Here is a 72,089-nt window from a genome sequence, read left to right as displayed (position 1 = left end):
AAGTAAAAGACAGTATATAGAGAGATGTGAAAAGGCAAGAATTAAAGCATTCGAAAAAGTAATTTGACTTTGTCACATAAGAAGTATGCAATGGCCCTAGTTGGCGCTACTAAAAAAACAAGAGACGACCCTCAGCTTAAAATCGCTGATTTCGTCAGCGAGCTTATCCATGGCAAGCGCCATTAGAAACAACAACAACAGAAGTTTGAAAAATGAATGTAATGTAATCGTCGAAAAATTCGAACTAGAGATTTTGACGAATCTCCACGCTTCAGTCTTCCCTGTGACCAACAAGAACATTTTTAGAATTATTTTTATTTGTCAGTCTATCTGTGAACAGAATGATTCAAAAACCTTTAGCTATATAGATGAAATTTGATACGAGGTTTTAAGACGAAATTTCTAGATTATTTTAATGAAATGTTGAAGAAAATCAAGATTTTGACGAATCTCCACGCTTCAGTCTTTTCTCTCCCGAAAAACACATTTTTGTAGTTATGTTTATTTGTCTGTCTGTCTGTCTGTGAACTGAATGATTCAAAAACCCTTAGCTATATAGACTATACTGCTATATAAAAAATATTGAATGAAATCCATTCTGAGAAACTTTGTGTATGCAAGTACAAAGGTATTTAATAGCTGTAAAAAGTAAAAATCTAGATAAATTAAATTTAGTATTCAATTTCGATATCGAAAATAAATACCAGCGTCAAACCTTAAATCCAATACGTCAAAGAGTTGAACGGATGTCGAACTGTAGATTGTATACACGTGTGTTAGAAAACTCAACAATTTTGATATACGAAATTTGTATTTTGTTACTAATATCTTGTTGATATTATTATTAAAATTGTATGTTGTAAAAACTTTTATGTTTCATTTCAAATGGACAAAACAATTAACCAAAATATGTATTTGGTTTTCTTCTCTATACTACAAAACCCAAAACTTAGATCTGTGGGAGTCTAAAAACAAAGGTCTTTGCACTAGTTGTGGCTTTGCCCAATGTCTGTGAGGATAGGAGAATACATAATACTTTATCGGAGAAAGATTTGGTGAGATCACTCCAACTGATTTGATTAAAATTGCAGTTGCGGGTTCGAGGTTATAGTCCACTATAACTTAATTTGAACTATGGACGACTGCATCAGAGATGAATATCATAATATACACACCGATTTGTTTACGAAGTATAAATAGAATTATTTGAAATTAAACTACTATTTTTGTATAAATAATTTAATATCGAATGCATTTCGTAATAAATTGAACCTTCCATTTCAAAAAATATTGATTGCTATTTCTTAAAAATGAACCGCTAATCAAACGTCGTGACTAAATTTGATTACTTTTATCGTTATTCCTTTTCTGTCATTCGTTTTTTTTTATAAATCAAGAATTTTAATATTATTGACACTGTTGCTTTTAAAAAATAAATTTTAAATCTTTTCCAGAGAGAATAGAATTTTATTTAGAATAAAACAATTGTAATAATTAAAGTTATAAGTTATTTATAATTTTTGTAGTCATGGGTATTATTTTACATGGCGGTCAGATAGAAAGTATCTGTCAGCATAAAATATATTCATTTAAAAAGTTTTTAGAAATGATTCAATGCTTCGTAAGGCAAACGAAATTGAAAATTTTATGTTATTCATGGTTTTAACTTGTACATTTGAACGCAACGCAGGATCAAAACAATCTTATTCCTTATTTCAGTAACTAAATAATACGTTTCTTAAATTATCTGTGTAAGACTAAGAATAATTTTAAGTTAATATTGTTACAAAATTTTTTCTACAACAAAATACCGTCGATCAATCATAACGTAACGCATTTAATCGCTATAGTTCAGCAGCTTGCTTGCTGTCTAATCCTCCAGTTTCTTTACTTGTCGGCGACTCCGACTCCTCTCACACACAACTTTTGACGATCCACACAACTTCACTGCAGCTTCAGAGTGCCCGTCTTTTATAGCTCCGGAGGGCGGAGCTAGAACCTTCCAGACCAATCAGGGCACATCTGGATGTATCTCGGTTCCTACTAAATGGATCGTGAAACTTCTCGAACTTTCCAGTACGATCCATTTTGTCGCCAAAGTCACCTAGTTTAGTACGTACAGGACAGATCTTACGGTTTTAACGGTTTTTCCCACGATGACACTATTCGTGCAGGGTAGGAAAATTACAGATTTGTAACAATATTAAGTAAGAATTTGAATAAACATTTGACAAACTTTTAAACTATTTTTTTCCATTGTGCCTGTTTTTAGAGAGAAAAAAAACATATTTTAAACTTTTTAGCATTACCTTTATTCCCATCAATAAAAACTGAACGCTCTTCACAACCAGGGCAAAATGAACTGAAACTGCGAAGAGAAAAAAATTCTATTCAGAGATTCAGTTGAATTTTAATTCAATAACATTTATAAGCAGGATTAATTACGAATGTCAAGTGCATTAGGCAAAATTCTACTGGGAGGACAAAAACATTCTGTAAGATAAACCGTCGGACTTAGGGCTGCCAGACTTATTAATAATTAATTTATGGTTATAGGTACTCATCAAAAATTTTTCCAGAATTTTAATTAGATTTTTAATTAGAAATAATAAATTAATGTGTGTTTTTCCATATCTCACTTATCTGTAATGTTTTTCACATTTATATTAATAAATTTTTTAAAATATTTTAAGCCTACTTTACTACAATAATTTTCATTACTTCAGATACTGTGTTCAGTTAGTTCATGCAGGCTTTTTGCGACTGCATTATATGCATTTATGTGGGCACGTTATCATTTTACAAAACCCTTAGTCCATCATTTTAAGATTTTAAAAAAAATGACTTTTCAACTATGTCAATCATATTTTTGTGCAGGTTTTTTCCTACAGTAAAAAAATATATTTGTACTCGCATATTATGACGATATATATATACAGGGTGGTCAAAAAAAACTTCCCCTATATATGAAACCCTAGCGGCCTATCCGCTCAACCAATCAAACCATAATTTCAGACATGGTTGTTTGAAGGTATGCGCTGGAGATTGTGATGATTCTAAACAACACAGGGTTCACGGTTACGGTTACAGTGAGAGAATTTTGAAATTTTCGAATGGCAACACCCACTTTTTCCTTGCTAAAATTGATCAGCGTATTGAAAAACCACAAATGGCGTTGGAACGATTAGCGCGTGGCGAAAATTGCCGCCGTAAAGCAAATGTAAAGAAGAGCATTATAAAGGACTACTGAAAACACAGAGAGGAAAGAGAAAAAAAGTTTTTATTGGAATGGAAAGTTATAATTACAGGTTTTCAACGTGTCCTTCTTCGCAGGCGACAACGCATTGCATTCGGGAGATTGTGGACAACAATGCCGAACGTAACATGAAGGAAGTAACATGAACGTAACTTCAAGTGTTATGGCATCTTGCAATTCTGACACATCTCGTGGACCAGGCGTGTACACCTTAGATTTCAGATAACCCCAGAACCATAAATCCATAGGAATGGGTCGGGGGATCGCGGTGGCCACGAAACTGCAAAGTTACTAGAGATGACTCTATCAGCAAAGTGTTGTTGCAGAACTGGTCGAACACATTGGGCGACGTGTGGAGGAGCCCCATCTTGCATCCATACAATGTCCCTAATGACATTTCGTTGCTGCAATTCAGGAATAACGGAATTCTGCAACTGTGTCAGAGTTGCAAGATGCGATAACACGTGAAGTTATGCAGATTCCTCCTTTCATGTTACGTTCGGCATTGTTGTCCACAATCTCTCGAATGCAATGCGTTGTCGCCTGCTAAGATGAACACGTTGAAAACCTGTAATTATAACTTTCCATTCCAATAAAAACTTTTTTTTCTCTTTCCTCTCTCTGTTGTCATTAGTCCTTTATAAGTCATTATTGGTTACGTTACAGTCAAATAAATAGAATTACAACAGTTATGCATTTCGATTATTTTCTTCAACCATGGTTGTCATTCTCAATGTCATTGATTTATAAACGAAAGTAAGGATAGAAGGGTCCGTATAAATTATTGTTGGACGTTCTTTTAATATTGGGCTGGGAAAGAAAGCTCTTCTTTGCATATACTTTACGGCGGCAATTTTCGTCACACGCTGATCGTTCCAACGCCATTTGTGGTTTTTCAATACGCTGATGATTTTGCGCAAGGAAAAAGTGGGCGTTGCCATTCGAAAATTTCAAAATTCTCTCACTGTAACCGTAACCGTTAACCCTGTGTTGTTTAGAATCATCACAATCTCCAGCGCATACCTTCAAACAACCATGTCTGAAATTTTGGTTCGATTGGTTGAGCGGATAGGCCGCTAGGGTTTCATATATAGGGGAAGTTTTTTTTTGACCACCCTGTATTTTTCTACTTATATTTTTACTGTTTAATAACAAAGAGTAATAAAACAATTAAAATATATATAAAGATTTATGAAACAAAACATTGTCGCTCTACGATTATCCGAATTTAAGATTTGAACTCTTCTTTAATTTTATTTTCCATTTGCATTGGTTTTAGCTTTTAATAAACTACATATAAATGAGCAGTTATTGAATTTCTAATTTCTTAAACATTTGCAATTTAAAAACCTACTTAATTCGAATTTATCACAGCAGGAAGGGATTCATGTTCTTAAAATAGATTCTAGACTTATTAAAGAACGCGCGGTATAAATTGATGAATTATGCATATACCATTAAAGATTTATTGTAAAAGACTTTTACTAAGTATGGAAAGCGAGTTCAAAATACGAATAATGTATACAACAACAAAAGAAACCCGAAATGCATTGTGGGATTAAATATGAGCTTATTTTCCGTCTGATCTGAAAAATACTTTGAAAATGCAGTTTTAGATGTGGAAAAAATACTTACTGAGAGAAGAATGATCTAAGTAATTTATTATTTTTATTTTTTTTATTTTTAGAAAAAAACTAGAAGAAATAATGGATAGTAACACAATCGTAGCTTTCTTTAGATCATATTCAGTACTCATAATCCACAGAGGAATTTCATTCTATCTTTCTGAGTTGTTGCCAACTCTATTCGTCAAATGTTGTCGTTTAGTGGCAAGTTATTTTGGAAACGGAAGCGTAGACTCGCCTTTTTTTCTTCTTTTATTAGATTCAAATACGCTTAGAAGAAATCTTCTCATACATGATTTATATGAATTTTTTGCTATTATCTTTTGGTTCTCGTGTTGTTGAAAACGAACTCTGTTATAAATACATTCCAAATGCTTTAAAAAACAATATGAGAAGGCTTGGGGAATATATTGCATTTGTGAATTCTCTAGAAATGTATAGACATAAATAAAAACTAGAAATATAACCCTAAAACATTGGACCTTTTCGAAAATTTTTTTATTTAAATGTATATATTTTACATATGGATGAAATGGAAATCCAATGTCAAACGAGAAGATGAATATGCATTATTTATTTAAAATATATTGATTCGGACATTCGTTTAGAAACACGAATTTTGTCGATGCTGATGTAAATTTTACAATATATATGAGGGGTAGTAAAGTACTTTTCCTTAATCTCCATTTCTTTATTGATTATTCATATATTTTCTATATATTCTACATATTTTTCTGCCCTAAAATTATAGAGTTTTGAAACTAATACAATAAGCATTAAGAAATTGAAAAATTTCTTCTTATTATTTAAATTTGTGTCTTTCTTGGATATATAATTCTTAATATGAAATCAAATATGAATATTATTTTTCTCAATGCAGTTTTATAAGAGGTCATCTTAGACTTCCATTTTGTTTCGTTCTTGATTCCATTTCATTCATCCTTAATAACTCTGTTCAGTTGTTTGGTCTGTTGTAAGGTTCTCAGCAGATCTTCTTTCTTGATCACCACTCTCCTTGTTTTTTATATTGCTTGGTGAAGTTTCTCTTAGACATTCCACAATCACTCTTTCATATCCGTTTATAGTGAATATATTCAATGTCATTTGAGGGTCATATCTTATGATTATGGTTAATTAATATTCTTTAGGATAGATGAGGAAGGGAAAACACGAAATAAAGTTTGAGTTAAAATATTTTCATATATATTTATCTGATAAATTCAATATGTTTCTGCAACTTAGGTCTTAAAAGTAAATCCACTTCAATCTGAATTATGAGTTTCTTGAAGCTGCAATTTTTTCCATGTCTCTTAAATTTAATGGCTATAACTTCAGAGGAAAAAAAAAACTACCTTACTAATCAGCATTATCAAATATCTAAAGTTGCTGAATTAGCATAAGCGAGAATATTTCGGTTCGAAAGCTTAAAATTTGTGACATCATTTCCCATATTGCGTTTTTTACCGAAGGCATTTCATGTAAATCTATTGCTCTTTGCTTTAAAAGTCTTAACAATGGTTACAGTTTATGGATTTAATGAATATATTTTTATCTTAATTTAATCCTGCATTTATTACAAATATTATATTAATAGAACAATAACTTAGTTTCTGGATATATGAGAACGTAGCAGCTTTAAAATAATTAACTTATCTATGCAATATAATATCTTGAAACATTAACCTTTCATTTGAAGTTTTAAGAAACGCCGTAATAATTTGTCATTTGAAGAAACGTCTTTTGAAAATTTATTCAAAATATTCGTTATTAAAAGCCACAACTGTCTGGACATGGCACTAGATCAAAGTAAGTTGATAGTTATTCATTCAAAATGTGATCGTAATTTAAAGCCATAGCCGACTAGATATGGCACCAGATCCGAATCAGTTGATAGTCATTTATTCAAAATGTGACCGTTATTTAAATCTTGAGCCGAATAGATATGTCACTACATCCGAATCAGGTGATAGTTCTTTATTGAAAATGTGACCGTTATTTTAAGCCGTAGATGATTAGATATGGCACTAGATCCGAATCAGGAAATAGGTATTTATTCAAAACTTGACGGTTACTTAAAGCCGCAGTGGACTAGATATTTACAAAAATCGAGAACTTCATTGGTTGAAAAAGAAGAGGAGATTTAATGCAAGAAGAACGGGTTGTTTTCTACATATGGTAACCTTTCATCATTTTATGAGTGGCAATTCATTTGTATCTGCATTGGGAGGTTCCATATCCTAACATCACAGCACATATCTTGCTCTAAACCATACGATGATCTCATTCATTTCAAATTGCTAATAGGGTATATATAGGATAAGAAAAACTAATCCTAAGTATTTCATAGGAATTAAATGAAGAAATAACTCAAGCCAATAGGGAAAAAAAAAGAATAGTCAGTAGGATGTATGGCTGGAAAAGATGTTTATCTTCTTGGACACATAAATGTTTTTTTCAGGTAACATCAGTACTATAGGAGCAGTTACTATTGGGTAAGAGTCGATTTAAAATGAGAACGTCTTAAGAAGTGTTATGATTCTATTCTTAAAATCAATTTCATGTTTCACTTTCAAATTCTGGGATACTTGAAAATGTGTTAATGGACCAGTTTTAGTTTAATCAAAAAGGGGATAATTTGAACTTTCTGTTATTATGAGGCTTGGTGTTAGATGTTATGTGCTGTAAGAAATTGCTATCGAGTTTTTTTTTCTTTAATTATATTTAGCCGTCTTTGGTGACTAGCTGATTCATCAAGAATACTGGTTGCCTTTATTTTCAACCAAGTCTCTTTTTTTTGTAGCCGTATATTCATTGTTTCCTTTAAAAATGTTTTTAAGCAATAAATGGGAGATACATTAAAGCCATGCTATCTTAATTGTTCTGTTCACTGTGCATATGGACCATTATAATGGCATCAAATGCCATTATAATGGTCCATAGTGCTATTTGAAATGCAATTGTCTAGTTCATATACTCTAACTTTTATGAGATTCTTAATCTTATTTCATACTAGCTGCCTTTGACGGCCACCTGAGTCTCAGAAACTATTGATTACGCAAAATTTCAATTAAAATTTTTGAATATAATTCAATGGTTTCTTTTAAATATATTTATACACTTCCAATTTTCTTAATCATGTAACTATTGCTCGTGCTATGCTATTCATTGCGTGCTATGCATCTCCTTTATTTTTTTGTCATCTCGAATAAAATTTGCATTTTAATATGTAATAAGAATTCATTGCAATTTAACTTAATAACAGGCTTAATGAATTAAATCATTTGTAAAAAATACAAGAAACGAGAGAAGAATAATACATTTCTGAAATTTTGTATGCAAAAGGGGGAAAAAAATAAAATAGCATTAGATAAAAGTCTATAAATTTTCAAATATTAAAACTTATTCATCATCGCTTGCTTTTGAAACTACACTTTAGCTTAAAATATGTCTCATTATGAAACGTATACTTCATGGAAAACAAATCGAATCTCTTTACATTGATCATCAACAATAAAAAAAAAATGAGAATTAGTCGCAATAATTATGACAATTTGAATTTCCCTCCAACAATGAAATATATTGTTCTAAGATACGCTAAAATAAATTTAAAAAAATAATTGGTAACTCAAACAATATGTGACAAAAAAATTATAAATCTTGCAATGCACAATTGGAAAAGATGAAAACGTTTCTATTTTTTTTCTTCTTTTGGATTTACGGTTTTCATCTGCACTATCTTAACTCCATATATTTAATTCTATTTCTTTATAACTTATATCTATTGAAATTTTATTTTGTTATAATTGTTAATGATTATTATAATAATAAAGAATATTATTTATTAGCAAAAACTGAGCCCTTCGCAGTCAATTCAATATGCGGTAGAGGCATAATGTATGGACACACACACACACCTTTATATATAATAGGAAATTATAGCAAAAACCAACAAAATTTTGATTAATTTTTAGTTAATTGAAAGAATTAATAATAGCACCGAAGAGCACATTCACAACCTTGAAGTTCTATATATGCCAAGTTTGGTACTTCTAAGTATAACAGTCTGGCTTTTGCAGTGCCAGTACACTCACATGAGCATTAATTTTTTATATAATTGGAGATAGATATAATTATTTGCTCGTTATTTTGAACTTCTTTTGCATTGAAAATCCGACGTCAAAGTACGATTTTGTAGTAAAAAGTGTTAAAAGTATTGAGTCAAGGGATTCTTAAAATTTGTTCACCGAGTCAAGAAAGAAAACTAGTGATCTCTGGAGACAATCTGAAAACGTTTTGTTGTACTTTACTGTTCCTGTCACGTTTGTCGTTTAAAATAGCATTTCCTGGCAATGATTGACTTAGAAAACTAATTTTCTTCTTGGCCTCTTGAGGATGTTTGAAAAAAAGTGTAAATAATTGTTAGCTTAATCTAAAATTTTGATTAAGAAAATGTCATAAAATCGTATAAAGTTGAATGAAATGAATAATGATGAATGGAATGATGTCATTAAATAGTATGTTATAGTAATAGTAAATTGTAGTATAAGTAAACGTAATTGCACATTGTAGTATAATTGCAATATACTTTAGTAAATTGTAAGAAATTGCTAGAAATTCAGTGTGTGCAAAAATAAATCCCTGATATTTTTTTGAAATTTCGTATTCTGTTGATGTTAGTATAAAATTTTTTTCCCATCAAAAGTGAACTTAGCTCATGCACTAGGGGTAGTGTGATCTCGGCTCTCTCCCGAGAAATTTTATGTATAGTTCTCTAGACCTGCTACACCATGGCGTAATCATGTGTCTTTTGTTGTTGATGTTAACTAATAAACTTATTCAAATATATCATGAGACAAATACTCTCCTTTATCCATAACTTCATCATTATTAATTTCAACGAAGCTGGTTGAAAACTTAATATGTGTAATATTAATACTGAAGGCAAAACCTTGATTTTAGGCATTTTTAAACTGCTTATTGTTACTGTCTTACAGTAAGTTCGAGAAAATCAATGTAAACTTATCACCGGCGCTGTATTTAGTTCATTCGTCTCGACGTTCTTTTAAATTATCGTGCTAAATATAAAAGAGAATTAAAGAGATTCCCCATGTGAGAGGGCGAAATTGCTCAAAAATAATCAGTATTTACATTTTCCATTAAAAATCTGAAATTTATGTAGCAAGCATTCTTGTTTCTCATTCTGTAAGATTTTTAGACTATAAATTACCTATAAATAACCTGGTGCTATATGAGAGATGCAGAATGCAAAAATTATTCAAGATTGTTATGTACCTAAAATTATCACATTTCGCCCTTAGTTTGTTCTTGTACGGTAGATACTTCTTAAGAGAGGATTATTATTACATTCTGATGATATTAAATAGAATTTAGCGTGCACTTTATCCCTACTCTAAAAAAGATTAAATTTATAAAATTATCTTAAGGGCAGATTTGTGATGCATTAAATGTTTCTATCCTGTGATGTTTCAAAATAAAGAATCGAATTTTCCGTAATCTTTTTCTTTCGAACATTTCTTTGAGAACCATGACAAAATGTGCGCATCACTCTATTTCCAGCATTAGTATGATAACTTAAAAAGATTGTTACTTATCAACATTATAAATATAAAACATTTGAAATAAGATATATGTTAGTATGTGTAATGCCATAATTCTTTTGTTAATATTTTCTTTGAAATCTATACAGTTCTTTTTCATAACATATAATTACAAGGATAATTTGTTAAGCTTTTTCTCTCTTTCCTTTTTTTAACCTACTCTTTAGCTGGGGGCTTCGGCTCCAGGCTGTTAATGGTTTGAGACATGATTCCTGAGAATAACCGACTTGTAAACGGATTTATCTCCCATGTATAATCGGGGACAAATATATGTTTTCTAATGTAGTAAAAGCCAACTCAGATTTTAATTTTGTCATCAAGTCAAAGGTCAAGGAAAAATTATGAAGTCCATCTCAAAATTGCCTTCATGTTACTTCTAAATGGAACGAAAATATAAATTAATTAAACTAAACAAAATTAGATAAACTCAATCTTGATACGATTTTTTTTCTTTTTGAAAAGGTTCATTTGACTATAATTGTTCGTTAAATTGACTCCAAGTTAATCCTCTAAAAGCTAAAAGGATTTAAACAATTTACAGAATAGAATTAAAGGACTTGGAGGCAATCACGTGCGAATTTAATCCTGTTATTATAATTGAATAATTCGAAACGATTTTGTGAAATATTTTTACACTTCCAAAAATGAATTCTTAAACCAATTCTACGCAATAAGGAAGCATTGTTTAGAATGATTAAATAAGTGAAAACAAATCAAATTAAACACCTATTAAGGATTGAGAATTGGATATAATTTAAAAATTAGTTGCAGAATCTTGGACATTATTTAGAGTTTTAAGATCCTACACTGTTTTGAGCAGAAATGTAATGTTGCCAGCAATATTTTAAGACAGCAATTAAAACAATGTAATATTTTCAATCTAATTGTGCATTGAAGTGGACCACTCAGGAAAAATGGAGTTTGGTTAAAATTGCAGACACTAAGTTTGATATAATATTAAACATATTAAAATATAAATTAATCCTATAATTGCAGTAGAATTTAATATCCTATAAAATTTTCAACTTGATTCGGCTGAGAAAAATATATTCTTCCTGTTTTTTTTTACAGGGGTAAAGATATTAAGACTGGATAAATTCCTGCTATTCCTGTTATTCTAGTTGTTACGTTTCCTGCTATTACATTATTCTAGTATTTAGCAATTTTATTTTATTCGTTCAAATTTCTGTTGGTCTCTTTACTAAGATAATTTAGCAAAGATTGCAAAGAAATTGCTGGATAATATAGTTTAGAGGTTGAAGATTAGGATAGAGTAGAGACAGTTTGCGAAGAAAATAATTCAGATTCACATAGGAATTTGCAAAGATAATGCTTCCTATTTCGGCTAAAAACTATTTTGTTTTATGAAAGTACGATTAGTAATAACTGAATAGCAAAATTTTATTTTTGAAGTAGCATATATTTGCATTATGCAAACGTAAAAATTATCATTTCTTGTTAGATATTTTTTAATCGGAATATTTAAATAAAAGAAACATGCATTTTTTTAGGGAATTTAAATTTTAATACTGATAAATTGTTATCTTTGTCATTCAAAAACAAACATTCAAACTGTATAATCACAAGTTGACTTCTACGACCCGTTTTGAGGCTTACTGAAAAATCTGAATGAGCGGACCGTCGCGTCAGTAATATCAGGTAACGAGGTTGAGTCTTACCGGCCACTGTACAACCCCTCATGTAAGAGATACGTCCCCTCATCGGTAAGGGATAGCCGACTACACACCATTTTTGTACCCACTCGTGTGGCGAGAACCAACCACTATACCGGAATATTTTCATCCTCATATCTGAAATGCCCTATGATGGGGGATTCAAACTGTATAATATAAAAATTTACTTATTAAGTTGACAAATATATCTAACTCAAAATTATTTTTTTTGTACATATTACAGTACTAACTGTGTACAAAGTAATACAATGGCAAAAATTACGCTAAGGAACTTTAAATCACTAATTGAGAGGATTGGAAAACTGGAGCATGCTTCTTCATATCCACCTGAAACTAACGATAATAAACTCGAATATTTTATCAATTTGGACAGTTGCATTTATATATGAATGTGTTTTCTAATAAAATAAATTAGCTGGCATATTATGTATCGTAATTTTAGTTGGTGGTATGTTTATAAATGAGTTAGAATGTTTTCCACGTGTAATATTCTCTTTGAATACATCTATTCTTTCTCATATAAGATAATTTTTTGGATGAAAATCAAAATGATGAATCTTAATTTTTTACGTATCTTCCATTCTTAAAAAAAGGAATCCAAAACTGACTGACATTAGTATAAGAGTTAAACAATATCAACGTATCTTTACTTTTATGATCGTGAAAGTGAAGAATAAATACAAGTTTTTTGAAATAAAAGAAACCACGGGGGTTTGTAACAAAATCTCAGCCAATGATCCGGAGGATTGTAGGTTCGAGGCTCGATTCCAGCGAAGAACTGTCGTGTAAGTGGCTGTGTTCAGTTTGGGCTAAATATCCTCTCTCTGATGTGATGCGGAAGTTTGGAGAGGGGTAGGTTGCGAGTTCAGTTATCATCCCGGTCATCTGATTGTGGTTCACAATTATGAGGTCTACCACAAAATAACTGTAGTGTTATTTTAAAACAGGACGTTAATATAACTAAATTTTTTAAAAAAAATAAGCAAAAGGAGGAAATAAACTGTTGTAAATATTTATTTATAAATAATACTTTATTTGCTTATTGGTAATAATCCAAGATGATTTTAAAAAAAACTGCCTCGAATACAAATGGCTTTAATTCCCTTATAAACAACAAAAATAATAACTAAGATGCTTAAAACACGCCATGCTTATCTAATAATATATCTTTGACAATTCATTATCATTTTCTACGAGTACCTGTAGTTCTTTAACTGCTGTATGCAATAAATGTAATAAGACAGAATGACAGATCCTAATGATATGAGGAGGCAAGCTATAATTTCAGAAAGTAGTTTGGATAGATTTTTGCACTGCGACATTGAAAAGATGCCATACAAAACATTCTCGCCGCATGCCTTCAATGCATTCATTCACTGTCGCACGCAAAGGGTGAAGTAAGACGGAATCTATGAAACATTCCAATGAAATGAAGGCATAAGCTATAATTTCAAAATGTTTCGATGGAATATTTTTCATTGTGATTCTCATAAGAATACAACACCTAAAAAGTATCATACGAATCATTCTTTAAGCATGTCTTCAATTCATTCACTGTGGCACGGAAAAGAGTCTACGACATATCCTAATGAAGTGAAGATACAAGTTGTAATTTCAAAAGAGTTAGAATATTTTACATTGTGACTATCATTGATGGAATGCCATGTGAAGCATTCTCTATGCGTGTCTTCATATCGTATACTTTTGCATGCAATGGAAGAGGCAAGAGAAAGTCCACGGCATAACCGAATAAAATGAAGACGTAAGATATTTCTGAATATTTGGATAGCATATACAAAATATACACTTTTCGCTTGTGTTGAAAGCATATGTTTTTAAATTCACAATATATTTTATGTGCAAAATGTGTATGCAATTACTTAGATATTTTTACTGAACAGACATCAGTAGTTCAGAACATGCTTCAAAGTGTTTGGTGAGCTCAAAAAGATTTTCCGTGAGGTTAAAGATAATCACAATGAAAAACTATTACTTGCACAAAATAAACTTTAAACTTCTTTCTGAAATGTGTTCGTATTTTTTAGTCTGGTTTTAATTTATGCACTAAAATTAAAATTAGTTTGTATGGATAAGTTATGTATGAGTTTGGCATTTTGATTTGTATTCGAAATATCAAAAACATATTTTAAAAAAAATTTAAATGCTATATATATATTGCTATAGTTTTAATATCAAACAATTCCATTGTAAAATTTTACTGTTGTATAAGAGGACATGAGACTGATTCATTGCGTTGCTTTAAAATACTTTCTCATTTTTAATCTACTTTTTGCACGCTTCTTTGCCCTTTAAAAATATTTGTCTCGAGTGTAACCTTTCGTAAAATTAACTTTAGTTTCATTCTCACAGCTTAGGGTAATAGAATAATTCATGGACTGGAATGAAAGGAATTTTAAGTTACTACATAGTCAAAGTTAAACCTTATAGACTAAGTTACTAATTTAACCTGTAATGACAATTGAATAATGTTTTTTATAAATATTTTTGATGCATTTCGAAAAAGGAGTTTTAATGTAGTAAATTTGAGGATGTACCGTTGAATAAGGGAAATGATTATTTTTGATAATTAAATAAATTAATAATCATTTAATTTGTTTGAAATGTAAAAAATAAAAATTTAGATTAAATTGCGTATTTATTATTAATATAGTTTCTGCGTTCATCAGTATGAGTTGTTATGGTGTGGCTTTAAGAAAGTCGCTGTGTATGCATGAGAAAAAGGCAAGAACTACCTTAATTTTTTAGGGTTTGTTTTTTTACAAGAATGTTATGATTAAATTATTTTCGAAACTTTTAAAATCAATTATAAGTATCAAATTGGTGCATCACATGAGTGAGGAATATTATCATGTGAAAATATTCTTAAATAAAACTAAACAGATATTTAAATTACGCAAAATCTTTTCACTTCAATAAATATTTTTCATTTAAATACTATAATTATATTATTCACCGCCAAAACATTTTGTTTTATTGACACAATCAATTTAGATAATGTCCATATCGAGGCGAATTAAAATTAATTTTCAATTCATCTCCATCTGCCTCGTAGGAAAAAGAAATATTTTATTATAATCGTTTTTACTTTTATTATGAACTATAATTTTATCAAAATTTCGATTATTACAATAACCAAATTAGGAAGTTACGAAACTATGCTGTAAGAAAATAACAGTAGAGGGCTTTACCGATACTTTTAGTAATTAACCTAATACATATGACAGCCCTATGCATAAAAAATGTATATATTGGGCAAAGTTATGAATGCGACAAAGCTTATATTTTTATATTCAAAGTCTCAACCAAGCGGTTTGTGCTTCAGTAATATGGTGATGAAAATTAGGCATTGTGGATCCCTTTTTTCTACGACTGATTGTAACTAAAATTTGACGCTCAATTATAATCATAGTAATATGTAAGCATTACCCCGACCTATCCAGAGGCCATGCTAGAAACTTGACGGGGTCGCCGATGAGCAGCCCCATCCAGAAAGTAGGAAAAAAACATTTGATGACATCGGAACCCTCTAGAGAACAAACAACAAAGAACCCTCTAAAGAAAACGCATATTGGTACAGAAAAAAAGAATAGAAAAGAAATATTACATTTTACATTACATATTAAATTTCGACATATTAAAAATGCATAAAATACATTAAATGTACGTTGACTTTTTACCTTAGGTTAGAACTAAAGTCAAGAGCTTTGACAAAATGTCCCGAATAGCAGATTTAATAGCTGGAATTTTTATCAGTTCTTCGAAATCAAGAGACATCCAAGTTCTCAGCCATTTGAATCTGTGTTGTCGCCATAGTGCACAGGCTTTGGTAATATGATTTGTAGTTCGATCTTCAGTGTCAAACTGACAAGTCGAACTTTTGTCAAAGAAACGTCTTTGATGTTGAGAAAATATACCATATCCAGTGTATTCTTGATTACAATAAAACTCACCCTCAATTCAGTTATTAGTATAATGTCTTGATCTAGACTGATCAAATAACGAAGCAGAATTTCCCAACAATTCTTTATTTTACAGCCCTATATATACAAAAGAACAAATTGTTATAATCTTGGTTAAATAAATAGTTATTTACACCTGTAATAGGAGATACAACAGTCAAAGTCGAAGGCTTTCTTGAAACTCAGTTGGTTCTTGGACTCCAAACTCGTGGGAGTACTCCTACAGTCTGCCTGCAATTCGTTTCTTCTCTCCTCCTAAATAAAATCTCCGCCTCTTAATTTACATTGGTCATTTGAGTTCTCTTTCGGCCAATCGTGGTTCAGCAATATGCTCCCTCAGCGGCCCCAGTGGGTCGTGGGAAGATCCTTTCACAATGAGAAACATTTGGCAAACATTTGAAGGTACTATCAATACCTCTTGGACGAGGAATTCCACATGTGGCCTTTCACTGTAGTCACTAATGAACAGATGCGAGACCACTCAGGTGAAAAGATCCACTATCTGGCTATCTCGAGGAGTTTAGTATTTAACAGCGCCGACATAGCTGGCTGTAAATGTCTTATCAGTACTGGGAAATGGGAATGTTAGAACAGAAACTTTTTAAAATGTCGATAGTTTGTTCTCTCCTTAATGGAATTATTCCATCTTGATTTGATTTTTAGTCTCATTTCTGAGTTGGATTTTTAACTCATGGAAAGATATTTCCTTGGTTTCTAAGTTTAAAGCTTCTTTGGCTAGTGTATCTGCTTTTTCGTTTCTGATGGGCTCTGATGAGGAATATTTCAATAAGTTCAGTGGCTTTTTCTTTTATATCCAATATTATTTTTTGTTTGTTTCACAAACGGAATAAAGGGCGATCAAAGCCTATCTGGTATCAGAAATTACCTTTGCCCTTTTTATGTTGCATTGAGCGACAAACTCGAGAGCATTTCTGATTGCCACAACTTCTTCCATAAAGACAGTAGCATTGACATTGAATATAAATTTTCTAGATTCTTTTTCTTCTTCATTACCGTACCAAACAAAAGAAAAACCCACATCCCCCCGCCCTCAATTTTTTTTATCCATCTGTATAAATACAATTGCCTTTAGCCTACTATCCACATAGTAGCTCCATGTAAATTTTTTGACTTTCAGTGGTGAGATAGATATACTACAAAATCAAAATTGCGCCTATTGTCTGTATATTCTACATTCTTTCCTTCTTACTTAGCCGCCTCCCTTTCTCTTTTAATAACTATATCGATTGGGGGACAATAGTAATAAAGTCTCATATGAAATATTATTTATCTTAGATGTTGAATTTATGAGTGATCAAATTTGGATACATACGAGTGTACAAAAAGACAGACAATTACACTTTTACGAATTACTTTCAAAATTCGATAAGAGTTCTTATTTTAAATGCTGAAACTGTGTTCAAAATTTTCTGTCGCTACCGCTAGTTATTTTGTTTTGAAATAATAGCGTTAATTTGTTTTTTGATAAATAGACGCACTTTCTGCAAATGCAATAGATTTCAACAAAATTGGAGAAAAAAGAATAACGTCAATAACTTTGTTTCAAAGACCATATACCAAGTATAATCTTTCTAAATAAAAAAAATGATACATCTTGCTTACAAAATGATAGACAAGCAAATATAACTACAAGGTATGTTTTTTGGATTCAACGAAATTGTGGAACGTGGAATTTGTCAAAATATCGAAATATCGAGTGTAGTTTTTTGACAATTACAATAATTGTATACTTCTTAAATGAGAAAGTTAAAAAAATGAAATAGAAATTCCCCATGATGTTTTTATCCTAAAGTCGCTTCTTCACTCATTTTCTACCTCATTTATCATCCACAAATTACTGGAAAAAAAAACGATATTTGTTTAATTTTTTTATTTAACATAGACGAAACGTAACAAAACTAGGACTTGAAAGGTATTATATATGACGTCGTTTTGTTTCAATTGGCTGCAACTCTTTGAATTGAATATATATATATATATATATATATATAACCAATCTAAAGTAAGAAATGATTCCTCGTGACCCGGGTCACGAGGAATCATTATTAGACAATGTCTGTATGTCCTCACAGAAAAAATCCCTTTATTTGAATCCCTGCCTGAGGGTGACCCTTGAAAAAGTCTTCAGGCCGGATTCTTTTTTTAATATTTTTTTAATAGTTTTTTTGGTTTAATTTTTATTTGATTTTGGTTTTTCCTATTAACTTGTTTCTAATACTTTTGTATATATATATATATATATATATATATATATATATATATATATAATGTGTATGCATGTGTGACATAGTTTTGCAGATAAATGGTCGATAAAAGAACAAAGATTGAATCAAATTTTATTTATTTTCCCATAGTAAGGCTTCGTTTGATCATGGGAAATACAAGATATAAGTGTCCAAAATGTTTCCCTCAGAGCAATTGATAAGAGATTCTTATAAGGATTTCTTTGACATGCTTCGATTTAGGAAAGGGAATATGAAAGTGAAGAACATTACCTCACCTTGCAATTCTCTTTTTTTATATACTCTGCCGTGGACATTAAGTATTTTTATCCTTTCTCTTGTAGCATGATCATTACAGACTTGGCAATTTTTTAAAACGCGTTTTAGAAATAATTAAATAAAGAAGTGGCATTTGGATCAGGGAATAAGAAGAAAATTTTGAATAAAATAATATAAGCAAATTGAAGATAAAAAATATAAATTAAGATTTAAAGTAGATTAAGAGATATCATTACAAATATGCACAGTGTCCCATAGATACCGCCCAAACTCTAAACATCAAGATTCTTCATTGGGATCACATAAAAAATCTCCAAATAACTGTACCTGTACGATACATAGTTAAAAAAAAATGTGAAAAACAAGTATGACGTCACATCCGATGCAAGGGAAAAAATACTGTAGTGTCAACAACACTATATGCCTCAACATCAACAGCACTATTTGCATATCTTTCCAGACGATAATGTTCAAAATATTCTGCGCGCATATCGTGTCATGTGCGAGCCGTGGAATGATGTGAAGCCGTCATTTAACTCGCATTGAATAGGCTAACTTTTTTATATTTTTATATGTCTTATGTGTTCCTAGTTTATTTCCTATTCAAACCGCAAGCAAGAATATCAGGAACGCTGGTTTGGAAATGTGTGAGCACCATACTCGGGGATAGCCTGCTTAGACCATATCTGTTGCCTAAAAGGTTTTCGGTACATTCCTATTTGATATTTATCCCTGACTTGTTACCTGATTTTCTCGATGACATACCTTTAGTAGCAATACAAGGTCTTTGGTTTCGTTATGGAACTCAGGCGCCTTTCTGTGTTCCTGTAAGTCATTAGTTGGATATGGAACACCCCAGCCACTGGATCGGATATGGGGGTCCGGTTCTATGGTTGTCACGATCATCAGATCTGTCACCGTTGGATTTTTCCCTCAAGGAATTGGTGTATCGAGACATAGTGACTACACAAATGGAGTTAATTGCTCATCTGCGTGCTGCTTGTATTTCGGTGGGAACTGCTTTGCTGCGACGCGTGCAGGCATCCGTACCACGGCACTTTCAAGCCTTACTCGATATGCGCAGCGAACACTTTGAACATCTGTTTTTGTAGTTTGCAAATAAAGTTATTGATGAGTCAAATAAAGTGTTTTTCCTTACACTGGATGTGACATCATGCTTTGTTTTCGAATTTTTCTAGGAAACTATGTTCCGTACAGGCACAGTTCTCTGGGCATTTTTTATTGAATCTCTGGAATCTGGGAGTGCAGAGTTTGTTTCGATATTTGAGGACACCCAGCCTTTATAATGCCTTTTTCCTAATGCTTTTGGACATTATGAAAGAAAACCTTTCATGGATAGAGAACCTTACACCATCAATTATATGGTCAAAGGCCTAGAAGAAGTATTGAAAATGTTCGATTTTCTATCATCACAGAAAAAAGGATGATCAGCAACTTATAAGAATATTCTTTTTAATAGCAGATTAATTTTTCTATGATAAATATTTAAGATATATTTTAAAATATATCAAGCAATAAAGTAAAACATAAACGTCTCCATTTACAAAACTCATGATAAATTTTAAGATATATCAATGATAAGTGCAAAACACTAATGATTCTTTTATAGTGTTTCAGAAATATAAGTAACATTTTTTATGAGACAAATCTTAACCCCATACGGGATGCGGTGACCTGGTGGCAAGGTCTCGGCCTCGGAATCGGAGGGTTTCAGGTTCGAGACCCGATTCCATCGAAGAACCGTCATGTAAGAGGGTCTGTTGCACATTAAATCAGTCATGACGAAACGTCCTCCCGCTGGTGTGGTGTGGTGTGGAGAGGGGGGTGCCAGCTCATGTGTCGTCCTCGTTATCTGACCGTGCCTCAAAATTACGAGGTCCGTCCCCAAATAGCCCTAGTGTTGCTTCAAACGGGACGTTAATATATCTAAATCAAACCAAACTTAACCCCTTACCTGCCGAGGATAACTTGCGAGATTCGGTCCCCTGTGCCACGTATATATATACGTATATAGTTGCGAGACGTATATATACGCCAGGGGCAGTTAACACATTGACTTAGGGAGACGTATATATACGCCAGCGGCAGGCAAGGGGTTAAATTACAGTATTTTCGCCTATTTCAATTATTCTTCTTTAACACATTACCGGTTTAAATGGGCAATTTCCAAATCTCTTTACATTAAAAAAAATAAAAATAAAGAAGAATTCTATGCCGAAATAAGTATCATATTTTGTATATATGTTTTGTGTAATAAGACTAACTTCCCATTATATTTTAATTAATTTTTTGGTAATTTCAATCTTATTAAAATAAAAGTCACAGATATAGCCTATAAATTTGTTCTTTCGTATGTCAAGTGGAAATAAATTATTACTTCATTGATTATTTTAAGTGAATTTATTTAATTCACTTAAATAGATGAATTTAATTCCTTCGCCTCAGATTTTAAAATACAGAACGATACGGAAATTAATTAACACATTGCGTATGAGTAACGAGATTTCTCGTTTTTATCAGGTCGGACGTTGCGTCGGGTCACGAGATAACTCGTTTTCATATTTTTCGGCTAAATCAATGCATATCCAACCAGTGGTAAATATTTAACACATTAAGGACAGTAAAGAAATCTGTAAGACATACGCCTAGGGAAGCACGTTTTTGAGCAAACTTGTATGTTCTAAAATCATCATAACTTTGTTATTTATGAAAAGCACACAGGACACTTGTGAGCGGTCCTTACAAGATGGGATGCGAGACACGAGAAAACTCGTGAGCGGTCCTTAATGTCTTAAAACAAATTACTGCTGCAAATAGTTCCGAATACCATTGCACAAGGGACTCAAATATCACACTCTAAAGCATTATTCAAGTTTGTGAATTAAATTATAATTAAGATGTAAAATAAAATATATAATAAATACATGTATAAAACATATAGTAATATTTAAGAATATTTTATCTAAATATAATACCAAATGTAAATTAAAAATGTGCATATATGCATCCTATTGCTTGCCAAGCATTCTTCTAGAGCTTTAAAAAATGTGCAAGCTCTGGGAAAGCCATACGCAATGTGTTAATATATTTTAAAATAAATTGCTTATAACTGGAAACTATATCACCACATAGTTAATAAATCTTCCAAAGCATCAGCTAATAAAAATCACATACCAGCAAACCCATCACAGCTGTTTACCCCATAAATCCTTCATTTCTAGTGCATTGAAAATGACCCACCAGTCATTACAATACCTTATTCATAATTTTATCCAATTCAAATAAATAATTTTTTCCCCACCTATTATCCAACTTGCCTACTGCTGTAGTCCCCCATAAACAGTTTGTTCCAGATTACAAAATGAAAGAGAGGAGAAAAATCGGGCCTCTAAAAATTATCCGGGAACACAGTACAATAATGAGTTTTTGATCCCATCGCAGGAATTGCATTAAATTCGCATTAGACAGCCGAAGCTCCCGTGGCAGCTGCGTGTTTCGCTAAACGGCGGCACAATGCTGTTTTAAACGGATTAAGGAGGAAGTTTCTTCGACTGCGCCCGCTTGTTAATACCTATCATTGACAGTCTGCCACACGCTACGATGAGCAGCAGTAGTTGATAAACGGATGCGGGATGATTGTTCTCGAAAGGGAAAGGAAATGCTGGAAAAGATAGTTGAACGGAAAACGGAGCTTTTGCGCCAAATAATTTTCAGCGGTATTGCAAAAATAATATCCAAATTATATTATTTCAACGTATCAGTCATATGATTATACATATTTTGCTGTTTAAAATTACTATTTTCAAACAGATGTAACATTTTATTATAATATAGCGACTAGTTGGTTCGCAGGCAATAATGGTTAGATGTCATTTCAACGATATCATTTAATATATCTTCATTTCCATGATGCAGCGAAATTGTCGGTCATTAGAGATATGTTCGTTTAATTGTCTTGAATATACTTTGCCCATTTATACATGAAATTTTCTAATTGAAATCAGTCCCATGACATCATGATGTAATGGACATCAAGGTAAATGTGTAGTTCATCTATAGTATAAATTTCGTGGAATGTAACTTCTCATCTTTATACGCCTCATAAATTACACAGATATTAAACAAAATCCTTTCTCTTTAATTTTTAACTATGGAAGAAAATCACATGATTAGAGAATAGATGAAACAATGAAAATGGTGTGAGCTTCAAAGAAATAATGCAATTTATTGTTGAAAATTAATAACTGTTAAATTGGTATCATTAAAAAGGCAACTTTTTAAACATTGAAATGATGAAAATTTCATTTTTGTGCGATAATATTTTTGGAAGTTATCAAGGGTAAACACCAAAATTCAGTTTAATTTTTAATTTATTAAAGTTTTAATGAATTAAAATCGTTCCAAATTGCCCATTTCCACCCTACAAGCTATATGTGTACAAAAATTGTTGGTAGCTGCAGGTCAAATGATCTGATCTATAAAACGGCAAAACTTACATGCATACATTCATCTTTATTATTGGCAGAGATTTATCTACTTTTTCAAAAGAATCTCCATTCAATTAAAATAGATATAAATACAAGAGAATCAAATACAAATGATAACAAATTTTTGTGACAAATATAATTTTTTGTTGATGCATATGTATAAGACTCTTGAAGTCGATGTTGAGAACAATCATCGCGTATTAGAATGACCAAGAGAAGTAAATTCGAACTCTTATTAAATGGGGAGTCAATTACAATAAGTTATTGAATATCGTAATTTGAATTAGCCCTTCTTTCTTTATATCTTGTAGCAGGTTTACCTGTTATTCTTGCAATTCGCCTGTGCCATCTTCTGTAATTCATGTTTTAATAAAAATGGTACATGGAAACCTGAATGGAGTGCAACTGTTTTCAAGGAGGAGATATTTCAATCTGATTATTAGTCATGTTTAGGCGTTATTAAGAAAAGAAAAAAAACACGAAGTGCAATTTTCATAGGAGACCAAGCATGATGGGCATCATCGAATGTATGAATGACAAGAGACTTCTGTTTGTAGCAAAAGCTGCCTATTTTTTACCATTCAGTAATACAACAGAATGATTATTTCGCTAATGAATGTACATTTTATAGACGGAGAGGCAGAAGGCATATTACAAAAGTATCATATCACAGCAGTCACTTTCTCTAAATTACCAAATGTGTACACAAACGATAGGCAATATTTAGACCAGATCTATTAATTCAACATTACATCGGATAATTACATACAGTTTTCCCAGATTTCAAAGAAAAAAATAAAACATTTTCAGATATAATATAAAAAGTAACTTCAAAACTTCGTAGTATTTAAAAAAACCAAACGAAAGTTAAGAAAAAAAAAATACTATGAGTATTTTTACAGATGACCAAGCATGATGGCCATCCTTCAATATATGACTTAAAAGGGACTTCCATTTGCGGCAAAAGTTGACTTTTTTATCGCACAATGCATCATAATAATGATTCATCTGATAAAGGTACCTTTTATAAACTTTGATGGCAAACGCATGTCACAAAAGTGCAATATGAAAGCCCACATCACAGCAGTGACTTTTCCTGAATTACCAAATGTGTACACTAAACAATATGTACAATTTTGACCATATCTATTAATTCAACAACACTACACCAAATAATTATGAAAAATTTAAAAAAAATTAAAAAAATAATAAAATAATTTCAGATATAAAATAAAAGGTGTAATTTCAAAACTTTGGATTTATTTAAATAATTAAAGTATAAATAAGTACCTATAGGTTTCATTCATTTTTTTTCCAATAAAAGAAGTTAAAAGTCACAAGCAAGCTAATAAAATAGAACACGAAAGAGAAATGTTGAGTCTAAAATAAAAGGAACGAAAGAAATGAAAGGAAAGGAAAAGGAACTTAAAAAAATCATGAAGATCACCAGAGGGATTTGTTCTTTCTCAGCACACGATGCAATCTGACTATGATAAAAGGCGGGTTCCTTTAGAGTACAATATACCAGTATTTTACATGAAAATATACTTTCACTTTTTTTTCACAGTAATTGAAGAAGGGATGAAGTAATTTCGGCTCATCGAAAGAAGGAAAAAAATACTTGCTTTAAGGATGGTTGTCATAACGCAATTTGCTGCTTTCGACTTTTCTCGTGCCATTCAACTGAGACTTCGTAACAGCTCTTCCCAGTTTTCTTTCAGATTGAATTTTTTTCTTTCGATCCTGCTTGAAATATTTTATCTTTTTATTTTTATTTTTATCATATTTATGTCGGGGCTTTCGTGTTTAATGAAGAGCATCATTCCTTTTTTTTCCAATTTTCGATTTGAGACTTTTCAGTTTCAAAGGAATATCACCTACTGGAAGATGACAAATTTGAAATGTTTTCTTATCTCTTAGGTTTTTGAGTCCAATGAAGAATATTCTGTGCTGCGTTAAGGTTAAATGAAAAAAATATATAATATGCATTAAATTGTATATCAGAGAAAGAGAGAGTGAGAGAGAAAAATCGTGTGATTAAAGGAATTCTTCTGTTATATAATGTATGTATTATCTCCTATTGTGAAACAGGAATGTACCAGATTTTATTTTAAAAATATTTTTTCAAAAAATTTCCGTATTTCTCAATCAAAATTCAATTGGGTTTGATGAATATATGATGGTTGAACAAGCAGCTATATTAATGCAATTAAATGTTGAATACAATTAAATATTCCATTTTATTTCTCATAAAAACTTAAAATAGTCAGATTCGCATTTTATAAATGTTAGCATCTTTGATATTGTAGTTTTCTTTCCGAGCAACTTTTTTTTTCAATCCTATTCGAAATTTTTTTTCTTCTTATTTTTATAAAATCAATGTCTACCTTTCCTGTTTAATGCAAAATATTAGCTTTTTTCTCCTTTCAGAGTGTTTTTACTCTTAGTTCTGCAAAAATATCATCCCAGTAAAAGTCCAATTAAAAACTTGCCTGCGGGATTTAATTTTGAATTCGTCCAATTTGAATAGGAATTTGTATAGGAAATATTTTATATTGCTTTAATGTTAAATAGAAATATATATATTATTATACTAAAAATGTGTTTTCAAGATAGAGAGAGAGGGGGGAGGGAGCAATTAATTGAACGCGAAATAGGGAAAATATCTATTTATGTCCTGCAGTAGAGCAAAAAATTTATTGGATTTTGCTTTACAAAATTTTTTATCAATTTTCCATCAGAGTTTGATTTAAATTGATGAATACATTACAGTTAAATAAATTCCTTCATTTGTAATTCGAGATTAACAGAGTTAAAAAAATCTTTTCTTACCATTTTTAAGAAAACTTAAAATAGCCAGCTTCTCATTTAGTAAATAAAAACTCCAATGAATTAAAAACATTTTAAAAGATTATTTCATGTGACTTCCTGCCTCTAATGATTATCAAAACAGAAAGAAGTATATAACAATATTTAATTATTTCTGTCTTCATGTTCCAGAAATTTAAAGGGAAACCAAATAATTAAATCATAGATTGTAGATTCTTAAGATATTTTATAACAAAATTAGTAATGAGTTAGTTCTCGCAATACATGTCACATGTGGGATAAGTTTAATAATAGAATTCATTGTACAATTTAATACATTGTACATAAGTTATAAGAATGACGTCATAACACAACGTAAGACGTCTTTCAGTTAAGTGTTAGATAGAATGCGTTTTGTTGTTAATCCCAGGTTTTTGATATAAAATGCCAGAATTTCTTTGTCATATTAATCAATTTTGAAAACCCTTTCTGAAATAGAAATTTAAATCTATAATTTTTTGAACTCTAACAACTGAGAAGTTCACCATATTCTGCCAGATGCCAAGTCCTTATGAATTATTTATACCCTCATGTATTATTATGTATCTTATTACGAGTATCAAGTTCAAATAAATCTCGTACTTGGTACTTGTAATTTCATATTCTCTACTATTTTAGTTACCACTCTTTTCTGTTTATAAATTTCTTCAAAAGATTAGTTCTAAAAGCATTTGCATCCATTAAGTATTTAAAGCGGAATAAATTTATTTGTGACTTTTTTTTATATTATATAAATGTTAAGATTTAAACATTACCAAATCAGCAATCTCCATATCACCCAGATACATTTTCGAATATCCTCTAAGAAAAAGGTTATCTCCTCTTCTGCATATAACTATGGATTCGAATTAGGTTGTAACTCCAATAATGTTTAGATTTTTATCTTAAAATTCCTACATGAGATTTTTGTTATTTGTAGTATGTAAAGATTGTTATTTGTATTCTTGTATGAGATTTTTGTTATTTGTAGTAAGAAAACCGAATATACAATTTAGACACTCTTTTTTGTTGATTAAAACCAGAATTAAAATTGCAATCATAAAGTTACAATTCACTGTTAAAAGAATAGATTAAGAGATTCACGCTATTTTTAATCATCTCTTTTACATTTATCTAAAAACACAAATAAAGAATCAGCCATTTCAGGGTACGATTTGAAATTTTATAATAGTCTACATTTTAGATATAAAAACTGAATATTAAATTCCATTTTTTAAAGCTCTTGCGCTTTTCGTTTATCGTGTTTACATACATGTAAAAGTGCAAACTAGGAGAAGGTCAATCTTTCAACCAATTTTATTTTAAATTAGTTACGGATTTGAAAGACAGGTTTAGATATTAAATCCGTGTAGCACATTTTATTTTTCTAGCTCTTTATGTTTTATATTTATCATGTTAATTTGCACTCAGATAACCTGACAGACATATTTATTCTAAACGAATTTCTTTCAAATTTATCAAAAATATGCATATATGCTCAGGAAGATCACATTCCAAATTTCATTGACTTTGATACTTTAAAAGTATTTTGTTTTCAGAGACAGATTATTATAATTTCAAAAATATGTTTTCGGATGGACTTTTGAAACTCTGAAACATGTTAGATTCGTTAAAAGCTCGAATTCGAGTTTTTTTGACGATAACAGTGCTTTCTCTTTGCATGTTTTAAGCAGTCTTAAAGCCATAAATATTTTTTAAAAACTTCATGATACAGAATTAAATAAATGTGATTCATTGTTTTTGCAGTATTTTCCAGTTGAAAAAACAAAGTGTTCAAATTACTCGACAATAACTTGAAATTTTGAATTACAATGTCAATAGTTTTCGCTAATTCAGTATACTGGAAAACTAATAAGTATATTACAAGTTCGAATGATAATGTATAAAACTATAAATAGAATTTTATGGTACTTTTCCGTTAGCTGGGCGCAAGCGAAAAATCCCCAAATAATGTAGAATTTCGCCAAATTCGCGTTCGGTTCACAATTGGCGACATTTGCGCCCGGCTAACGGAAAAGTACCAATTTTATAAACATAATTAGCGATTTCTTATAATTGAAGATGAGTTTTAAAAAATAACAAGACATTAACATAGCCTTATAAACATACAGAGGGAATTGGAGCTCATGAATACAACTTTAAAGATTGGTTAAAAGCATTTCAAGAAAATGTTTTCGTTCTCCAGAAGGAAATATGCAAAAAGTATTTAAAAAATTCCAGCTCGAAATTTAATGAATCTTCACGTTTCGGATCCACCTGAATCTTCAGGGAGGACGTAATCTCTTGAAGCCCCATTCCCGCCTTTTGGAATCGTGTCTGTCTGTCTATGAGAACTACAACTCTAATACGTTCTGAACGAGATAGATGAAAATTGACGTATTGTCTTTACAGCACATTTGTAAATTTTTGCCAGATTTTGAACGAAATCTATTCTTAGTATGTCTGGCTGTGCTAGTTGCTTGAGTTGAAGGTAAAGGGCCAGATTAATAACATTTTTAATTTTTTGGCAGATTTATATCAAATTTTGAACCAAATCCGTCAAAGGCTCGAATGTTTGTTAATCTGTACTTTTACAAGCACGTTAACGGGGTTACTCAAATTCATAATTACTTAAATGAATGAAATTCATTAGCGATATGTTTACTGAAACTGTTGCGTTTTCTTACCTTTTGGTTTCAGTCTAGCTGAAAAGATCATCTCCAAGCCATATTCGCTTTTTTACTATATTCATAAGTAGCTCCTGAACCTGATTCTGAAGAGAAATATCTTTACATTAATTGATGTTCACATTTTTGACCAAAATCACTATTTTATGCTAGAGAAGGAGTTACATCTTTATTTGATGGTATGGAAAGAGGTTTCATGGTACCATTTCCATTGGTTTGGATATGAACATATTGTTATAAGCGATCGTTTGATATTGAAATGTATTATTGCAGAAAATTGTTCAAACAGGAAACGCAAGTTGTTATCTTATAGCATTGTTTCTTGTTGTTGATATGAAAAACAACCCTTCTTGCATTCTAATCAACAATTCTGTAAAAAAACAATTTATATTTTTGATAATTGTTTCTTGTATTTTTGTTAAAACGAATCAGTTTCAGCTTATGCTTAAAATTGTTTCTTGCAGTGTGTTCTAACATCCCTTAAGTAGGTGAGTACGTTAAACACTTGAATTTTCATAATAGCATCAAATATTTTTTTTTATTATAGAGTCTATATTTCTGGCTATTTTTCTTTTTAAACCGTTTAAAATTTGATTCTTTCATTCTTCGGTAAGATATATTGATTTTTTTTATATGTATAACTCATGTTTTAATACTATTTACATGCTTTTCTTGAAATCTAAATTTTGGTAAAATTTTCTTACAATAAAACCTCATCAATTAGAATAAACTGAATATTTTTTATTCAAGCTTGATATAATGAATTTAAAATAGGTTCTACATTTTCTTAATGATAAAATAAGCAATCGGATCATTTAGAAAGTTTTTGCAATTGTTTTAGAGTTTCATACCGCATCAGTTGGAAAAATTTGTGTCGTATATTAATCGAGTGCTAAATTCCAGGGACTAAATAGAAAAAGAAACTTATTTCTTTCTTCAGAAACTAGGTAAAATATATTTTAAATTACCTTCCAGACTGGAAAATTTTATTGAAATACGCATAAATTAGAAGGTATTCTTTACTTTATATCCTTTTTTAACAAAACCAAAACAAAACCCACAAAGAAATGAGAGCACATGGGAGCATAAGCACCGAAAAAAATATTAAATAATGGTACTTGTCGGTTGTAATGGCGACCAAAAAGCGCTAAGAAAAAATTAGCCAATTTGGTGATTTCTATCGACAAATATATAGATTAGCTTAGTTTATTTATAATAACGTCCCGTTTTAAAGCAACACTAGGGCTGTTTTAAGACGGACCTTGTATTTTTCAACCGTGGTCATATGATGAGGACCTCACCTGAGTTGGCAACCCCTTTTGAAACTTCCACACCGCACCATGCCAGTGGGAGATGTTTGACTCCGACGGATTTAACGCGCACCAGCCCGGTTCTTCGGAAAAAATGGGAATCAAAACAGAAACCCTGTGGTTCCGTAGCCAAGACCTTACCACCAAGACACCACGACATAAACATATAGCACAGACTTCGCTTTTAAACACATTTTTATAATTTGGCGAAATTTCTTTTTTTCTTGGTTTCTTTCGGTCACCATTAAAATCGAATTGTGCCAAAATAATACTCTGATGTGGCATTTCCAATTAATTGATGGTACTGTAAAAAATGGCGCGGAATTCTCTAGAACATAAACGAGACATGCAATGATACCAATTTATTTAAAAATCTTTCTTTGCTTTAGACAGAATAATATTCTACTAATTCAGTTTTGAATTCGTTTTAAATTTTATATTCATATCAATACATAAAACTCGAATCATCAGTAAAAACAAGGTAAGAATCATGTATACCTTACTTCTTATTAAAATAAAATTGAAATGATGATTAACTTTACACGACTGTCTAATTAATAATATTCAAATATATACGAAGAAATATCATAGCTTGAGCTGGAAATCTGTGATATTAAACACTATTTTCCAAACTAAACGAAAAGATTTCATAAAGCACTTACCGTTATTCAGTTTTAATAACGGGATTAAATTCTCCACATAATCGCCCAGAATTCTATTCTGCGAAATATCTTGCCTTTCTTACCTTTAAGGGGTGGACTTAAATTTAATTTAGCGAAAACCCTCTCTCGAGATAAATGTTTTTGAAGGGCACAGAAGCATGCAGAGAGTAGGTTAAAAATAGGGGGTGCGAAAGCAAACACTATAAATAAATTTAACGACTTTTTATTTGGTTTCAGAGCTGCGTAAATTTCTCAAGGAAATTATTTGATCATGAAGCGGTGGTATAAAATATATTTACAAGATTATTATTGCAATTGATTAATCTTTACAATGTAAATAAATCCCCAATACTTTCCAGCCAAGAAAATAATAATGAACAGAGAAAAGTATTATTTGATTAAAAATTAAATTTTTCATGCTATTTTCTCACATAAAGTTGAAGAAATTTTTATCTAGATGCAAATTTGTAAATTGTGACATTATTACCATTTTGTGGATATAATTTTCTTATTCCAAGTCAATATCTGAGAGTTTGATTTCTTTGAGAATATTTATTAAAATATTTTAATAAACTTGAGCTACTGATTTTTTTTTATATTCATTAATGATTAATTCTGGTAAGTGTAGCTTTGAAAGTTTTTGAAATATATACTATATTTCTAAATTAACATTTTGTAATTTGTTTTCAATCTCTTTGCTGTATACATTTTAATGGATTATTATTGCAATAGAATAATATTTATAATATAAAGAAATCACCAATATTTTCCATACATTTTTATGGATTATTATTGCAATTGAATAATATTTATAATATAAAGAAACCAGCAATATTTTCCATACATTTTTATGGATTATTATTGCAATTGAATAATATTTATAATATAAAGAAATCATCAATATTTTCCATCCAAGAAAATAGTAATGAACAGAATAAAGTATTATTTGATTCAAAATTTTGGAATTGACGCAATTCTGGAAATTGAAACATTATTACCATTTTGTGTATACAGCTTTCGTATTTCAAGTCTATAGCTAAGAATTTAATTTCTTTTCTATTACTTATTGAAACATTTTAAATCGCTTTATGTACAGGAATTAATTCTGGTAAAATTTAGTTTTGAATATTTTTGCAATACCTTCCTGAAATACTATATCTCTAAAATAACACTTTGTATTTTTTTCCCTAATTGCATTATTATATCCATTTCAATAATTATGTCATTACATAACGCATATATTCATCGGAAAAGTTAATTATTAAACTGAAACATTTACAAAAAAGTAGTAAAAGTTTTAGATTTTATTGGAATAATATTTCTATACATGTTTTGAGTTATTATAAATATTACATACTTATGATTATAGTAATTATTTTGTTATAATAAATATTTTACGCTTATCTCATCTAATATTTTATGAAAGCCATCAACCAATCAAAATGATCATCTATGAATCTATTCATCAACTAGCCATTTCGCCTCTTTTCTATATAGATGATAGGTTTTAACAAGTTCAGCAATAGAAGAAACTTCTTATTTAAGCCACATACAACTACATTGCGTTGCCGTTTGGTGCAACCCGCACCTGTCATTGTAATTCCGGGTGTCTAATTCGTGTTTAATGTACCTCTTACGATGGGCTCAAAAGCTCCTTGTATTGTGTTTTATGATTATACTTAGAGGCGCGATTTTTGTTCTCTTTCTTATATTGACTAAGAATATCTAGAATTATTAAATGACTACCAAGCGAATGAGAAAGTTATTTTTTTAATTTTGTATTGCGAATAAAGTATAAATCATACCGAGGAGCCATGGACAATTTTGTGCCATAGTAGCCATCCATCTATGGCGAGAAATTCGTTCGCCGCAGTAAGTAGTAGCTAAAAATTTCAATTAAATATTTTTTGCAACAATTTCATAATGGTTTATGCAACAATAAAATTGAAATTTTGATACATTCCCTCAGATCTAATTTATACTATTTTGGAAGTAATACATTCGTACTATTTTAGAAGCTTTACATTGTTCTATTCATTGTACTATACAATGCAAAAATTATTTTATATATCTTTATATATAAAATTCTATCACATGAAAGAGCTGCAATGCTTAACTCTAAGTGCACATTTTTCTATTTTGAATGTCAAATTAAACCTCACCTGCAAGAACAATGAAATTTAAAATATGTTATTCAAAGTATGTCTGAAAATGAAATTTATTCAATATGAAACAAATCGAATCTTCATATATTGATTTTATGATTTTCATATCTTGCTCATTGAAATAATTTTATAAATTCTTAAAAATATAATCACTTCTTTTTTTAATGTGAAATATATTGTACATATAAGAGAATTTGTTGAAAGGATTGTACGAGGCCTTTTACGATACTCATTGCGTAGTTTGGTTTGGTTTAGTTATATTAACGTCCCGTTTGAAGCAACACTAGGGCCATTTTGGGACGGACCGCATAATTTTGAACCGCGGTCAGATGATGAGGACGACACCTGAGCTGGCACCCCCCTCTCCACACCACACCACGCAATTTTGAACCGCGGTCAGATGATGAGGACGACACCTGAGCTAGCACCCCCCTCTCCACACCACACCACGCAAGCGGGAGGACGTTTGGTCAGGACGGATTTAACGTGCAACAGGCCCCTTTACACGACGGTTCTTTGGTGGAATCGGGTCTCGAATCTGAAACCCTCCGGTTCCGCAGCCGAGACCTTACCACCAGGCCACCGCGGCCATGCTCATTGCGTAGAAATTGTGACATAGAGAAATACCGAAATGATTGTAATGGGCATACATAAATGGGCAATTTTGATTATTTTATAATTTTAATTTAGTAATGTGTCATAATATTAATATCCCCTATCCACGCATCTAATTACTTTTAAATGCAGAATTTTTTTTTTAATTTTTATCTTGAAGCCGTATTTACCATTATTGTACAAAGTTTCGATTCCGAAATTAATTATTTTAAACATGTAATATTAAATGATTACGCATTAAATCACTACAGATTATACATTCATTACTACGAATATGAAAATGCGCCTATATTATATCGTTATATGCCATTTTTGCATAAAATGTCTCATTCTTAGATCGAGATTATGTATTTTTATTTTCTCGTATGCGTAGTATAATAATCGTCAACAAACTCGAACTCGAAATTTTTGATGTCCACGATTTAGATCTCCCTTAATTCAAGAAATGCATTTTTGGAAAATGTCTGTCTGTCTCAGGAAAAGATAACTAAAAAGCAATTTGCGCTAGACATTTGAAATTTGATATCTGGTGTTTACACAAAATATATATATTTATATCAGATTTTGAGCAAAATACATTTCAGAGGTTTGTATTGTTGGTCCGGCTACTCGAATATAAGTTAATTCAATAATTACAAAAGGAAGAGAAGTAGATAGATAAGATTCGGTACACAGATTCAATATCTATAGTGTAGACTCTGTAAAAGTTTGAGACAAAATCAACAAAAGATTGACCGTACCTCGGACTGTACTTTTAGAAACATTCTGGCGCAATAATTCAAACTCAGAGACTTAAATATATTAATCTAGGCATAGGAGTTTGACTACTAATGCAGTTTTGTATCAAATCTTTGTGTCAATCGATTGAGAAAAACGTATCTAAAGCCCAGTTTCGATTTTCGGATGTTATTAAATGTACTCTAATTGTTAATCGCCAAAAAACTCGCCAATGATTCAGTAAAAATACTAAATTCACGCCAAATGATATTTTGTATCTATTATATGCCAAAGTGATGCAAGACGTTCTCTGGCATGCAAGTTTATTATGCATGAATGTTACGGAGGGACCACTCCCATTGGTTATACAATTACAACCCATTTTTATTCTTTCATCAACTATTTCTATTAATCATAGTTTAGTTCATATTGTCAATGATGTCTTTAAACAATCTAATGAATTTTTTTTATCCATTGGCAACATCATTGTATTGCTATTTGGAGAAACACACTGGAGCTTTGGCTGACTAATTCGGATTTAATCCATATCCTGTAATAAGATTAAAAACTCATTATATGTGTTTTGTATTATTTTTAAACGAGGAATTTTTCTTCTTACTCATCCTTTACTGTGGAAAATCTATGATTATGATGACAACAACAGTAGGCCAACCGAATTACGGAAAAAGAGTTGTTTAATTTAAATAGATTAATGAGAGGAATAAAACAATAATAAAAGCTGGTGGGTCGTTTCATTTTCGCGAGGTTAGTGATTTCGTTTAGGGCGGAAGAAACATTTGGTGTTTAATGTTCTGTTGACGTTAAACTTTGATCGATTGAAAGATTTGAAAAATGAGCTCGATGAAGTAATTTGCGTTTCTTCTTTGATTGATTGAATAAGTGAACTTGATTGATTAAATAACTGTAATTTTTGATATTACTTTATAAAGTGTTGTAGAATCTCGGGAAAAGTTGAAAAATTACATTAATAGTGTAAATTATATTCTTTATGAAGGCCTAAAATTTTAAATGCTCTGCAGCAAAAGGGATTTAATTTTTTTCTGTAATTTCTAGATAAACAATATCTCAAGAATAAATATGTTAATTATAATGTAAAATAAAAATGAAATACACAACTAAAAACATACAAATAAGAAATAATGGTTTATAATGAAGAAAGAATATAAGAAATAATGTTCTTAAATATTAAATAATGAGTCATATGCAATAAATAATAAATGTATGTTATTCCTGATATACACATTGTTAAGTATGTATATCTAATGAATAAATTTCTTCAAATTCTCTGTTGTTGTTTTTTTCAGTGTTAAAACCAGTGGAAGATTTTTTTCTGCTTGAAACTTGAGCAGTGATATAGAACATTAATCATAAAGTCTTCGGTTTGAAACATGTTTTCATGAAAATTCTTTAAGTAATGAGGCAATGTTGAAACTTTTTTCTTCGTTTTATGTATTATCAAAAATATTTTGACTGCTTTTTAAAGAAAAGACGCCCTCTGTATAGTCTATATGCCAAATTTCGTTGCAATCCGTTCACCCGTTTGCTTTGTAGGATGCTATTTGTAGGGGAAGTTTAATTATAACCACCCTGTATATATATAATATACAACTTAATATTTTTACTATAATACATGGTAAAAACTGAGGAAATGTAGTAGAATTTCATGCATGTTGTAACTGATTTATATTTTTCAAACAAAAATAATAATTTGAATTTGAGAATATATTCACATGTCATTTTAGATAAAATAATTAAATTAATTATTAAATTATTAATACCGGATTATTAAAGGTATATTTTTGAAATTTTAACCCTAAATATTTGCTTTGAAAACGAAATTAATAAAAATTAAATTAGACATATTTCAAACATTTCATGTTTTTAAGATTCACGTTTTCTTCAATTTTTTCGTTTACTGCTTGAATTAATTTAGATCGTTATTTTAATAATTATATATATTTATTAGATTATTTAATAATTAAATTGAATAAAAATGCTTTCGATCCTTATAGCACTGCATTCTTACAGGTAACGTATCATTTTATCTTAGTGATAAGTTGAAAGGCTGCTGTAGCAATATTACTCAAAATGCTTTAACCAAATGAATGAACAGGCAAATATCTGATATATAAAATTATTTAGAAATTACTTAGGTGGATAGAAAAATGCACATATTCAAAGCATAAACGGAAAGAATTTGATAAATTGGAACAGAACTTTCAATATATTTTACCAGGTTTTAATATTTTTTTTAAAAAAATTAGTATTCATAAGAGTATATCTTACCATATATTTATAAATGGTAGAATGTAGGTCTTTTCTTAAAAAAAAAGAATCCATTTTTAATATTTCCAAAAAATAATGTTAAAACATTCTTTTACATATTATTCGATTAATTTTGAAACTGCGTTATTAATAACAATTCATAATCACATGTAGAAATAGATTTTTAAAGCATCAAATTAAAATTTAACTAAGAGCTATCAAATCAGACCCATTTTTCTGAAAAATGTATCTGGAACTATTTAAGTCCTTTAATGCATAAAAATAAAGAATATATATAAAAAATAAAAATGACTGCGTACTCATAAATAGAAAAAAAGGAAAATACATGGTATAAAAAGATTTCATTGCCAACTTCTGGCAAGAAGCCCTTCAAATTTCTACCAGATTTTTTTGGAAATCTAAGTAGACACATCTCTTAATGTCTGTATAAAATACCTGAAAGTACCTAAAAAGGAGCATATGAAATGCAAAAAAGAATGTTAAAAAAACTGCTCGTGGAACGGAAAGTACTGAGAGAGCGGGAGAAAAATAAATTTAAAAAAATCCGACGAAGATTATGATGATACCACTCCTTTCCGTCACACAATGAAATCTCACCACGAATCTAGGGCTTCATCCTTTACAGCCCAATATAGCAGCATTTTATGCAAAAATATACTTCAGCTTTTACTTATGCTGTGAAAAAAATTATAAGAAAAAAGAGATTCATTGTCGGGAGAATGAAGAAGAAAAGAAACGATTTAAAAATGACTGCTATTACTCACTTTTCTGTCTTTGACCTTTCTGAGCTATTCGAGTGAAGTTTCGAGAAAGTCATTTGTAGCCTTTTTTTGTTCGACTTTTGTCGTTTAATCTATCTTTAAGTGACATTTTATATTGCCCTCCTCTTAACAACCGTTGTTTCTATATTTAATATACGCCTCCCCCTTCCAATTTAGATTTGCTTTTTTACATTTCTGTAGCAAGTTAATCTGTAGGAAGTATTTAAATAAAAAGATATTCCTAAGGCTCTGGTGTTTGAGCACATTGTGAAACTTTCATTTTATTTATTTTTGGTTATGAATGGGTAAGAATACTGCTTTCATAAACTTTGGAAAAAAATGATTTCGGATTGAATATTGTTATGAAATTGTAAAGTTGTTTTCTACCAAAGTGAATCACATCGCAGAAAAGAAGGATATAGAGATATTCTTAATGGATACCGTATAAAAGTAACATAATGTATGGCAACTTCACGATATTGTTCCATGTATTGAATGCCGAATAATATCGTAAAAATGTCTTAGCAAGTCTTTTAGGTATTTTGTTCTAGTAAGGTAATGAGGGAGGACTTAGCGGCGAATTTGATGATTTTGGTGACAAAAATGTAGGTTCCAGAAGATGCAAGAATTTTAGCAATACCTCTTTTCGGATTCGAGATCCATAGATAATTCTAGGAAATTGCATGCCAAATCCAATAACTTATGTAAATGCGACTGAGTTACAGTGAATCCATGTGGGGAATTATTTTTAAGCATCGATTAGGGAGTGAAATTTCTAGCTGCAATCTGAACGTTATCGTGCGTTTGAACTTTGGATTGTTGGTTTCTTCAAGTGTTGTTATTTGTGTATGCTTTGATTCTGTTATTGTTAAATATTCTTCGTGATGTTTTTGGAATAAAGAACCGTTTATCTTTACCGAACTTGATAGATTTCTTTCATCGTTCGCTCATCAAACCATTTCTGAAACAATAAGTTCATTCGTTGTTTTCTTCGAAGTGAATACTCTATGAAACGTTTCATGTCTGCCATTGTTCACGCTCTGATATTGAAGTGGATTACAAGCCTTTTCCTGTACCATATCCAATGTCTCAGTTGCCGCACTTCTGATTTTGAGAATAGTTGTTCCTTATAGAAATTAATCACCAAAAGAAGACACGATATTTGTGGTTTTTCTTTGGAAATTAGGTGCAAGAAGAAACCTATTTTTTTTAGAAACCTAGAATTTTGTTCTTTTGTAAAAAAGATCAAAAATTATACTGACAAACGTCCCAATTTTATAGCTAGCTTCTAATTATCAAAAAGAAGTTCAATCCTATTTGAAAAGAAAAATCTTGAATATTTTCATTATTCATTGAGGTTAATTCCCTTGACATTCGCCGTGGTAATGTTATAAAATCCTCACCGGTGTTTTATTTAATCTAAATAGGTACGTTTCATTATCTAAGCACTAATCTGAAACATTATATGATTAATCAAACTATTTTAGTATTTTTAATTAATAGTATTTGTAACCATATTTTAACTATAAATATTTTTAACATTCAAGTACAAATTGAAATCGGGGAACAAAGAAATATTTCAATAATCAACTAAGTAAATGAATTAATGAATTTCAGAATACAATCAGAAGCAATTTGCAAACTTTAATAATCAAAACAAAAACTTATATCGGAAAAAGTTTCAATGCACAAAAGCCTATCTACACATTTTTATTTTTAATAAAATGCTTTAAAATACCGACCGGATAACCGCATAGGAAAGAATAGCAAGTAATATTTCATTAAAGTAAAAAAAAAAAAATGAAAGAAAAATTAAAATGTGATAAGAATCACCAAAATATTTTATCTTCTCATCAAGCAATAATTCGTTCCAAAATCAAATGTGGAAGCTTGACTGGAAAGCAATATACCGATATTTTGCATAAAAATATGTTTCCACATTTAGCTGTGCAAAGAAGGAATTGACAGAAAAAATTCAAAGCCATTGAGATGGGGAAGAAATGCTTTAAGGATGGTTGCTGTTATACACTTTTGCTTCTTATTTTTTATATTATTCACCTGAAGCTTCGAAACAGCTACTTGGAGTTTTCTTTTTGCTTGACGTTTTCTTTCAGTCGCTCTTAAGGATTTTTTCCTCTATCCCTACCTAATATGTTTCTTTCCCACTTTTCCATTTTATTTCGTGACTTCGCAGTTGGGTAGGAAGGTCATCTGTAGGAAAACGCAAAATAAAAATGTACTCGCATTACTCAGGATTTTGAGCCCATTTCCTAAGTTTTTCTTTTTTTCTCTTTTGGGTGAAATGTAGAAAAATATAGTAATGATATGATTTTTTATGAGAGAAAGGGGGAACGGAAACTCAAGAATTACATGCACTCGAAAATCTATAGTTTTGTCTTTTACAGCACACTTGGTTTAACACAGATATTGAGCAGGTTTCCTGAAATGATATGTTTAAAGTTTTTGCTACTTATAACTTATTTTTTGCTTCGCTCTGGTGAGTATGGGGATTAATCTCCTTAATGCTATAAAGTTCTATGGCATGTGTTTCTATATTCTGTAATACTTTTTAAAAATTCTAAATAACTAACAATTTCTACGAAACGTATTACTTTTCTGTGCTGTAATTTTTAGAGTAATTAATTGTATAATATCTCGCATATAATGATATGTGACAAATTTCAATTATTTATTTATACTAGTTTAAACTTTGCCGGTTTTTTAAATCTGCTTTTATGATGAGAATTGAATATGTTAATACTACTGATAACGAAAATAAATTGAATAAATTTGTTACAATAGTACTATTATCCTATTCTTCTACATAAGAACAATGATAATCTTCTTCCTAGAATCACCGCTGATTGAGTCTCGTAACTTGATGTTCCATTTAATGCCACTAGAAACAATATAATTTATTTTTAAAACTTGGATTTATTTAGCCATGAAAATTTGGTTGGAAATTTTGGGAATAAAGTTATGTTTTCCTTAGAGGTGTTTATAAACTTCTAATCCAACATATAATTTATATTGTCAACATTGCTTTTCTCAACTGATATTACACATAAATTAATGATAAGAGCAACAGTAGTGGGATCTTTTACAAATTTCTCATGGTTATCTTAGATTAATCAATCGCATTAAAGAGCATTTTTCTTTTAAAATAAATGTTAAATGAAAACGTCTTTATTTTAATAAATAAACCATCAGATACAAATGATTTTAAAGATGCTCATTATGTTTATCAAATTCATTATTTAATCGTGGACAACTCTTTCCTGTTTATACAAGAATCAATGAATCTGATGATGTTTTCGATTAGTTATTGAAGTTGTGGACAAAACATTCAAGATAATTTAATTGTAACTCCAAATATTGTATAAAAAATGCATAAAATGCTGTACATGTATAAATTATTTTTGAAATTTTATATTTTTAAGTATCTAAATATTTAATTTCAACAACTGAACAATGGGCAACTCCCTTTGTAAGGGCTTGATTCAATTTCAGTTACTAGCCATGTGCCATTTTTATTAGTTGAACAACTATATAAATTTAGACTTTTTACCTTCTAAGAAACTTTCAGAGATGATCTTACAGAAAAACTTTGATAATCAGTTGAAACCAAAAAATTTAATAAGTTGGTTAGTAATTTGTTAACGGATTTGATATATTTTTCATTTCTTTTTCTTTCTAATTCACTTTTTACTTGGCTCAGACTCTCTTGATTTTTTTATTTTCGATCATTCAATCTTTACTGATATTCGCCTACTTAATACAGTAATTTTTCCTTCTTTTTTTAAAAAAATTTGTGATTGCACAATTTTGTAGGAAATTCATTTGAACGGAACTGTCGAGTAATAAAATATCCTCATATTTCTCAACCTATATTTTAAAACCCATTTGCATAATTATTCTTATTGCTTCTGTGAGAAAACCAAGAAGCTTCAATAGTGAGGTAAAAAATGTATTTCTAAAGAAAGAGAAGGAACAAGAAAGAAAAGCAACAAATGTTGAAAGGTATGTAAACGAAAATCTGTATATTCGTCATGGTATATATTAAGCATGACGAACACAAATACTTGTGAGGTCCAAATAATCTAAAATCTAAATTCGGATACCTAAAGGAAAGTATAATTTTTTCTTATAGAACTGTGAGTTTCTACAGTATATTTGATATCAATGACAAAAAAAGTATGAAAAGGACTTAAATTTTAAAATGTAATGAAGATCATGAAAAGGTTTCATGCTTTGTTCTCCTTAAAAGAACGGCTCTTTCGTAGTTCAATAAACATGTATTTTGCATAAAAATATGATTCCAATCAGAAAAGAAAACTAAAAAAAGAATGCACTTTATCAAATATAGTATAGAAGAATAATAGGTATATAGGTAGTAAGTAACTATTACACACTCTGCTCGGTTCGGCGTTTTTCGGGGCACTCAACGGAGGCTTCGTAACAGCTATTTTGAGTTTCTTTTGGTGAATCTTTTCTCTTTTAGTCGCTCTTTGAAGTTTTGTCTCTCATCCCTAATCCTTTTTCTGGCTTTTCCATGCTTAATACATCTCCAAAACCTTCTTTAACGTCTTATTTTAGACTCGTAGATTCATAGTTTCACACATAGATCTCTTATAGGAAAAGGGTGAGTAAAAAATATGCCACAGGTCTCAGATTTTCTGAGTGCATTTTCTAACTTTTTGAATTTATTTATTTTTAAGGAAAAGAAAAGTTACTGAAGTTGAAAAAAAAAGACCTTTTCGAACTAAAAGGGAAATTTAAAGTTCAAAGGTAAATGATTGAAAATTTTGAACTTATAGCTTGGAATATTCATGGCTTTTAAAAGAGACTGTACTTAAATACATTTAATCTGGCTTTATAAGAGCTTTATGCATAATTTAAAATTCTTCTTAAAAAGAATATATTTATTCTTAGAGAAAATGTAATAAATATACTTGAATTATATTTCATAAACATAAGTAAATAAAAATGAACATAATTTCGATAAATTCAAAGTCCATATCCATTTAATAATTTTTGTAGTTCACCAAACCATAACTTTATCATTTAAAACTAAAAATGTGATGCTTTGACTTCCTTTTGACGAAAATATTAATGTTTCTTTTTATCTGAATGTGGTTTTTTTTAAATGCTTACTTATCGATTTTCTTTGGGATAAGGGGAGGATATTCGATTTTACTTATAATCAGGCATTTAGACGTACAGGATATATCGGAATATCTCCTTTATCTTGTCCTTATATAAATAAATAATAATGCCTTATATTGGAATTCGTGGACTGAAATATTGGAATAGAAACTCTTTAGATGGAGGTAGAAAAATCTTAAAGAATTTACTGTCATCCTGGCACTCACCAATGTCACAATTAACATAGTATCTGAAGTGGTCTATATGGAAACAATTTTCTTCTTTTCTTCTCTGAAATTCTTATCATTATTCATTTGAAGTAGGAAGCAAATAAAGTTCAAGCTTAACGCAGCAGCAAATGAAAGAAATTACTGAATTAGTCATCTTTTTAGGACTCACTCAGTGTCTGAAAATTTGGGCGTGTGTATGTCTTCACTCTATCTTTCTCTTTCACGAACGCTTGAAGCTTTATTAACACTTTACTGGGGAGGGGCAATCTACGAGACCGAATTTCATTTACACTCAAATTAAATTTTTTAGTGAATGTATTAGTATGAAAAACTACCAATATATTTTGCAGACATTTTTCTTGATATATAGATATGTTTTAGAAATTTTTCAAAATATATTATCATTGAAAAAAGTAAATGCGTTGGAACATACATTTTCTCCTCAAATTACATGTTATAATAAATAATATTCTTGAAAAAGTATATTACTTTTTACTTTTTAAATCATATTTATTTTTACAGTATATGAAGGTATATAGAAAACAATATAATGTAAAAATCGGCAATTATATGAAAAATAAAAAAAAATGACAATAGGTAAAATTGGCCCTTTTTTTATCGGCTTGTGTGACTTTCATAGCGTGGTTTTCTAGGGCATTTTAACATATAAGTTAAGAACTAGTATAAAAATCAACCTATAAATTCTGTGTATATATCTCTTGGTATATTAATATATTTTATAAATTTTTCAAAATACATTATCACTAGAAAAATTAATTATGTTCGAACATACATATCAAAATCAGTTGAATGCGAACTTTCATCGAACAACTCTTCTGTACAATTATTCTTATCACTAAAACCACTTTCTGCTTCATTTAAAAGTGTCTGGAGCACTGCTTCATAACAGGATCAGTAAACGGAATGATATTTCGGGCCCATGTTTTAGCGCCATCTGCTAAGCCTTGTTTATCACTGGGACACTAACAGGGAGATGCGGTCGTAGAGATCGCACTCGAAGAAATAACTGAATTATTTTAAAAAGCATCTGCTGAAATCGGTTGAAAAAGTGCACGTGTATTGAAGGTCACAAAACAGGAAGCTACAGGGTCAATCCATTCAATTGACCTAAAAATAGAATAGGGGTGACAGAAAATCCATCGCTAGCGGTCTCACAGACCGCATGTCCCCAGTTAAGGGTTAAAGAAACAGAAATGTGCCTTTCCTTTATGTTAGGGGACAGCTTTATCATACCATGTTTAAACATTGCCCACTGGGGAAGCTTCACAAGGCTGATTTGCTTAGAAGTGCATCTTCAAACAAGATTTATTTTTCTCGAAATGACATTTGTAATTATATTCTTTTTATAACGGTAAATCATAAAATGACGCTTTAATGCTTGTGGTCTCAAAAAGATTTGCAAGCCTTTGATAACGTTTTGGGTCACATAAAACACGTTGAAAATATTTGTTGCTAGTGATTCTTACCAACTTAGAAATAGGTTCAAAAAATTTAATTATTTTTTCGATACAGATCTCTTGCTCGGATAGCGGTAATTGGGCTTGTTATATGGCAATTTTGTCATTGATCCAATGCTAAAATAAAAAAAAAAATTCCATTTAAAAATCAATACTCCAGAATATAATAACAACATTTGAAAATAGTTTTTAAATTTTTATAGTGGCAGGGATTAAAAGCGGAATTTTATAGTTGAAGGTTCGCAAGGAAGATTTCTTCTAAGTGGAAGACCATATAATTCTGGTTAACTGTAGCATTCTTGCCACAGGGATTTCAATGTTGCATCATAGCCTCACTGGGAAAAATTGGTTTTCCGAAAATTATGACTGCTCTTAATTTCAATAAAATTTCTTGTGCATAACATCATGATCATGATTTTCTCAAAAAATAATTTTATATATCATATTGCGACAGACATTAAATCCATGTAAGTTTATTAGTTTTATATCTGTTCTATTTTCCATATATGAACTTACTTGATAGATTCTAGTTTTAGGAAACACCATCGTATTTTTAAAATCGTGATTGACCGTTTCAGTATTCTTTCATAACTTCCAGTAATGGAAGAAAATCACGTGATTAAATATTTGTTGAAATGCATTAACATACTTATTATATTTATATTTACATAAACATAATTATTATACTTATTATTTGTAGAGATTATTTTCGAGTGAGGGCTTTCAATTAATGTATAGGACAATAAAATATATTATATTTTCAATATATATTTTGGAAATTTATTTCTTTTTAAAAAGGATATTTTAAAACCAATCTTAAAATTATAAAACAAATATAGCATTAGATGCTTTCAAAATAATTTAAGGTGTACGTACAGACTGGAAGATTTTAAAAAATTTTTTAACTTTAAATATCCAATTTTTTCACAGTAGGTCATTAATATATGTTTACACTCATTTCAGTGAGAAAAAAAAAACCATATTACACTAATTATTAATTAATTAATTGATATTTAATGAGATAATTAGCATATTTTTTGAAGCATGATATCTTAAATTTTAATTTGTGCAGATACACAATCCTAGTTGGAAATTATGCCTAATATTAGTCTTCATGTTGTCTGCCTCAATGAAGTTATAAAAATATATAGTTTTTTTTAACAATTTTTTCATCAACGATGAATAGAAAAAGCGAGATTTTTACTGTAATTTTAACTTTTAAATAGTATTAAAAATTTATTTCTATAAATATAACTTTCATTGAGGCACGAAACTTCCACTACTTTATACAGATTATTTTTATATATAAATAATTGTATTTGGTTCATTTCTTGTTGAGTTATGATTGTTTGAATGAAGCAACATAGTGGAAAAATATTATACTTTATAAAATGAGTTTAAAAAAACCGAAACTAGAGTTTTTAGTGAAGGTACATCAAGAAAAATAATTATAACTCGAGAAATATTCCGAATATTGACAACATCTCAGTATCGTTTGAAAGCTAAAGGATCGGAGAACATTTTCAAGGAATAAAAAATATTCCATATTTTGAACGATTTTCGAAGTTTCACGTGTGTACGTATGCCTTAAGCAACTTGTATTTTTCAAACTCTATCATTTTAGAAGTTTTTGATTTATAGTATCATTTTCCATTATTCCTAATCATCGTAAATTTTCGTAATTTAAAATGGCGAACTACGGTGTTAAATTCTCCTCCTCAAATGCAACAGAAGTATTTCATAAAGACTTTTCATATAGTTCAGTTTTAATAACAGGATTAAATTCTCAACATAATCACCTAAAAGTCCTTAAATTTTATCCCTTTAAAATATTTTATTCCTTTCAGCCGTCTTGGTGGAGTTCAAAATTAATTTAGCGAAAACCTACACTCAAGATGAAAGTTTTTAAAGTCACCGATGCGTAATAAAAGCAGGTTAAAATAGTAGGAGAGTGATAAAGAAAGGACAATGGATGGCGATTGTGACTTTCAGTTAGGATAATCCGTAGATTTTAGAATGGAACAATTTAACTAAAGAATAGTAATTAAACACAATTAAAAATTAAAACACAATGTAATTTAAATATTTCATGATATCCTTTCTTTCTATTTTTATAAATGTCTCTAAAATATACAATTTTTTCAATGTAAGAAGTGTTTATAAGAAATATGTGTCATACTTCTCTGAGAATTTGCTTCTAACTTGGTGCGAAACTGAATGGCTGAGTGGTAGAAGGCTCTGAACTGAAAGCGACGGTTCGCAAATTCGTATCTCACTGCAGGCAAGTTGCCTAACAATTGTTTTGTTATTGATTTACTTTCTGTCATTTCTCATCTGTTCTAGAATGTTCTTATAATTTCTGTATCTTTTTATAAACCTGTAAGATTCATTTCGTCTTGTGGATAAAAACAGATGTAAGATTTAGTTCTTTGAATAAAGTCTCGAGTCGAGATTAAGGAGTGTTATTTATGATTTTCTTTAACACACGGTTTATCTACGCTAATTTCATCTACGTGACAATATAATAAGTATTTAAATGCTAAATCATTATAATAATTAATTTATTAATTAAAACTAAGTTATCGAATCATGGTAAATAAAAAAATAAGGGGTGATCTGCGATATCACCGCATTTAATATGAGGCATGCAATAGAATTATCTAACGAATGAACTTCGTAGCGATGTTTAAGCAACATTCAAGAACCTCATCTCTTAATATCTATGCGCTCTACCAAATTTCTTTTTTCCTAGGAGGCGTACTTAATAAAGGAGACAACTTTTCGTATAAAAGAAGAAAACGATTCAAAATTTCCGAGTTCCAGAGAAGAAAGAAATTTAAAAATATGAAGGGAAAAAAACCTGAGGGGGGGTTCATCCCTTCTCATCATACAATGCAACTTCGATGAGAATCTGGCGAGGAGCTTCCTAAAAACGCAATATTCCTAAATTTTGCATAAAAATATACTTTCACTTTTTCACAGTAAAAAAGGGAAAAAAAGAAAGAAAGAAAACGTTTTCATTTATTTAGTGAGAGATTAAAAAAATCACTTAAAAGATGTTTACCATTACGCACTCTATTGCCTTCGACTTTTTCGTGCTATTCAACTGGCTCTTCGCAACATCCATTTTTATTATTTTTTCGGTTCAACCTTTTTTCAGTCATCTTTGAATTTTTATTATTTTTATAGCATGATAGTGTTTATAGACTGGACATACTTCTGCTCTCTGCAACAATTGCCAAATAATCGTGCGAAACTTTCTGCAGAATAGAAATTTGGACCTGAAGATACTTCATTCGTGTACATAATAATTTATTAATTTATAGATATTCATCAATAAAAGGTTTACGAAATTTTGGTTGTATTTTTAATTATTTATGTATTTAAAAATGTAAATGCTCGTTTCTTCAAAGCCATGTAAAAAAAATCGAACCCGTGAACGAAGAGTAGGATAGAAGAAGATAAAAAGAAAATTTTCAAAACATCGTGAAGATTATGAAATTGACTCTGGCTGTTTCGTTTACTAAAGAACAATTATTTAATAACCCAATATATCTGTATTTTAAATAAAAATCTAATTATAGTTTAAAAAAAGAAGGACACTAAGAAAAAGGAAATGTGTCTCATCCCATGTTGCATCGAAAAAAGTTTCTTTAAAGAGACTAAATATTATGCACTCTGGTGGCTTCATCTTTTTCTAGCACTCAACAGAGATTTCGCAACAGCTATATGGGATTTTCTTTCAGAGTCACTTTTTTCTTTTAGTCACTTTTGAAGTTTTGCTTATCATTCTTCCTCGCCTAACTAACATTTTTGTCCTTAATACGTCTTCCCTATCACCATTTTCCTATTTTATATTAGTATCTTTATATCACAGATAATTCATCTATAGGGAAAAAATTGAGTAAAAAATATGCTACAGTTTTCGGATTTTCTGAGTGCATTTTTAAAAGTTTCCTCCTTTCTTCTCTGCTTTTCAGGAAAGAAAAATTTATTGATAAGGAAAAATAATAAAGAAAAAAATACTTGTTTGAAAAAAAAAAAGATGCAGAAAGTTAGAAGGCAGACAACTAAAAGTTTCTTGAAGTGAATGTGCTTAAGTAAGTCGAATTTTTTTTATAAGAAATAATAACGGAAAATATTGATATTCTTCTTATAGAGAATTTTCTTAAAGAAAATGTGAAATTCATAACAGCAGAATATTCAATTTCATTTTTATTAGACATTCAGACCTGTGCTATTAATAATCTTTCAATTAGAGTATTTAATTACTTTGGAATATATGGACTGAAAGAGATTATTAAAACTTTTGAGTACCCTCAAAGAAAAATCCGGTGATGAATGCTGAATTACAGATTGAAAATGTATTTAAAAAAGCATACGGACAAATTACATCTAATATTCCCTCCGTATAAATTGGAAACTCTGAATAAATTTGATAATATAAGGAACAAGGAAATATAAATGCCACTTTCAAGAGAATATCATTTTAATCTTCCAACAAAATTGTTCTACAAATTGAACGGATGCATCTTTTAATGTATGTATAAGATTCAATATTTTCCTCAATTTCAGTATAAAAAAAGCCAGGAAAATGATGAAAAAATACACGAAAATGATTGGTATCCGAAAAAGAAAACTAGAAAGAAAGAAGATAAAAAAAAATAGATTTCAAATATCATAAAAGTCACGAAACGATATCCTACTTTTTCCTTCTCACAAGTACTTCTCTTTCATAGCTCAATATATCTGTATTTTACATAGCATGGCAATACTAGTTTTAAAAATATATTTTGAAAAAATTAGGGTTTATCGAGTTATCAGCGAGGAATTTTGCTTTAAACATAATTACTATTAGGCATTCTGCTAGCTTTAATTTCCACATGGCACACAAACAAAAGCTGTATAGCAGCTATTTTCAGTTTTCTTTCAACATAATAATTCTCATTTAGTTGCTTTTGAAACTGTGCCTCTCATTCGTAATCAATGTGTTTGAGTTTCCATACCTAATACCCACTTATTCTTTATTTTCCTCTTTCAAATTTGTGGCTTCACTGCATAATATATATATTGTTACGAATCTGTAATGCTGCTTCCCAGCATAGTTGGTTCCACCATCGGAAAGAATGTTTTACAGTCATCTGTATTGGACGGAGTCCGGGTGTCGCGTCGGAGGTCCCCGAGCTTGGTGACAAACTTGGCGACGAATTTGATGATTTTGGCGCCAAAATAGATTATACCCGAAACATCGAGAATTTCCCCGATCCGTCCAGTAGGAACGGAGATACGCCTCGAACATTCCTGATTGGTTGAGAGGCGTCTAGCCCCGTCTCCTGAGACCTATAAAAGGAAGCGGCCGCAGCTGCTAGGGAGAGTAGTCGGAATCGACAGTAAGAAACTGGCCTTCCAGAGATAAGCGGAGCAGCAACGGAGTGAAGCTAGAGCTGAACTAAGCTGTGTGCTACTGTCTGTCTGTCTGTCTTGTTATATGCTGATGTGTATGCTGTTGTTGCTGCACGTCTCGGCTGAAGATAATCGTCTTCTGTGCTGTATATAGTTATCGTTTTTGTGCTGTCCTGTGTGCCTTAATGTAAATAAACGTCGTTGTTTTATTTCCTACTGCCGCCTGATGATTGAACGTTCTCCACACCATATAACTCCCACTATCCAAACGAACCCGGAAATTTCGTAACATTATGTAGGTGCTGTCTGTGATACCGCAAACGGCGGCAGAAATCGCCTGAGTAAAAATATGTCACATGTTTCAGATTTTCTGCTTGCATTTCTTAATTTTTTCCTATTTTTCAGGAAAGAAAAATGTATTAATAATGCTTTAAGTACTTTTTCAAATGGAAGAGGAAGCGGAAAGTTGAAAGATAAACAGCTGGAAATTTGTATTTATGGATAGGAATATAGAACAGGATGCGATTAAATATGTTGAATTTAGAATTTTAAGAAATAAGTACTGAGAATTTGTTATTATCTTTTTAGAGAATTCAATTCTCTATTGAGAAAATGTAATGAACATAGTTCAGTCACATTTGAAGAACTATAGTAAATCCTACGAATTCAAAATTGACACATGTCTGTGTCCTGTAAAATTGACATCTGTAGTCCACCAAATAATACCTATAATATTTAATAACTATTAATTTAATATTTTAAATTTTGTTTTGCTAAAAATTATTGATATATCCTTTGGAGACAGCTGTTTGTTCGGTGGTAATGGTTATCTTTAAGTTCATTTAATTCTTTCAGATATTACTTTACATCCGTGGTACCATGAAAATGCGATGGAATTGTTAGTTATATTCCATTTTATTTGAATCTGTAGATATAACTTCATGCCCATGATTCCGCTAAATTATCAGGCTTTAAAGATCTGTAATTGCCATATATGCTCCTCTTATTGTGTAGATGAAATTTTCTAGTGGAAACACGGCGCTATTAAAAACTTAAATATCCGATTGATCTATATTCTAAAGCTCATGATATTGTAATTTCAACACGGCACTATAAAAAACAAATGCCCGATTGATCTATATTCTAAAGCTCATGATATTGTAATTTCAACACGGCGCTATAAAAAACAAATGCCCGATTGATCTATATTCTAAAGCTCATGATATTGTAATTTCAACACGGCGCTATAAAAAACAAATGCCCGATTGATCTATATTCTAAAGCTCTTGATATTGTAATTTCAACACGGCGCTATAAAAAACAAATGCCCGATTGATCTATATTCTAAAGCTCATGATATTGTAATTTCAACACGGCGCTATAAAAAACAAATGCCCGATTGATCTATATTCTAAAGCTCTTGATAATGTAATTTCATTTTTATAATTTGTTGTAATTGGTACATATCATTTTTATACATCACTGGCTGGTACCCGGCACGTTGCTGTCGCAGAAGAAATAATTTTAGAAATATCGTTTGAAATGTGAAATGGCTATCTTGTTTAATTAGAAATGATAGAAAGAACGATATTTATTTTATTATCGACAATGAGTACATGAATTGAAATTTAACGATATATAAAGAAGTATAAATAATATTTATTCTATATTCTGCAGCAAAAACAAATAAATATCTTGACTGTCCCACTCGTAAGCATCTAGCATACAATTGGCCATGTGAAAAACATGGATTTTCTAGGTTCAGTATTAGATATGATTATTTTACTATGCCTATAACCTAAGCGCACGTGCAAACAATAAGTTAAAAAAGGATAGCCAACCATTATCGCAATTGGATGAACGGCAAGGCAGTGCGTAAGGTACGAACAAACAGTTATTCATTTTTTTATATTAGATTATCTATGTTGTTGTAATTGGTATACTATCTCATTTTGGCTGGCTATTCTATAAGCAAAAGATATTCTACGATATCTCCACGATGTGGTTCCATGTACAGAATGTCTGGAAAAGACAACATGGAAATGTCGTAATTGAATTGCTTTTAGTAATATAAATAACTATTAACATTTTTTAAACATTCTTTATCAAAATAATAAAATATTATTCAATTTTCAATAGTTTTGTTGTTTTAAAGCATTGCCTTCCATTATAAAACTGATCGTCATAAAGTATCATTATCCAAATTTGGAAACGGTATTAAAATTCTTCCCTCAAAATTTGTCAAAGATATTTCATGAAGACATTTAATATCGTTCAGTGTTAATAATAATAAGATTACATTTTATACATAATCTTCCCAAAATCTCTCATTTTATTCCCTGAAATATTCCGTTCCCTTCAGCCGTCTTGGTGAAATTCAAAATTAATTTAGCGAAAATCTATGCCCAAGATGAATGTTTTTAAAATGGCAATGAAGCGTGGAAAGAGCAGGTTAAAACAAGAGAGTGGGAAAAAAGAACCAACTGATAAAGTTTGCGATATTTCCTTAAAATTGTGTGTAAGTTTTATAACGAAACAATTTGAGAAAAGAATAATCATTCAACTCATTTAAAAAAGAACAAAAAAAAAAAAACATTATAAAAATTGAAATCTGCTATCGCAAATTTCATGATATCATGTGAGAGTATTATTATTGTCATTGTTTGTCATTAACCAGTTTAAATCAGTTTGAAACAATCACGTGACTATCAGATTACGTATGCATCGATATTTAGAAATAAATGTATTTTCCCCCCTACATCTCAAAATTATTCTAGCTCCAAAAATTTATGACGATAAGCCGCCAAATGGGTTAACTTTCTTTATCGTTTTCTAATAACCCTAAAAGCGAAAAATTGATACCTCAAAAGCGATAATACGCCAATTTTCTACCCGTGCATTTTGTGGCTTCAAAAACCTCAAACCAAAACAACATCATGTTCTCACATCAATATAAAGCATACAATAATAACTAAATTTTTCGTAATTTTTGCTAACACATTTTCTTTCTGTTTCTATAAGGATCTCTAAAAAGTAAAATTAATACAATGAAAAAAAAAATGGAAAATATCTGGGCCTTCTTTCTGTAAGATTGTCCAAAAAATACGTGACACAAATATAAATATAATAAGCATTTAATTGATCATTTGAAAATTAAATTATCAATCAATTAATTTGAAAATTAATCATCAATCATTAATTATTATTAAACATTTAAAAAATAATTAATTCAATTTAAATAAAAAAAGAAAGAATTACCTGAGAAATCTTTGTGTGCAATGTGAAGCATATATTATAAGCAGTGGTGTTTAGAAATATTCAACGACTCCATTTTTTAATATTTGCACTCTTTTCAATTTTTTTTCTTTCTAGAAAAGCCCTGAATATAAAAGAAACAACTTTTTATCTAAAGAAAGAAAACGGGATAAAACTTCCGAGAGGTAAAGAGGGAAGAAATTTAAAAATATGACAAAACTCTTCCGACGATTTCATCCCTTCTCGTCTAACAATACAGTTTCGATGAGAATTTGAGCAGCAATTCTCTAAAAATGCAATATTCCAAAATTTTGCATAAAAATATACTTTCACTTTTTCAATGAAAGAAAGAAAAAGAATGCATTTGTTTATTCAGTGAAGGAGCAAAAAGAAATCATTTGAGAGATTTTTATTATTATGTACTCTTCAATTTTTTTCTGCCATTCAACTGACGCTTCCTTACAACCATTTTTGGTATTTTTCTGATTTGACACCCTTATCAGCCGTATTTGAATTTTTATTAACATGATAATGCTTTTTGGCTCTACATCATCAGCAAATTACATGATGCGACGTACCTCATTCATTTAAGACGTGTTAAATAGCCAGTAACTAGACCTAAAGCTACTTCATTTATGTAAATATATTTAGATAATAGGCATTAATGAAATGATCTTTTTCATTTTAATGGCACTCCTAATTAAAGTTTAATTAAGAAAGCTTGATTAGTAACTTAAAGTCATTACAAATATAAAGGCATTTTTACACCACTTTAAAATTCATAAAGAGCGCTTTTCAAGAATGCACTTTTTAATTAAATTTTTTTCCAAATTTTAATAAATTTTCAAAAGACCTTCTGTAAATTTAATAGCAAAAATTCCCTCTTTCTCCCCTCCAGGCATATACATATTTCTATGTATTCGGGGTTCTTTCGATTTGTTAGTCGATGAAGAAGCAGTCCTTTAGTACCGAGCGACGGCTTTTATTAAACACGAAATACGTAGACGACAAATGTACAACCGAGACGAACACAGGCAGCACACAGCAGCAAACAGTAGCCCAGAAGAAGTAATAGGTAGTAATAACAACACAGTACTCAGAGTAGCTATATAAAATTCAGCAGGAGGCACACTCAACGGCCTCTCCAAACGCCTGCAATTCTCCACTGTCTTCTCCCTTTAGCTATATCCAACTGCCGATTCATTACTACACAATTCGATGCTGCTTCTACAATAAACACCAGGATTAGGCACACAACTCAATTCACCAAACGCTTGAGCTCCACACACCGCTTGCGCTTCGTTGGACTGATACAACTATTCTCCGTTGATTTGCTATGCGAATGTTTTCACGATTACTGTCATTTGCTCAGATTGCCAGCCTTTTATAATTATCGGAGACAATCAGAGAAGGTTTCGAACAATCAGGCATATCTCGGTTTCCGTTGGCTCCATTGCCAAAATTCTGGAAGAGACCAGTATTATTTATTTTGTCGCCAAATGCGTCATCAAATCCCCAAATGGTTGCCATGTTTGTCGTCAAGCCTTGAGATTACTGATTCGGCATCCAATCAGCATGCAACAGAGCTGATCATAAAATTGTCTTTTTAATGATTGAACTAACCATGCTGGAAAATAACATTACAGATTTGTAACAATATATATATAATATATAATATGCATTTCAACAATATTAATTCCATTTGTTGTGTGTTCATTACCTTTTTATAATTGGGAGTAATTTTTTAAAACTCGAAAGCCGGAAGTATTAACACACGTTGATATCCCGTTCTGGAGGTACGAATTTTCGCTACCTTTTTATCTACTTTTTTCCATAAAACATTGTAGAAAATATAGCGCCGGCGTCCTGGCATAGGGGTAGCGCGTCTTCCCCGTGACCTGGGCTTCCTGGGTTCGAGTCCCGGTTTGGGCATGGTTGTTCTTCATCTGTTCTATCTGTGAGATGTATGAATTTGCCCCCCTGTAAAAAGGGGCTGTGCAAGCGAATGCGATGCGTGAGTAGCTAAGACGTACTCTTGACCCTAGTTGGCGCTACTAAAAAACAAGAGACGCTCCCTTGGCTTAAAATCGCTGTCTTCGTCAGTGAGCTTGTCCGTGGCAAGTGCCATTATAAACAACAACAACAACAAAATATAGTTCTCTCCCATGTAATTTAAAATATATCGGCTTACCCAAGGTTGTAAGAAGCTATTTGAATGTCGAATATATACAAATAAAATTTTCGATTTTTTTAAAAAAAAATTGTGTTTTGTTGATATGGTTAAAATATTAAAAATGGCTAGAACAATTCAAAAAAAAAATTTTTATTAAAAAAATTAGAATTTTGAAAAATTATGAATAGTTTTATCAGTAGGAATCCTAAAGTGTAAATTTTCTAATTAAAAAAATATTGAGTGAAAGATAATATAATCAAAGGAAAGAAAAAAAAGGGAAGAATTACAAAACAGAAGTAAAAGAAATTTGTAAATTTTATTAATCGAAACTTCAAAGCAGCTGCTTCAAAAAATTCAACCTAAACTTGTTTTAATTGACAGAAGTGTTTCAAAGTGTTTTTCTTTTTAATAAAGCACTTAATACATCTGACAAATGCTTAGAGAGATTCGTAAGTTGTAATTGAGTTAAAATCTAAAAAAGGACGATGAGAAGAATTAAAAATGATAAAGACCATTAAAATATTTAATCTTTTCCTATTAAATAATAAATCACCCCGAAAATAAATTTGAAGTTCCTCGCAAAGCAATATCTGCGTACTTTGCGTAAAAATATGCTTTAGCATTTAGATGTGTAAAGAAGGAATTGACAGGAAAAAAGTACAACCTATCAAGGAAAGAAAAAAAAGTTTTAAGAATGGTTGCTGTTATATACATTTGCTTCTTATCTTTTTTATTTTATTCACCTGAGGCTTCGAAACAGCTATTTGACGTTTTCTTTCAGTTTCTCTTAAGGATTTTTTTCCTCTATCCCTACCTAATATGTTTCTTTCCCACTTTTCCATTTTATTTCTCGATTTCGTAGTTGGGTAGGAATGTCATCTGTAGGAAAACCCAAAGTAAAAATGCGCTCACATTACTCAGGATTTTGAGCCCATTTCCCACGTTTTTCCCAAGTTTTTTTGCTGTGCAGGATATGTAGAAAAATATAGTAATGATATGACTTTTTCACTCAAAAATATATAGTTTTGTAGTTTACAGTATGCATTAGTATTACTCAGATACTTAGGAGCTTTTATGGGATGAGGTTTTTAAAATTTGTCTACTTATTCTTATTTTTTTGCTCCTCTCAAGAGAGTATGAAAATTAATTTCCCTAATACTATAAAATTCGAACTAATTTTATTTCTAAATTCTGCATTAATATCAAAAACTTCTAGAGAACCATCAATTTCCAACAAATGTATGATTTATAAATATTGGTCTACATATAATTTTCAGTAATTAATCGTTTTGATATGTGTAACATGATTGTATAAGATCGATTTCAATGATATTTTTATGGCAATTTTCGCTCTTTCTCACTGATAATCCTACTAATAATAAATACTGATGAAAAACTTAAAAAAAAATATTATAATAATTTATTTTATCCCCTATTAATACTATGCTGTCGAGTGACACCACATTGGTGTCGTGTGAATTTTTATTTATTTTATGATTTATTTTTTGGATTAGTTACTATCAATTAGTGTTTATATTATGGAAATTATTATTATTTTAATTTTTAATTTATTTATTTAGCTTATGAAAATTAAATTTTTTTGGCCACAAACCGAGAATGATCGCCTAGACTCTCCATTACTATTTTTTTTTTTAAAAAATAATGATTTGATGATTGAAATGTGATGAGAATGGGATGTTGGTATACAAAGGCCGAAATCCTTGAATCCCAAAAGAGTACATTCATTAGATGCAAAAAATTCAGATATTGGGAGATGATCCGAAAATACTGTTTATTAGAAACAGCCTTTTTGAATAAGCGTTTTGAATGAATAATAATGAAGATCGATATTAAGTTTTACAATAAGGTTTCACCTATGATTTGCGTATTTGGAACAAAACAAAATGATGTGTTCAATGTTATTTTCATGATTACAAACTTGGCAGTGATGATAATTGTGTAGACCAAATCTATTCAACAGATCTGGGTTTCTAATCATCCAGGTTAAAAGACATGCAGTTATATCATCTCTTCTATTTTTGAGTCATGGAATAAGGGAAACATGGTGGGAACATCACCAGTAGATTCTTAAAATTTACTTTTTTGTAAAATAGTACGTATTTTTTTGTAGTGAGGTTACCTGAGAATGAGAAATTAAATCTTCTGAAGCAATCCAGTCCAGCAATGGGTGCCACTTAATGACCGTTTTTGCGAGTGCTTCCGCCTTTTCATTCCAATGTATCTGTGAATATCCTGGAGACCACACCAATCATATTTTCTGATTCAGTTTTCCACGTACTTGAATTTTACCAGCTAATCTGTGAATGGCTTTTGGGGATTTTATTATAAGGCATTTTAAAGCTTGAAGAACAACTGTCTGTCAACAAGTTTACCAAGAAATTGACAAAATTGGCAACTGTCAGTCAACAGAGATTGGCAACTGTCTGTCAATAAGTTTACCAAGAGATTGGCAAAATTGGCAACTGTCAGTCAACAGAGAATGGAAACTGTCTGTCAACAAATTTACCAAGAGATTGGTAAAATGCTAAGGCTTCCTCCTTAAAAATGGAATTCATGGCATGAATTCTATAGACGAAGGTATTGCTGATTTGAGATACCCACAATAGATGCGGATGATTGAGATTTGAATGCGTCCGTAGCGATGATATAATAATCTTAAAATTGTTTGCATGAAATTTCTTCAAAGAGATCCTTGATCATATAAATAGGAAGAGCTTTACTTTGAAAATTAAATATAAAAGATGACTTTCACAAAAATTGTTTCTAGAGACGAAGAGGTCTGGCAGAACAATAAATATGATTTGTGGAAGCATTCAAGTTTGCAAACAAATTTTCACTTAAAACTTCGTCTTTTGTCAACTAATTTGATGCCAGGATTGGAATTGTGATAGTAAGTAGGTGAATGAGCGCCACTGGCAAGTTGCTTGAGAAAGAAATGCGCAGCAAATCGTTTAATTTTTTTTCCGATAGCACTTCCTGACCCGCGATTTTCTTTAAAACAATATTTGGGGTCCATTTAGGCAGTCCAAGTGCTATTCTAAGAGCTACAGTTTGTATCGAATTGTAGGCTTTGTATTGAGTTTCTGAGAATTTATTGGTAATTTAGCTGCTGTAATAAAATAGTCTTAAAATGCTATTATTGGTTATATATACGAGATCTGTTGTACTGGGGCCGTAAATTTTATACGCAAAAGATTTTTAAAGCATTAAGTTTTCTAAGAGCATCACCACGAATAATTTTTTAATATAACCCCATTTTGGTTTGTTTTGGAAAAACTGATGCCTAACTGTTTAACAGATTGTTTCCTAGTGAGAGGAAAGCCAGCCTACGTAATTCGAGGATGTATTGCAATTTTTCTTTTAATAAGTCAGATATAGAGCATTTTTCGGGACTGATTTTGAGTTTCCAACGATTACACCGTTTGTGTTATGTTTTCCTTTGTACTCTGAAGCTTCTTTGAAATGTAATCTACAGATACATGAGCACAAAAAATAAAAATGTCGTCAGCAAAAATTAAGCATTCCACACCAATATCAAGAGATCAAAGAAATCCGAATGGAAAATTACGAAAGGTACTACAATGAGACAACACTACCCTCATTATTAAGGTTTATTAATGATCATTAACAAACAGACCAACATTGTCTAGTTATTAACGATTTTATGAATTATTGATGATCATGGCAAAAGCTAATTTCACTGGAAATTTTGACATTTTCACTACAAACGGCATATTTGCATCATTTTTTGAATAAGTAGTAATATATTTTATATGAAAAAATATAACATGTTTTGTAGTCTGTCATATAATTAGACATATAGTCATATTAATGCTCGTCAGCACTTCAACATGCAAAATGTGGCACGCAATTTTTTTGGCCACAAACCGAGAGTCATTGATATACGTCCCATTTCTATTTTTAAAAAAAACAATGTAGGGGTAACATTTGTATTGCTTAGGTATTCAGACGATTGCTAATCAAGAGACGAAAAAGTTCCTTTATTCAAGAAAGGAAAACAAATTGGAAAACTATTCATTGATATTGTCACAAACCATGTGTCTAAAAATAGAATTAGTAAATAATATTGTTTTAAACTCATTTACTCTTAATTTGGGGATCATTAAAGCTTTACGTTTCCGTCAAGTGCAATATAAATACTTACTGCGATATAATAATAATAACAATAATAATTTTCATTAAAAATTGCAACCAATGCTGGCAAAACAAACCTCAAATATCATGGATCAGGTGACTCACTATCTACCAAACACAAAGCGAATAAAGTGCAATGTTTACATAAAACTTTGTATATAATAGAGAGAAAAAGATATCTTTAAATCAATAGCAATTTTGTAATACAAACAGCATATTAGTTGTTTCTTAAACATTTATTATAAAAATAATAAATATAACCATTGTTTTCCAAACTCCATTATTTCGCAAGTTTTTGATTTACAACATTACTTTCCGGTATTAAACTGATCATCATAAAGTATCATAGTTCAAACTGATTAACTGAGGTGTTAAATTCTGCTTTCAATTTTCAACAGAAATATTTCATAAAGGCGTTTCATATCGTCCAATTTTAATAATAGGATTAAATTCTCTACATAATCGTCCAAAAGTCCTTAAATTCTATTCCCTGAAATATTTCATTCCCCTCAGCCGTCTTGGTGAAACTCAAAATTAATTTAGCGAAAACCTACATTCAAGATGAATGTTTTTAAAGGGCAATGAGGCGTGGGAAGAGCAGGTTAAAGCAGGAAAGTGGAGAAGAAAGGACAATGGATAAACTTTGCGACATTTTGTTTGCATAACGCGAAACTTTTAGAATGGAACAATTTGAAAGAGGAATGATATTCAACACTTGCTAAATTGTTCGTAATTTTAACTTATAAATCTCTATAAAGTTGCTAAGAAACAAACAATTTTTTGCAGGCAAGTAAATAATTATAAAAAAATATAAAATATAATTTAGTTAAAAACATTTAAATTTTTATTATGTTATTCAGAAGAAATTATTGCATATGATGCTGTGGTTACATGATAAGAGTGATTGTATATGCCATTCACACATTGAGTGCAATTGTGTACGCCACCTGTTTTATGGTGTGCTGGATTTAGTTAAAATCACTTCCTTTAATTTCTTTTAAGAAGGATTATACTGCCTTTTGAATCTGAAAATCTAAGTAGTTTTGAGTAATGTTTACGTAAACAATAGAGTCATCTTCCAATAGACTAAACTGCCTTGCTTCTTTTGTTTTCTTTACTTTTCCAAGCTCTACAAATGAAACGTTCTATTCTGGAAAGTGCCGTACATCCTTAAGCGCCATTCTAATCCACAAGCGCCGCACCTCCTCTCTCTCATTGGGCGGGGGGGGACCTCAGACATTAGGCTGAGAAACATCCGGCATGGTGATTGATGCTGGCCAATTGATAGGTACAGAAATGGTGAAGTGTTGATTACTCCCTACCGATGGCACGAGGAGCTTCCCAGCGTGTTCAACGATAGTCCTTAAGATTCCCAGATCTACAAATGAAACGTTCTATTCCGGAAAGTGCCGTGCATCCTTAAGCGCCGTACCCCCTACCTCTCATTAGGCGGGAGGATCTCAGATATGAGGATGAGAAACTTCCGGCATGGTGATTGATGCTGTCCAACCGGTTAGTACAGAAATGGTGTAGGGTCGACTAACCCCCACCGATGACGCGAAGTGCTTCCCAGCGTGTTCAGCGATAGTCCTTAAGATTCAAAGTCAGTCCACACCAATTCTGTCACTGAAGTCCAATCATTTCAAACTCCCATGTGCCTGAATGCGAGTCGGAGTAGTCAGGGTATGATACATCATTAGTATCATTATGTTATACTTTTATATTGCTTTCTATCTGTATGGAGTTTCTCAAATTGTGGCATGGAATTTCAGTGTAGATCAGTCATATATAATCATTGAATTTTTTTTCAAAAGAACGTGGAGTACCAGAAGTGAAAAAGAGTCGGTTCGGTAGTTTCACTGCCAATAAGTTAAATGGAAGTAACAGACACCTTACATAAAGTTAATAACTCGGTCGAATTTACATTCACAGCATAAGAATTGAAGGGTAGTTTATATCAGCATATGAAACACATTTTAAGATATTGTTATGGAGAGTATATATCCGGACTTGTGTAATAAATCTTTAATATTGCTTTCTTGAAATTATAGCATCATCACTGGAGAAAGATAAATTATCAGACTTACATACTTTAACTGTCTCATGATTTTGTAATTTCCGAGATAGGTTATAAAATTTTTTAGAAAGATCTGCTAATTTCAGCTCCTAAAAATGCTATCTCCAAAAATGTTGCATTTCCTCGAACCTTCATTTCCGTCTCCGAAGTGACCTGATTCAATGAAAATGTCAAATGGTCTCCAAGTTTGTCGCAAAGCCAGTGATCATTGACCTGACAAACATTAAACGTCAATTGAAATAAATGTAACTATATTCCTAGCTATGACGCTCACAACGCAATATTTCAGATTGGAAATACTATGAATATACGAGTAAAAGTGGGACGTTTATCTACTCACAAGCAGGCATGCACGCGCGCATACAGAGATACAGAGATACTCATGTGCATACCATATATGGGAGGATAAAATTGCTATAAAGAAGCATTCTGTGACGACGTTTTGATTAAAACATTATATTTCTTACTTTTATGTTTCATATATAATGTATCTGCTTTCATTCTTATTTTTTCACAGGAAAAATATCTCCATAGGGATTTTCTTTTATGTTTTTTACTCCTTATTTCAATAACCAATGATTTGCTTCTGCATTATAGACTAACTTTCAAAGTTTGTCTTCTGATTTTAAATTCCCCTGTATTATGTATAATATTACTTTTATACATTTTAGATTTTTTTTATGTGTTCCATTAGTTTCAATATTTGATTCTTTATATGCTTGATATATAGTGTGCTATATGTAATGATTTATTTACTTTGGGTGCTCAATTCAAGCAGACGTTTGCAGAGCTTTAATGTCCATTTCTTTTATCTTTATCTTAACCATGATATATGTAATTTCTCTTCGTTTTCCTTCCCAAAGTGTGCACATAATCAAATTTAAATTTCTTTTGCTCTAATGAATTTTAATTGTCACAAATATACTTTTGATAGAAGTCAAATCACAATACAACTTGCAATTTCTCAAAATTTAAAAGGAGCAGCCCATTTGCTATGCACTACTTTAACTTGTCTGTATTAAAATAACGAAGAAAGAAAATTCAGATGCCCAATATTGTCGATAACAGACTTATACAGAAAATTCCTATTCCCATTTGATGTTGAAAGGGCAGCTGTAACTATTAGAAGTATCTCTGGAATCATTGTTGTAAAGGATACAGACTATTCAATTCGAAACGTTAAAATATTTAGACTGTATAGCCATTTTAAAGTACAGGACAGTTTATTTTAAATAACTTGGTTTATGCCTGATAATGCCAGATCTCAATGATCGAAGAAAATTTTGATGACGTAATTAACATTCTACCTGCAAACTAACAACCTAAATTTGGATGGCCCCCCTTTTTTGGATTCTAGTCAATGCTGTTTATTTATTTGTTGCTAAATGAAGGCTATAGTCAACATTTTAAGACGGTAATTGAAGTGGAATGAATAAACTATCATGAATGTGTTGCCATTCTCAACAATGTTGCAAGAATTTTTAATAATTTCACTTGTCAGATGTTGTGCGATGTTATTGCTGAGATAATGACTATTTCAAGAACATTATCTTGTGATTACCAGCGTTTTTATAATGGTTGATAACTTTTGATTTTAAAACGCTACTTCTCGTTAACATCTGGATCCAACAACAATAACAACAACGAAATGATTAGCAAATGTTTTTGATTTCACTCACTTTTCTCTTACTAGAAAATTTAAATAATGCTATAATGCGCTTATAATTCCATTTTTAGATATTCTATAAGAAACTCAAACATCCTCATACTACTATAGAGGAATGTTTAAACAATGAATTGCCATTATGTCAATTTTTATATTTCCGAATTTCCTGTTCTGAACCTGTAATATTGTTTCCCTGTGCAGTTAGTCTCATAGTAAAATAAAGATATGTACAAATATTTAATACTTACTGAATGAGTGCTAAGTCAGTTACCCTTGACTTTGATGATTATTTGGGGACTATGGTGACGAAAATAAAGGTTCCAGAATATGCAAGAATCATGACGATATCTCTTTTATGAGTTGAGACCAGAAATGCTTCTAGAAAATTCTATGATTTGTTGAAGAATATTTTACACATGAGGGAGTGAAGATAAACAATCTAGTGGACGTTTTCTTTAAAATGTTGATCTAGAGCAAATTTTGTAATTGATTGCATTTAGATGCTTCTTATAAAACGATCTGCTCTCTCTTGCTTAATTTATTCTTACAAATACTATTTGTATATACGCTTCGGCACACAAACTTTTTCCGGATTTTTCTGTGGAATAAAGCATTGTTATTCATTGATGAGCTTGCTGAAATTTTTAATGTATATCCACCGGACGATTGGTTAACAAATGAGTATTCTCATTTGTTTAAAATGATGAAATATTTGTCAATTGTCATTCTGTTAACTGGTTAAAATTCATTGAACCAATTCATGGTTCTATTAAAATTCATTTTAACTTATTCATTTCATCAAAGTGCAAAAACATACAAAAGAAAGCATTTTTTTTGACAAATTATTGAACGTTATGGAAGGTCATACGCGATCTTTAAACTATTCTATGAAGGAATTTGTATTATTCTATGATTATTTTAATTATTTCACTCAGTTTTAGATCGCACCCCGTATCCGTTGAAAATGAAATTAAAATATTATTATAAAATGTTAAATATTTAACTTAAAAGTAAAAAAAATGTGTAATTCCCCGTTCTTTCAATTTGTTTTATGAAGAAAGTAATGTCAGGTATTGAATGAAAATAACAAATGATAAAAGTTTTATTGACAGAGTTTTAGGAACTTAATCATTTTGAATAGTAAACTCGATCAGAATTTTTACAGTTAGCTAATGATTCTAACATGGCCGAAGGATGTTTTAATGACAGTTTAAGGGCCATTACAATTAATTACCATGTTTTGTGTCAACAACTCCATGTTTCATTGCTGACAATTCGCTTACGACAATTGATTATTAATTGTTTACTTTTCATAGCTCCTAATTTGCATGCGTTGTCTGTGTTGGGTTAGCGTCTGCGGTATCTTCGCATAATATCCCAAAGTTCTGGAATTAATATGCATATTATGAATGAAAAAGCTATGCGTGTTATTGAATTTAAAATATGATACTATCAACTTTTATTTAAAATAAGATAACGCATTTTCAAGAGTACAGTTATTATATTGTAAGGGTACAGTTAGTATTATATTTTATAAGAGTACAGTTATTATATTATTAATTATATTAAAATACATTAATCTACTAAAAGAAAATGGAATTATGTGATCAAATTATATAAAGTTTAAGCTTTATATGTCTCATGACGATAGAAAATGTGTAAATGTGAAAGAACAGATTTATTCTAAAATATATTTTGAAGAAATACCAGATATCCTTAACTTACTGTTTAGGAAAAGAAAATGTATTTTTGTTTATTAATATTGTATGTGAAATCAGTTTATTAAATTACGAATATTGTATATAATTATTATATTAAATTATTGGTACTATGGGTAAGGTAAGAGTTTGATTTCAAATATTAAAGTAGGGAAAAGGCACTTCATATTACTTGATTATTTAATTTTAAATAAGTGAAATATATTTATTAATGGAAATATTTTCTTTTGTACTTTGAAGGCCATTTTATTTTAATAAATTGACGGAATTATTAATATTTAAATAATCTCTACTAATAATAAAATAATAAAATAAAATGATATTTATTCGTTCTCTACAGGGCAGACCATTAAGCCTAAAGCTTTCAAAGTTCGCATTTTTTTTTTTTTTTTTTTTTTTTTGGATTCTGGTGCCCATCTATAAACTATTTTTAATATTTTAAATAGAATATGAATTAATTAAATAAAAATGTTGACAATTTATCGAGATTAATTTGAAAAAGTCACAGTCTGAAAATGGTTTTTAAAACGATCTTAAAATTTAAAAAAATATATTATTTAATTGATGCCTATTTATTTGTCGAGCAGTTTTATCCTCAGTCTTGATAATAGTTTAAAATATATTTATGCACAATTTATAATCATATTTTTTACCTTTGCAATAAAAGTCAAAATGTGTTCCATATTTCAACAAATATTCCATTGTATGCTTTATTTCAATACCGCCGCCTTTGGCGACCAGCCGGTTCCCTAATCTTAATGTTCATTAAAATTTTAATAATTAAATATTTTATGCAATTCCTACTTTAATAGCTTCTTCATCAAAACATTTTAAAACTTCAAATTTTGATAGTCATAATTCACTCATAATATTATAAAGGCCTTTAGTCATAACGTAATATGTATCTCTCTAATTTTCTGTTAGCTCCCGTAGAATGTGATAAGTATCTATATGTGATAAGTTATATAATCTGATAAGTATCTATATGTGATAAGTTATATAATGTGATAAGTATCTATATGTGATAAGTATCTATATTTTAGAGATTTTTTGAGGGAGGCTAAAATGATATAAAAAGCAAAAGTATAATTTAGAAAATTATGAAGTGGAATATATTATATTAATTAATTAATGAACTAAAATATAAGCTATTTCTTTTTATTCAGTCTGTAAATGCTAGAATTAGTCTGATAAATAACAAGAAGATTGAATTTTTTGCGAAAACAATTGAAAACTATTTCTAAAAGGATAAATTTCTTAATCTGTAATCAGGAATTGCAAAACAGAGTATATTGAAAAACTACTATATCTAACTGGAACAAACAAGTAAGACTGGTATTCTCAAAGCTTTTTCGCAAACTCTCTAATAAAGGTTTTATCTGTGGAGGATTGGTATGAGCGGGGATAGAACCTGGGACCTTGTGGTTCGCAGCCCAGTAACATGACCACGATACAAAAGCAATTCCTCGTGTAGCGTATCCCACATATCCCACTTCCTAAACATAAAATTGGGGACCTTGGGTAAGGCCGCGAACTTTCTGAACATTGGATGCGAAATATAGATTTTGGTGTGAATATAACATTGTTACCAAATGTATCGTACGAATATGTATTTTGCATTCTTTTTTCTCTCAATCCATTGCAATTAAGTTTCAACACGGAACTACAGTTATAGCTAACGCAATGAATTAAATCAATGAAGCCATGATGAATTTCATTGATTTAAATCATTGCATTTACATGCTTGCGAAAGCACAGACAAACAGATGGTCACTGTTTGACGAATTTAGTTTAAAATGTGATAAGTATCTTTATTTTAGATATGAGATCTACGTACTAAAATTTCTACTTAGGTCTTTGCGTTTGACAGTTATCGTGTTCAAATGACCATGCAGACAGAATTCTTGTGAATGAATTTCACCCAAAATTTAATAGAAATCTACAGATTTAGCCATAATTTCATTAATAAAATTTCACTTTCCTTGATCAAAACATTTTTGAGTCATCGTATTCATTGACTGTCAGACACAATGCCATGAATATGATTTGCGGTCTCATGGTGGTCTGAAACATGGAGATTCATCTAAATCTCGAATTCGCTTTTTTTGATTATTACGATATTTTCTCTACTTCATATTAGAAAAATTAAAAATATCTGCATTAGGTTTAAATTATTTGTGGGTTTTGGGGATATTTTACAAACATTTAGAATTTGGAAGAAAAAAAAACATTCAGAGATGCAAAATAAAATTAAAGCATAATTTAGGCAATCATAATGAAATATTGTAGATTCTCGAAGAATGAAGGTAGAAAAAATATCAAAACGTTGTATGAGGAAATTAAGAATATTGAATTGAAGAATATTCAATATTTTCAGCAAAACTCCACATCATAACATAGTTAATAAGTAATTATCTGGCTAAATTTTAGTGATTCTGCTGATTGTGAAATAAATTGTTTCAGTATATTGCAGTAAGAAATTCATTATGGTTTCATTAAAAAAATTAAAGGTAATATGAGCAGAAATATATAAAAAAAATCTATAAATGTTTGATTACAATGATGAATTACATATATATCTTCTCACATAAAGATGGCACATTATAAATAATTTTATCCAATCATTTCAAACCATGCTTTTAATAAATCCATTTATTATGTTTTTACTTTCTAGTATATTAAGTATAGTGAAAGTAATATAATGGTAAAAAAATTCACACTCCATTCTCCAGACCCTCTATGAGTTCTAAAAAAACCCTTTTCAGTTGGTTTTACAGTTTGTGAACACGATAACTTAGAAAAGCTTTGAGCTTGATGGGTGAAATTTGGTACATGGAATTCTACTCAAATTTATAGATATATGTAGTATTTTGAACGAAATCTATTTACATGAAGTTTGTCTCTCTATCCGTTTGAACAAGCGAGCTCTATTACTCAAAATGAAAAGAACTGGTAGAAAAAAATTTGGTGCACATGTTTAGTATTTAAAATATAGATACCCATTAAATTTTGAATCAAATTTGTCAAAAGATTTACCGTTTTCCTGACTGTACTTTCATATGCTTGCAAATGCAATAACTTATAACCACACTGACTTAAATCAATGAATTTCGGCATGCCATCTTATGATAATAATTGTATTTTTGTGTAAAATTTCAGTGTCAATCGGTTCACAAAAAGATGTCTAAAATGCATATTTTCGCTCTAGATTCAGTAAAAATGCAACGTTTACTCCAAAGATTTATAATTCTTAACAACCGTCCACCAATAACATGCAAGGAATTCGCAGCATTAATTTTTTTTTGGGGGGGGAGAGGAATAAGACATTTATTGACGATTATGTCAGAAGAATTTAGGGAGACCCTTTATTTCGTAAGTTATGAATAATAATTATTTTATCATATGTTTTCATACAAGTAATAAAAATTTAACTTAAAATCTACTTATATTGATTTATTCTATTAGAATTGCTTGTTGGTAACTGCTCATTGTAATCAAATAGACCTTTATTAAACAGGAGTTAAGTGAAAAATTTTCTGCAATTTCACAATTTAGCTTAGAAGAACGTGATCTGATTTTTCTAGATTATTTCTATACTTGGAGTTTTACGAAATCTCAATTTTTGATGAATCCTCAGATGAAAAAAAGTATACTTCAGCCCCCCCCCCCCCAAATATATATACATTTAAATCACGACAGGATATTTAATATGCTTTGCTGATTTTTAATTTTTAAAAATCAAGATAAATACATTAAAATCAGCTTACTGTGGCGCAATGGGAAATTAGATTATACATTGTGTTATGAAATGCATAATTTCCAAAATTATCAAAAATTATTATTGGAAAAATATTTAGAAAGAACTTCCTGCAGCTAAAGAAAAAACAATTATTCAACAGATAATTTGAAAATGAATTTAAATTTCTATTATAGCATCAGAAACATAAAAGAGTTAAAAAACCTAATGTAAAAATTGTCAGTGATCTTGTGTCATCAGATTTATTGGAAAACAAATGCACCGAGACTTTCAGAATGGAGCGTAAAGATTTTTTTTTATTTTTGTCTTAGTAATAGCACAATATCAGCAGAATTTTAAGAAAGAAAAGAAATTTCTGAAAAATTCAGAGAACATTATTAGTAAACTTTAAATTTACAGAAACGAAGAAGCAATTTAGAAAAGATTCAAAGCCAAATATGATATAAAGAATATGTATTAGATAAGAAATAAAAATAAATGGGAATTAAATTGTTTCTTTAAAAGATAATTCCACGAATTTCTTATATCTTTAAGGTAAATTTCAAGAATGATAGAAATATTAATTGAAAAATTTTAAGATGAAACAAATATTAATTGAGACATATTATTTTTATTTTCTCGAATACCTAAAGAATACTTAAAGAAAATATTGCAATAATAATAATATTAATAAATAAGACTCGAAATTTTGACGAATCTCTACATTTTGGATCGCCCAGAGTTCCAAAAGCATATTTCGGAATTATGTAGATCTTTAATTATTATAAAGTTAGACGGATAAAAGTTTGTGTGCCATTTTTATTCCAAATTTTTCTATTTCTATTAAATTCTGTGTGAAATCTATACAGAGAAAGCTGTCTATTTCTCTGTTCGAGTACAAGGAAAAACGTATATAATCTAATAAATGAATCAATGAAGTGACATTTTCCATCAAATCTGTCAAGAATTTGCATTCGTATGAATGTAAATGCAGTAGCTTAAAATGCAATTACTTAGGCAAATGAAACTTGGTATGTGATTTTGTTGTTAGAATTATAGTTCTGTATCAAATTTTGAATACAACACATAAAAGTGTATAGAATAATGTATACTCGGTTGATAAAATGTATAATCCGTTGATAAAATGTATACTCGGTTGATAAAATGTATACTCGGGTGATAAAATGCATACTCGGTTGATAAAATGTATACGGTTGATGAAATGCATACTCGGTTGATGAAATGCATACTCGGTTGATAAAATGTATATTCGGTTTTCTTTCGGTTGATGAAATGTATACTCGGTTGATGAAATGCAAACTCGGTTGATAAAATGCATACTCCGTTGATAAAATGCATACTGGATTGATAAAATTTATACTCGGTTTTCTTCTCTAATCTATAATTCATTAAACGCAATGTGCTGGATCCTGAGAAAAAAAATGCAAGTTCCCAAAAATATAAGGGGACACGTGAAGTTCACAGCTTGGCCGAATATGGACAATTTTTATGACTGTTTGGAGGTGTTTATCCTTTTATTAGAGAATATACAAGAAAGTTTTGAAGGAAACCGTTCCCGCTGGTTTGATTTGTTATGCTGTACAACTTGCATTTTATGCAAAGATCTAGTGAGCAATGGAAAGTTTGAATTTGATTTTCAGTTTTTTAATTCATGGCTATATTTTCTGAAAACTCCTCTCTAATTGATAATAATACTTACTGTTCAGCAAGCTTATACAGTTGAATGGCGAGAATGAAACGTAATTAAGTTTTATATACATAAAATTCACATTGCAAAATATGATAAATTAGAAAATACGAATAAAATTGTAATAAATTATAAATAATGAAAATAAGAATTATATTTTAGACCAATATAATGTTTGATATAATGAGCATACACCACAAAACTTTGCTTCGTGTTAACTTTAACTTCTTTTTAACTTGTTTCAGAAATCCATGATAATAATAAATTGTTACATTTCCTTAAATACACAAAACATTCTTGCCATTGTATTGTATGGATCTTATTCCAATCTGACTTTGGATTATTTTTAAGTGCATGTATTGATTTTTTTTTCTTTTATGTATGTGTTCTAAAGCAATATTTGATTGACGTTTTGATTTGAAACTTAAATCAAACTTCAGCAAACTTAAATTTCATCGATTTTATCATATTAATTATATTTAGAAATATTGCTTTTATTGGACGATATAAATAGAATTTAATATTTACAGATGTACTTTAAAAGAGTATTCTATTTTTCAGTACATCAAATTTATCAAAACCAATCAATCCCATCTAAAAGCATAAATGCAGTATGCATAATAATGCATAAAGTACCAAGTTAATGGAGGGATCGCTCAAGGAGTCTTTGAAACTTTAATAGGTTAAAAGCACAGATTTATAAATTCACGCATGGATATATCGAACATCAAACTTGGTTAGCGTTCTTTAGCAGACAATCTTGCGTGGGAATGTATCGCCGAAGGCGAACCCTTGATCTGCAGACACTAAAAATAAAGCACGAAAAAAAAATGCTAACATATAGCATAATAATTCGTTAACAGCAATTCTATTCTTTCATGTCTTTTATTTGCTTATGTCTCTGCATCTCTTCCCCCTTTTCTATTTACCATGTGTTACCACTCGTGGTACAGGAAATCATATAGTTATCACGCATTTTTCGATATTAAACGGAATAGTGGGCAACTTTTAGCTTCATACAAACAGATGTTATACAATTTCAAAAAATATTTTTAATTTTATTACCCTATAAAGTAACCCATGACAGCGGCATGCTGAGAATCTACTAACTAATCTTACATTTGATAAGAAATACATGTGGAAATAATCTACACCATTTGTATTTAAAGTTAATGGAACCATTTTTTTATGAGTGAGATAGATATTCAAGAGAAAGAGTATTTCCAGATAGCTTTTTGTAATCTCATAGCAGATAATATAGAATGTTCAGTCAATAATTTTCTCTAGTCATCGGGATAAATTTTCTCTTTTTCTGTTCTTTGTGAATTTTTATTAAAATAATAAAAGCTCTCAGTTTGATGTAAATTATGAGTTGTAATGTTATTTAAAATAAATAAACATTACTTTACGTATTTACCTTATGTATGTAAAAATACATTTTAGCTGTTGCGCTTCAACATACTGTTACGAAATTTCCGGTGTACGTTTGGATAGTGGGAGTTATATGGTGTGGAGAACACTCAATCAGCAGGAGGCAGTAGAAAATAAAACAACGACGTTTATTTACACGAAGACACACAGGACAGCACAAAGACGACAACTATATACAGCACAGAAGACGATTATCTTCAGCCGAGACGTGCAGCAATAGCAGCATACACAAGTCCCTACTGCAGACTTTAGAGAACAGCTTAGTTCAGTACTAGCTTCAATCCGTCGCTGCTCCGCTATATCTGGAAGGCCAGTTCTTTACCGTCGGTTCCGACTACGACGACTCCACTGATCCCCGACTACTCTTCGACTCCACTGGTCCACGACTCAATTCACCACCACTCCCCGGCAGCTGCAGCTTCTTTTATAGTTCTTAGGAGGCGGGGCTAGAAGCCTCTCAACCAATCAGGAACGTTCGAGGCGTATCTCCGTTCCTACTGGACGGATCGGGAAAATTCTTGATGTTTCGGGTATAATGTATTTTGGTGCCAAAGTCGCCAAATTCGTCGCCAAGTGGCCAAATTGTTGCCAAGTTTGTCGCCAAGCTCTGGGACCTCCT

This window comes from Argiope bruennichi, chromosome 3, assembly GCF_947563725.1.
Source record: "Argiope bruennichi chromosome 3, qqArgBrue1.1, whole genome shotgun sequence".
In the NCBI taxonomy this organism is placed as follows: Eukaryota; Metazoa; Arthropoda; class Arachnida; order Araneae; family Araneidae; genus Argiope; species Argiope bruennichi.
Note: the sequence above shows the minus strand (reverse complement) of the source record.